The 72,089-nt window shown below is 35.2% G+C and overlaps 1 protein-coding gene across 3 annotated transcripts; it reads left to right on the top strand.

The window, feature by feature from the left end:
- Window positions 1–55,759: 55,759 nt before the first annotated feature.
- On the top strand, window positions 55,760–61,665 carry LOC112287888 (uncharacterized). Of its 3 annotated transcripts, none has more exons than XM_024531485.3 (13): window positions 55,760–56,288; window positions 56,500–56,605; window positions 56,775–56,914; window positions 57,208–57,331; window positions 57,606–57,745; window positions 58,054–58,183; window positions 58,782–58,921; window positions 59,133–59,262; window positions 59,449–59,579; window positions 59,935–60,052; window positions 60,200–60,318; window positions 60,961–61,094; window positions 61,215–61,665. In XM_024531485.3, the coding sequence occupies exons 1-13, from the start codon at window positions 56,099–56,101 to the stop codon at window positions 61,485–61,487; spliced, it is 1,875 nt and encodes a 624-aa protein (XP_024387253.1). In that variant the 5' UTR covers window positions 55,760–56,098; the 3' UTR covers window positions 61,488–61,665. The 3 variants fall into 3 exon arrangements, with proteins under 3 accessions (XP_024387253.1, XP_024387256.1, XP_024387255.1); XM_024531487.3 differs by having other exon boundaries at window positions 55,885–56,288; window positions 56,472–56,605; XM_024531488.3 differs by lacking the exons at window positions 59,133–59,262; window positions 59,449–59,579.
- Window positions 61,666–72,089: the final 10,424 nt, after the last annotated feature.

Here is a 72,089-nt window from a genome sequence, read left to right as displayed (position 1 = left end):
AATGAGATGGTTCTCTCTTCCAACTCTCGTTACTTATAGGTGGTGGTTGCTGCCCTAAAAGGACTTCTTCTACCATTTGACTTTTACACATATGCTCCTTGGATCCTTTGGCTCATACCACGAGGATATCCAAGGATCCTAGGATCCTATGGCATCTTACATACCACGAGGGTATCCTATGCCATATACTAATTACTCTTACCTAGTTCTTTGGATATTCCCTAGGACACACTTTATCCTCTTGACTTTGACTCTTTGTCCTTGACCGCATCCTATGTCCATAGGATGCTTTTTCTATATGCCAAGAGTCAAGCCTTTGACCATTAGCAACTTACCTAAGATAATATCCTTTACGAGGTAACTTATTCTACTTTAACTATTATCTATTCATCTTTATCTTTTATCTCAACAGAATTGGTTCCATTGTGGTGGAGATTGTTGTGAACAATCAAATGAAAAAGATCAGATTGAAAGAAGTATTACATGTGCGAAAGATGAAGAAGAACCTTCTTTTGGTGAGTAAACTTGTTTTTCATGGTTGTAAGGTGTAATTTGATATGAATGGATGCTTTGTGAAGACAATGGATGGAGTTAATCTTTTGAAAGGCTTTAGAGATGGCAATCTTTACTTCATCAATTGTAAGAAGGTGAATGGAGTTGAAGTGGCGGCATTTGCTGAATTTTCACAAGATCAAGACAAGTTTGGCATTTGGCATTGACGCCTTGGTCATTTGATTGCCAAAAGTAGGAAAGAGCTCCAATCCATGGTTAGTGGCTTAGATCTTGGTCATTCATGCACAAATCTTACTTGTGAAGGTTGTATTCAAGGCAAACAACAAAGAGCTTCATTTCCAAGTGGAGTTGCAACACGTGCAACCAAATTGTTGGAGATTGTGCATTCTGATGGTTGTGGACCTATGAGGACACCATCAATGGCAGGATCAAGGTACTTTGTTACATTTATTGATGACTTTTCAAAGAAGGTGTGGATTTTCATCCTTAAATCCAAGAGTGAATGCTTTTCAAAGTTTAAGGAATTTAAGGCACTTGTGGAGAAGCAATGTGAGTGCAAGATCAAGATGTTACGTACAGACAATGGAGGTGAGTATTTATTAAGGCATTTTGATGAGTATTTGAAGATTCATGGTATTGTAAAATAAACTTCCATTCCCTATACTCCACAACAAAATGGAGTTGCTAAAAGAGCAAATCGAACTATTGTAGAGATGGCAAGGAGTATGATTCATGCTCAAAACCTTGGGCATGAATTTTGGGCGGAAGCTGTGGTGAATGCAGTGTATACAAGGAATAGGTGTCCTACAAATGCACTTACATCAATGACTCCACAAGAAGCTTGGAGTGGGAGGAAACCTTGTGTTTCACACATGAGGACTTTTGGATGCATTGCTTATGCAAAGGTACCAGATTGTATGCGATCCAAATTTGATGCAAAAGGTACAAAATGTGTGTTTCTTGGATATTGTGAAGGTACGAAGGCATATAGGCTAATGTGTTTGGATACCAAGAAGATCATCAAAAGCCGTGATGTTAAATTTTTGGAGCATAAAAGTGCTTGTGAGCACTTGGAGATGTGTCCAATGGGAGTAATGGTGTGTTTGTGGACACATCTTCAATTTCAGCAACGAAAGAAGAAGAAGAAGATGAAGACAATGAAGATAGTGGAGATTTGAATCAACATGAAGAACCAAAGAAGATGAAGAAGAAGAAGAAGAAAGTATATACAGTTGGTATGACAAACAATGAAGAAGTTGAAGATGATGATGATGATGAGGAATACCAACCTTTGAGTGAGAAGAGACAAGGTTCAAAAGAAAGGAAGGTTGAAGAGCATCAAAGTGAATCTTCTTGAAATGATAGGAGATATCCCACAAGAGAAAGAAAACAACGTAGTGAATGGTGGAAGGACCACATCTTTCCTCAAGTAAGTGAAGAACATGCCAATGTTGCACTCTTTGCTGATCCATTGAATATATGTGATGCTATGAAGTCTACGAATGCGTTGAAGTGGGAGGAGGCTATGGAAGAAGAGTACAAATCTCTCATGAGCAATGCAACATGGGAATTGACTCAACTTCCATCAAATCGATCTTCAATTCCTTGTAAGTGGGTGTTTAGAACCAAGAGGGACGCAATGGGTGATATTGTGAGATATAAGGCAAGGCTAGTTGCCAAAGGATACTCACAAGTAGCTGGTGTTGATTTCAATGTGACATTTGCTCCCGTGGCTAAGTTCACCACCATTAGAACCATTGTGGCAATTAGGGCAGCAATGAACTTGGAGATGCATCAAATGGATGTGAAGATGGCTTTCTTGAATGGAGAGTTGGAAGACATCTACATGGATCAACCTCAAGGATTTGTAGAAGAAGGCAAACAACATCTTGTTTGTAAGTTGAAGAAATCCTTGTATGGACTCAAGCAATCTCCAAGGGCATGGTATCAAAGAATTGACACATTCTTTATAAATGAGGGATTCCAAAGAAGTGAGGCTGACCATTCTATGTATGTGATACAATCAAAAGAGTTCTTGATGATTGTTATTCTTTATGTAGATGATTTAATCATCTTTACCAATAATCTAAAGATAATGGATTGGTTGTATTGAGAAAAGAACACTATAAGCATAACACAAGTAAGTAGAAATCAGCAAGGTTGCACATAAGAGAAGTGTGGAATGAGATGGTTCTCTCTTCCAACTCTCGTTACTTATAGGTCGTGATTGCTGCCCTAAAAGGACTTCTTCCACCATTTGACTTTTACACATATGCTCCTTGGATCCTTTGGCTCATACCACGAGGGTATCCAAGGATCCTAGGATCCTATGGCATCTTACATACCACGAGGGTATCCTATGCCATATACTATTTACTCTTACCTAGTTCTTTGGATATTTCTTAGGACACACTTTATCCTCTTGACTTTGACTCTTTATCCTTGATCGCATCCTATGTCCATAGGATGCTTTTTTTATATGCCAAGAGTCAAGCTTTTGACCATTAGCAACTTACCTAAGATAATATCCTTTACGAGGTAAGTTATTCTATTTTAACTATTATCTATTCATCTTTATCTTTTACCTCAACACTCCCTCTTTGCTAGTTGTCAAAGCCCTTCAAACCTAATGCCTTTGTCAACATATGATGTCTATCTTTCACCAATGCCTTTGTTAACAAATCAGCAAGCATATCTTCTGTTGCACAATACTTCAAGTCAATCACTCCCATTTCAATCTTCTCTCTTATAAAGTGGTGTTGAATGTCAATGTGCTTGGTTCTTGAATGATGCTTTGGATTCTTTGCAAAAGCAAGGCATCCTTGATTGTCACAATTCAATAGAGTTGCTTCCAATTGCACAAGTCCAATGTCCTCCAAAACTTACCTTAACCATGTTGCTTCCATAGCACCATGGCTTGCTGCCATGTACTCCGCCTCCATTGTGGACCTTGCAATTGTGGGTTGCCTCTTGCAATTTTATTAAATTACTCCCACTCCAACAAAGAATACATAGCCCGTTGTTGACCGCCTATCATTTGTATCTCCTATCCAATCTGCATCACAATAACCATGCAAAGCAATACTTTCACCTCGAGGGCACAATTTGCTTTCATTCCCATATCTGCTTTCTTTGACAAGGATGTCGAAGGTTGAACTGTAGGCATTGTTGGTGGTGTTGTACGTACTGGAGCTTTGGGTGCTTGTACTAATTTCGGAATATTGCTCCTATCCTTCCTCCTTTTTTTTTTTTGTAAGCAACCCCACCGCATCTTCAACGTTCTTCCACTTTGTTGTCAATCCTTTATTTTCTTCTTTGTCTTCAAGAAGGGGTTCTAATTTCTCTTGCAATTCTCCATCAGCAGCTTGAAGAAATAGATCAACTTTGTTCGGCTCCAATGTCAATTTTTCTACCTTCGATAATTGAGAGTACTGCCTCTCAAATTCCCTTAGTAGCTCTGTTGCTTGCAAATTCTTATTAGGCCGTTCAATCCATCCGAGAAACAGCTTCTTAGTAACGCGATCAGCATCTTCCAAGAAATATTCGTCTTTCAATGCATGTAAAAAATCCTCCCATGAATTCCCATAACGATCCGTAATCGATGTAATGTGATCTCTTATCTCTGATATCGTGGCAAGTCCAAATAGTGCAACCATTTTCTTCTCAGAAACCTGATTTAATTCCATTTCACGAACATAACTTAAATACCTTGAAATATTCCTCCCATCAAATTGATCTATTTTATTGACCACTGCTTGCAATGCTTTGGTTGCCAAAGCTTCCTTTCAATCATTGCTTTGCTATTGCTGCATTGGCAATGAGAAGGCTTGAAAAAAACTAGTGATAGATGGATCCATGTGCATACCTTGTCCTTTAGAAGATTCCCCACCAGAAATTCCTCCCAAAAATCCTTCAAAATTTTTATTTTCGTTTTTCATAAAAATAAAGATAAAATCAACTGAAATCCAATACCTTCCACCTCAAGCTTTCACGTCGGGCTCACCACTTTTTGTCATATTACGTGCTTTCCTACTCGAGAACACGTCGGACGTCTGGCTGTAGAAGGTACTATGGAGATTCATTGATAGTCAAGCAGTCTATCAGTTTTGACTGCTGGAATATAAACGACTGCAAGAATGTACCATAAATCTATACGATTGCTCTTCGAGTGCTTGTCGAAGTCCTTTTTGCCCCAGCCGGTAGGTCTATAGACGTTACAGAGAACCTTGAACAACCCAAACAGTTAATCTTCAATACCGCTCTGTACTTACGATCTTGTATCCACTGACTGTCTTGTTAGATTAACCCAATAAATTTCATTCACTCCGCATACTCAATCCTATAGACATCGTTTTAATCCTTCAATCACAGACGTAACTCGATTTCACAAAACAGTCAAGAGTATTCAAACTCACTTCATTAAAAATCCCGATTTACCATTACAATACTGACTTCAGCAGCGATTGCCTCAGTCTTCCCAAAACTCTACGAAGAAGAAAAATCCAAATTCTATGTCTTTCCTTCCCCGACCCGAAGCATGAAGCTCCTCTCTCTAATCCCCTTGATCTTCAAAAACCTCCAATGAAAAACCGAACTAGTAACCTTGCAAAAGCTTGAAAACCCCCCCCCCCTAATCTTCAAAAACCTCCAATGAAACCAAACTAGTAATCTTGCAAAAACTTGAAAACCCCCCTGATCTTCAAAAACCTCCAATGAAACCGAACTAGTAACCTTGCAAAAACTTGAAAACCCCCGTGATCTTCAAAAACCTCCAATGAAACCGAACTAGTAACCTTCTAAAAACTTGAAAACCCCCCGCTCCCCCCAATTCCCCTTCAAACTTATTCTTCCCCTAACCTTATTCTCTTGAATTCCTTCAATCTTTCGTCTTGGATCCAAAATTGGCTTACATCATCAAGGCCTTCTCCTCCGTTTTTACCTTTAAGAGATCCATTTGCCACAAACAACGCTCCCTGGATGTTCCCGTAATTGGGTCTGCATTGGGTTGCCCGGCCAATTCAGGTCTCATATTGGGTAAGAGGACCCAGATTGGATTCTCAAAATTGGATCCAATTGGCTCTTCGAACCCGTCGTGTGAATTGGTCCTTCTCTTCCTACTGACTCCCGTTATTGGAATTGAATGGAGCATTTCAGTATGCCCCGAATGACTGTAACGGGGTGACTGAACCTGGACACTCAGTATTTGTACAGGAGTTGGTCGATGCTCTCAATATTCGAGGTAACTGAATATTAATAAAATTTCCCTTCCTTTTTATTTTCACTGTATACTCATGTTACAACACGACATCCACCCCCTCTGAACCTGTGCATTTTCAGGTATGCACCAATTTATCCAATTGCTGTTTGCTTCAAAATATATCCTCTACGTCTTTGTCTAGTTCGTCTTCGTCACCTTCATTATCTAAATCACTTTCATCTTCTTCCTGCGAAATCTCTATACCTTCTTTTTATTTTCACTGTATACTCATGTTACAATACAACAACGGATGAGGAGTATGCTTAAGTTGAGCATCAAATGTAAGGCATACCATACAAGGCAGCAGTAGGCTCACTCATGTATGCAATGGTAGGCACAAGGATGGATCTTACATTTGCGGTAACTGTTGTAAGCCAACACATGGTAAAACCAGGTCCTATGCATTAGGCAACCACTAAGAGAATCATGAGGTACTTGAATGGCTCTTTGAACCTCAAACTATGTCTTGGAGGAGAAAATATTGCATTACATGGATATTGTGATGCGGATTGGGCTAAGGATGCAAATGATAGACCCTAAAACCTGGTCACTAACAAAGAATATGTCAATTCTTTGATACCATGTCCTTGAAGATTGCTTAAGTCCATACAAGGATTTCTTCAACTTACAAACAAGTTGTTGGTTGCCTTCTTCTACAAATCCTTGAGGTTGATATGTAGATGTCTTCTTCCAAGTCTGCATTCAAGAAAGCCGTCTTCACATCCATTTGATGCATGTCCAAGTTCATTGCTGCCCGAATTGCCACAATGGTTCTAATGGTGGTGAACTTAGCCACCGGAGCAAATGTCTCATTGAAATCAATACTAGTGACTTTGTGTGATGCAATGAGGTGTGGTGATGCAATGAAGTGGGAGAATGCCATGCAAGAAGAATACAAATCTCTTATGGACAATGAGACATGAGAGTTGACTCCACTTCCATCAAATCGTTCAACAATTGGATATAAGTGGGTGTTTAGAACCAAGAGAGATGCAAACGATTGAAGGTCAACAATGGGCTATGTATTCTTTGTTGGAGTGGGAGTCATATCTTCGAATTGCAAGTGACAACCAAACATTGCAAGGTCGACAATAGGGGCGAAGTACATGGCAGCAAGTCATGAAGCAATGTAGGCAATTTGGTTGAGGTTGTTATTGGAAGATATTGGACTTGTGCAATTGGAAGCCATTCCATTGAGGTGTGATAATCAAGGATGTCTTGCTTTTGCAAAGAATCCAAAGGATCATGCAAGAACTAAGTACATTAATATTCAGCATCATTTCATAAGAGAGAAGATAGAGATGGAGGTTATTAATATGATATATTGTGAAACAAAGACATATTGCCTGATTTGTTGACAAAAGCCTTAGTTAGAGAAAGACACAACAAGTTGAATAAGGCATTAGGACTGATAGCTAATTGACTAACAGCAAAGTGGGAGTGTTGAGAAAAGAACTCTTTAAGTAGTTGCTAATGGTCAATAGAGTACAAGTGTTATTAGGAATATTCCATAAGGTTAGGTGTTGGTCTATAGTACATTAGAATACAAGGAGAGGGCTGGTTCTAGAAGATATCCCATATGGATTGTAGCACTTGGTACCTTGGTACTAGTATATAAGGAAAGGATTGGCATGGGAAGAATTATCTCATACCACACTCTATTTGTTATTGTGCAACCTTGCTGGTCCTAACTTACTTGTGTGGAGTATGCTTTCTATGTTTCATTAAGTACATGGCAACAAGTCATGGAGCAATGGAGGCAATTTGGTTGAAGTTGTTATTAGAAGATATTGGACTTGTGCAATTGGAGGCCACTCCATTGAGGTGTGACAATCAAGGATGTCTTGCTTTTGCAAAGAATCCAAAGCATCATGCAAGAACCAAGCACATTGATATTCAGCATCATTTCATAAGAGAGAAGATAGAGATGGGGGTTATTGATATGATGTATTGTGAAACCAAAGACATGTTTGCTGATTTGTTGACAAAAGCCTTAAGTAGAGAAAGACACAACAAGTTGAGTAAGGCATTAGGATTGATAGGTAATTGACCAATAGCAAAGTGAGAGTGTTGAAGGAAAGAACTCTTTAAGTAGTTGCTAATGGTCAATAGAGTACAAGTATTGTTAGGGATATCCTATAAGGTTAGGTGTTGGTCTATAGTGCATTAGAGTACAAGGGGAGGGCTGGTCCTAGGAGATATCCCATATGGGTTGTAGCACTTGGTACCTTGGTACTAGTATTTAGGGAAAGGGTTGGCACGGAAAGAATTATCTCATACCACACTCTATTTGTTAAAGTGCAACCTTGTTGGTCCTAACTTACTTGTCTGGAGTATGCTTTCTATGTTTAAATAAATTCAAACTTCAGCAATAACCATAAGATCTACTCCTTACAACAAGAAAGAATTCAAAGTACTTCAAAACTCACAAGTAAAGATGAGTGTGCCCATAGCCTATTAAGAAAATAAGTACTTAGAAGACACTATACTTAGGATCAGCAAGGTTGCACACAAAGAGAGTATGGAGTAATATATCTCTCACTTCCAACATCCATTACTTATAGGTGGTAGTTGGTGCCTTAAAAGACAACATCCACTCTTTGACTTTTTTGCACATGGCCCTAGGATCCTTTTGGCATCTCACGAGTCCCAAGAGTATCCTATGTCTAATACTAATTATTCTTACGTCTTACATACATGCTCTTAGGATCCTTTGGCATCTCATGAACTACGAGGGTATTCTATGACACACATTAATAACTCATAGTTAGTCTTGGGATATTCCTTTGTTAATACTTTATCTTTTTGACTTTGACTCTTGGTCCATGACTTCGTCCTATATCCGTTGTATGCCCTTACCATATACCAAGAGTCAAATCTTTCACCACTAGTAACTTATCTAAGGTAAAATCCTATATAAGGTAACATTTTTTACTTTTATTTTAATAGGTGCCACCACAATAATTTACTTTTACTCTTTGCTACTTTTTTACTATTACCAATAGACTATGCTTAATCTCTATGTGGTTGTAACTAAGCAAGTACTTGCTGATCTTCAACACTACCACTTTGCTAATATTCAAAAGTATTTTAATGCTAATCTCTGAATCAAGTCATGATGTCTATCCTTCACTAATGCCTTTGTAAGCACATCAGCAAACATGTCATTTATAGCACAATATTTCGTACCTATTATTCCATCTTCAATCTTCTCTCGTATGAAATGATGTTAAACATCAGTGAGCTTAATCCTTGAGTGGTGTTTTGGATTCTTGGCAAATACAAGATATCCTTGATTATCACAAATAATTAAAGTTGTTTCTTATTGCACTTCACTAATATCTTTTAAGAGTTACCTTATCCAATACGCCTCTATTGTACATTGACTTGGTGTCATATATTCTACCTCCATTATTGATCTTGCAATAGTAGGTTGTCTCTTGCAATTCTATGAAATGGTGCCCACTCCAATGAACAAGACATATCCCGTTGTGGATCTTCTATGATTTATAATTGGCTTAGATCTTGGCAATATAAGCCATAATTCAAAACAACTTGCATGTGAAGGATGCATATAAGGTAAATAACATGGGGCCTCATTTCTAAAGAGTGTAGCAACACATGCTAACATTCGGATGTATGAGGACCTATGAAGAATACAAGTATTGGAAGATCAAGGTATTTTCTTATTTTCATTGATGATTTTATTGAAGAAAAAGTACTTTGAAACACAACACTTAGCATCACCAAGGTTGCACTCCAAGAGAATATGGAATAAGATGTCTCTACCACTTCCAATATCCATTACTTATAGGTAGTGGTTATAGCCTTAAAAGACAACTTCCATTCTTTGACTTTAACATATGTAGCCCTATGATCCTTTTGGCAATTCACGAGCCTTGAGGATATCCTATGATACATACTAATGACTCATACTTAGTCTTTGGATATTTCCTTGTTAATACTTTAATAATTTAATACTTGTGTGGAGTATGCTTTCTATGTTTCAACAAAATGAACACTGGTATGGAGTCATGAGCTTGGTAGCACCCGAATCAATGGTCCATTTGGACATGGCAGCCATAGACATGCTTTCATTTGTCATGAGTGCATAATCATCTCCACCAACTTCATCACATGCATTGTTAGCATTTTCTCTATCTCCTTTCTTGGCCTTGTAGTAATTTCGTGCAAAATGACTCGGTTTTCCACAAATGAAGCAAGTTCTTCCATTGCTTCTCACATTGTCACGTTGGTTGGAATAGGTACCTTTGCCTTGTTTTGAGAAGAGAGCTGAATCTTCACTTTGATGCTCCTTCTCTTTCCTTTTAGTTACTTCATGTGGAAGTCTTGATGTCACATAGTCCATTGTAAGCTCCTTCAACCTCAAAGACTCCAATGCCACAATGAGGTAGTTGTAGGACTCGGGAAGACTCATGAGTAGAGTCATGACAATGTCACCATCCTCTAAACGCTTATCAACAATTGCTAGTTGATTTGCAAGAGCCTTTACCTTATTAACATGTGCCATGAGGTCTTCATCTTCTTCCATCTTACAAGTGAAGAATTTCCTTCTTATGAAGAGGATGTTGGATAAGTTCTTGCTCTCATATATGTTGCAAAGTGTCTTCCATGCTTCCGCTGGTCCTTTGCAATGGATAATGTGAGAAAAGTTGGCTTCATCCAAATTGGTGGCAATCATGCCAAAAGCCTTCTTTTCACGTCTTTTGAAGTCCTTGTGGTCCTTAGGACTTGCATCTATGCTTGGAGGGTCTTCACTCTCATCTACAATATCCCAAAGGTCCAAAGATGCCAACAAAAGCTCCATTTTGACCTTCCAATGGTAGAATTTGTTGCCTCTAAACTTTTCAATCACTCTCAAACCTTCACCCTCACTAGAAGCCATGTCTAAAGATGTGGTTCTTCCACCATTCACCTTGTGGTCTTCTCTCACGGATAGGATATCTTCCTTCATGCAAGGAGGATGAGCCTTCATGCACCTCTTGCTGCCTTGTATGGCTCATGGAGTTCTTTCTCTTACTCATTGGTTGGTATTCTTCATCTTCATTCTCTTCATTGTCCTTGTTGTATCTTGCTGGAATTGAAGTCTTCATAGTATTATACTCTTCTATTATGGCATCTTCCTCTCCTTCTTCACTTTGAGAATGCTCTTCTTCATCTTCTTGTTTGTTTGCTGGAATTGAAGATGTGTCCACAAACACACCACTACTCCCACTTGGACACATCTCCCACTTTTCACTACCACTCTTATGCTCTAAGAACTCTACATCACGACTTTTGATGATCTTTTTCGTATCTAAATACATGAGCCTATATGCCTTGGTGCCTTCACAATAACCAAGGAATATACATCTTGTGCCCTTTGGATCAAGTTTGCCTCTCATACTATCTGGAAACTTGACATATGCAATGCACCTAAAAATCCTCATGTGGGATATGCAAGGTTTCTTACCAGTCCAAGCTTCTTGGGGAGTCATTCCTTCAAGTGCACTTGTGGGACACCTATTTTTTGTATACACGACATTTACCAAAGCTTCCGCCCAATATTCATACCCAAGTTTTTGAGCATGAATCATACTCCTTGCTATCTCCACAATATTACGATTTTCTCTTTCAGCAACCCCATTTTGTTGTGGAGTGTAGGGAGTAGAGGTTTGTCTTGCAATGCCTTCATGCTTCAATAACTCATCAAAGTGTTTGGACAAATACTCACTTCCATTGTCTGATCGCAGCACCTTAATCTTGTGCTCACATTGCTTCTCCACAAGTGCTTTCCACTCTTTAAACTTGGCAAAACACTCACTCTTGGCCTTGATGATGTAAATCCATACCTTCCTTGAGAAGTCATCAATAAATTTGACAAAGTACCTTGCTCCACTCATATATAGTGTACTCATGGATCCACAAACATTCGCATGCACAAGCTCCAGCAACTAACTTGCTCTTGTTGCAACGCCACTAGGAAATGGTGTCCTATGTTGTTTGCCTTGAATGCATCCCTCACAAGCAAGATTAATGGTAGAATGGCCAAAGTCTAAGCCACTTACCATGGATTGAAGCTCCTTCATGCTTTTGGCATTCAAATGCCCAAGTCTTTGATGCCAAATATCCACCTTGTCTTCATTTGATGGAAATTCAGCAAAGGCAGCAACCTCCACTCCATTGATCCTCTTGCAATTGATAATATAGAGATTGCCATTCCTAGTCCCTTTTGCTACTTCTTTGCCTTCCATGGTTCTCACAAAACATCCGTTCATGTTAAATTACACTTTGTACCCATGAGTTATAAGTTTACTCACCGAAAGGAGGTTCTTCTTCATCTTTGGCACATCCAACACATCCTTGAGAGTGATTCTCTTGCTTATGCCCTTCACCACCACCTCCACTACAATGGTGCCTATTCCAATGGCTTGTACCATACAATTATCACCTAACCAAACCTTGGTTGCTGGAATTGGTTGATAAGTGTTAAATGAACACTTGTATAGAGTCATGTGTTTGGTACATCCGGAATCCACTATCCATTTGCTCATATCAAACATGGAAGGAGTTTGTTTTGCCATGAATGCAAAGTCTTCACCTCCATGGTCATGAAAAGCATTGTTGGCATTCTCTCTTTCTCCTCTCTTTGCCTTGAAACAATTTCTAGCAAAATGGCCTGGTTTTCTACAAATGTAACAAGTTTTAGGAGGATAACGTTGAAAAGGGGCACTTGCCTTACTTGGTCTTGTAAATAGTGCTGATTGCTCCCCAATAGACTCCTTTTTCTTTCTTTTGGTCACTTCATGGGCTAGTCTTGCCGTGACATAGTCCAAAGTGAGGTCTTTCCTTGAAATGGACTCCAATGCCACAATGAGGGAGGAATAGGAGTCCGGAAGGCTTGAGAGCAATGTCATCACAACATCTTCTTCAAGTAAAGGCTTGTCAACAACACCAAGTTGGTTTGCAAGTGCTTTTACCTTATTTACATGAGCCATGAGATCTTCACCTTCTTCCATCTTCATGGTGAAGAACTTTTGCCTTGACCATAGCACATTGGAAAGATTCCTACTCTCATAGACATTGCAAAGAGTCTTCCATGCATCTGCTGCTCCTTTGCAAGAAATGACATGAGCAAAGTTGGTTTCATCTAAGTTGGTGGCAATTATGCCAAAAGCCTTCTTTTTTCGTCTTTTGAAGTCCTTTTGCTCCTTCATGCTTGCCTCTAATCCAGGTGCCTCTTCCTCTTCACATACTATCTCCGAAAGATCCAATGTCGCCAAAAGTAGCTCCATTTTGGCCTTCCAGTGGTGAAAGTTGTCACCTCTAAACTTTTCTACCATTCTAAAGCTATCACTCTCAAAAGATGCCATCTCAAGCTACAAGTAGGTCCAAAAATCTCTTGATTTGGAGTTGTAATGCAAAAGATATGATTACTTTAAGATTGCTGAACTACAAACCCAGAATTCGCTGTTTTGCAACTTTTTGCATATTTTGAGTCCAAATTACGTCTAAATGGTGGAGAATGGTTTGTAATGTGATTTTAAAACTTTCAAACGTCTCTCTAACGTCACTTCACTCAAAATGACTCACTTTGTCATAAAACTCTCAAATACTAGTGCTCCTTCAGCAAAGACACTATCAAGGTCTTACACTAAGCTCATACAATCACAAATCGAGGAGCAATGACTTCAACAATTCACTAGCAACACTCTACCATAAGATCTCAACCACCAAAAATAAGCAACAAAGAAATAATGCAAGAACAACTTACTTGGTAAGAGAATGTAGGCCCATAACCTGTTGAAACATAGAAAGCATACTCCACACAAATAAGTTAGGACCAGCAAGGTTGCACTTCAACAAATAGAGTGTGGTATGAGATAATTCTACCCATGCCAACCCTTTCCTTATATACTAGTACCAAGGTACCAAGTGCTACAACCCATATGGGATATCTTCTTGGACCAGCCCTCCCCTTGTACTCTAATGCACTATATACCAGCACCTAATCTTATGGGATATCCCTAACAACACTTATACTCTATTGACCATTAGCAACTACTTAAAGAGTTCTTTCCTTCTACATCCCAAATCACTCATCTCATATTTCTTTTCTAACTTTGCCTTCAATCAATCCATCATCTTTAAAGTATTGGTTAAGATGATTAAATCATCTACATAAAGAATAAGAATCATCAAGAACTCTTTTGATTGTATCACATATATAGAATGCTCAGCCTCACTTCTTGGGAATCCCTCATTAACAAAGAATGTGTCAATTCTTTGATACCAGGCCCTTGAAGATTGCTCGAGTCCATACAAGGATTTTTTCAACTTACAAACAAGATGTTGCTTGCCTTCTTCTACAAATCCATGAGATTGATCCATGTAGATGTCTTCTTCCAACTCTCCATTCAAGAAAGCCGTCTTTACATCCATTTGATGGATCTCCAAGTCCATTGCTGCTCCAATTGCCACAATGGTTCTAATGGTGGTGAACTTAGCCACGGGAGCAAATGTCTCATTGAAATCAAGACTTGCAACTTGTGATTATCCTTTGGCAATTAGCCTTGCCTTATATCTAACAATATCACCCATTGCATCCTTCTTAGTTCTAAACATCGACTTACAACCAATTGAAGATCGATTTGGTGGAAGTTGAGTTAATATCCATGTTCCGTTGTTCATGAGAGATTTGTACTCTTCTTCCATAGCCTCCTCCCACTTCAACGCATTCGTAGACTTCATAGCATCACATATATTCAATGGATCAGCAAAGAGTGCAACATTGGCATGTTCTTCACTTACTTGAGGAAAGATGTGGTCTTTCCACCATTCACCACGTTGTTTTCTCTCTCTTGTGGGATATCTCCTATCATTTGAAGAAGATTCACCTTGATGCTCTCCAACCTTCTTTTTTATTGAACCTTGTCTCTTCTCACTCAAAGGTTGGTATTCCTCATCATCATCATCATCTTCAACTTCTTCATTGTTTGTCATACCAATTGTATACACTTTCTTCTTCTTCTTTTTTATCTTCTTTGTTTCTTCATGTTGATTCAATTCTCCACTATCTTCATTGTCTTTATCTTCTTCTTCTTCTTTCGTTACTGAAATTGAAGATGTGTCCACAAACACACCATTAATCCCACTTGGACATATCTCCAAGTGCTTACAAGCACTTTTATGCTCCATAAATTTAATATCACGACTTTTGATGATCTTCTTGGTATCCAAACACATTAGCCTATATGCCTTGGTACCTTCACAATATCCAAGAAACACACATTTTGTACCTTTTGTATCAAATTTGAACCGCATACAATCTGGTACCTTTGCATAAGTAATGCATCCAAAAGTCCTCATGTGTGAAACACAAGGTTTCCTCCCACTCCAAGCTTCTTGTAGAGTCATTGATGTAAGTGCATTTGTAGGACACCTAATCTTTGTATACACTACATTCACTACAACTTCCATCTAAAATTCATGCCCAAGGTTTTGAGCATGAATCATACTCCTTGCCATATCCACAATAATTCGATTTGCTCTTTTAGCAACTCCATTTTGTTGTGGAGTATAGGGAGTGGAAGTTTGTTTTGCAATACCATGAATCTTCAAATACTCATCAAAATGCTTTGACAAATACTCACCTCCATTGTCTGTACGCAACATCTTGATCTTGCACTCACATTGCTTCGCCACAAGTGCCTTAAATTTCTTAAACTTTGAAAAGCATTCACTCTTGGATTTAAGGATGAAAATCCACACCTTCTTTGAAAAGTCATCAATAAATGTAACAAAGTACCTTGATCCTGCCATTGATGGTGTCTTTATAGGTCCACAAACATCAGAATGCACAATCTCCAACAATTTGGTTGTACGTATTGCAACTCCACTTGGAAATGAGGCTCTTTGTTGTTTGCCTTGAATACAACCTTCACAAGTAAGATTTGTGCATGATTGACAAAGATCTAAGCCACTAACCATGGATTGGAGCTCCTTCATACTTTTGGCATTTAAATGACCAAGGCATCGATGCCAAATGCCAAACTTGTCTTGATCTTGTGGAAATTCGGCAAATACTGCCACTTCAACTGCATTCACCTTCTTACAATTGATGAAATAGAGATTACCATATCTGAAGCCTTTCAAAAGATGATCTCCATCCATTGTCTTCACAAAGCATCCATTCATATCAAATTGCACCTTACAACCAAGAGAAACAAGCTTACTCACCGAAAGAAGGTTCTTCTTCATCTTTCGCACATGTAATACTTCTTTCAATCTGATCTTCTTCATTTGATTCTTCACAAAAATCTCCACTACAATGGAGCCAATTCCAATAGCTTGCACCATGCCATTATCTCCTAACCATACTTTTATTGTTGGAATAGTCTCATAAGTGTCAAATGAATACTTGTATGGAGTCATGTGCTTGGTAGCACCCGAATCAATGGTCCATTTAGACATGGCAGCCATAGACGTGCCTTCATTTGCCATGAGTGCATAATCATCTCCACCAACTTAATCACATACATTGTTAGCATTTTCTCTATCTCCTTTCTTGGCCTTGTAGCAATTTCGTGCAAAATGACTCGGTTTTCCACAAATGAAGCAAGTTCTTTCATTGCTTCTCATATTGTCACGTTGGTTGGAATAGGTACCTTTGCCTTGTCTTGAAAAGAGAGCTGAATCTTCACTTTGATGCTCCTTCTCTTTCCTTTTAGTTACTTCATGTGCAAATCTTGATGTCACATAGTGCATTGTAAGCTCCTTCAACGTCAAAGACTCCAATGCCACAATGAGGTAGTTGTAGGACTCGAGAAGACTCATGAGTAGAGTCATAACAATGTCACCATCCTCTAAAGGCTTGTCAACAATTGCTAGTTGATTTGCAAGGGCCTTTACCTTATTAACATGTGCCATGAGGTCTTTACCTTCTTCCATCTTACAAGTGAAGAATTTCTTTCTTGTGAAGAGGATTTTGGACAAGTTCTTGCTCTCATATATGTTGCAAAGTGTCTTCCATGCTTCCGCTGGTCCTTTGTAGTAGATAATGTCAGAAGGTTGGCTTCTTCCAAATTGATGGCAATCATGCCAAAAGCCTTTTTTTCACGTCTTTTGAAGTCCTTGTGGTCCTTAGGACTTGCATCTATGCTTGAAGGGTCTTCACTCTCATCTACAATATCCCAAAGGTCCAAAGACGCCAACAAAAGCTCCATTATGACCTTCCAATGGTAGAAATTGTTGCCTCTAAACTTCTCAATCACTCTCAAACCTTCACCCTCACTAGAAGCCATGTCTAAGGAGAAGTGTATAAAAAAAAGGGTAAAGAAAAGGAGTGTCTAAAAGCTTAAAATCACCAAACAAAGTTTGCACTAGTAGAATATCAGAATGCCTTGTTAAGAACAAAAGAGTGGTATCTCACTGAAAACACTTTCAACTCAACTTGTGAAGCTTTCTACAAGTAATTGTACCCTCATGGAACTCACAATCACTCGTCTTAATCACTTTCTCATCAAAACACTCAAGGATAATGAAGAAACTTCACCAACTCAAAAGACACTATCAAGGTCTTTCTACAAAGTCTTAACCTCACAAAGCAAGGAGATAAGAACCCACAAAGCAATGTTAGAGATGTACATCCTTAATACCAATAGCCTCCTTATACTTACAAACCTAACATCAACAAATACTATAAGATCTAATCCACACAAAAGCAACAAAGAGAAAATGACTTCAACTTACTTGAATAGCACAACAAAGAGTGTGTGGGCCCATAACCTATTGAAGAAATACTATAAGCATAACACAAGTAAGTAGAAATCAGCAAGTTTATACATAAGAGAAGTATGGAATGAGATGGTTCTCTCTTCCAACTCTCGTTACTTATAGGTAGTGGTTGCTGCCCTAAAAGGACTTCTTCCACCATTTGACTTTTATACATATGCTCCTTGGATCCTTTGTCTCATACCATGAGGGTATCCAAGGATCCTAGGATCCTATGGCATCTTATATACCAGGAGGGTATCCAAGGATCCTAGGATCCTATGAATCTTACATACCACGAGGGTATCCTATGCCATATACTTATTACTCTTACCTAGTTCTTTGGATATTCCCTAGGACACACTTTATCCTCTTGACTTTGACTCTTTATCCTTGACTGCATCCTATGTCCATAGGATGCTTTTTCTATATGCCAAGAGTCAAGCCTTTGACCATTAGCAACTTACCTAAGATAATATCCTTTAGGAGGTAACTTATTCTATTTTAACTATTATCTATTCATCTTTATCTTTTACCTCAACACAATCACCCCTCATTTCTACAAAATACTTTTTAACTCACAAAAAAAACTTCTTATGAAAAGAAAACAATCTCTTAAGAAGTTAAATACATGAAGACACAAAGTCAGAACACCAATGATAATTCTCAGTAGAGAAATATAATACTTGTGTCCTAAAACATCATTATATGGATTCTAATAACAACAAAGACTTTAAGTGCACTTAACAATGAATAAGAACAAAATTACATCAACAATTAGATGTACAAGAAAGATTAGAAGATAACAAACTCAAACTTCAGTAATAACCGTAAGATCTAATCCTTACAGTAAGAAAGACTTCAAAGTACTTCAAAACTCACAAGTAAAGGTGAGTGGGCCCATAACCTATTAAGAAAACAAGTACTTAGAAGAGATAACACTTAGCATCAACAAGGTTGCACACAAAGAGAGTGTGGAGTAAGATATCTCTTACTTTGAACATCCATTACTTATAGGTGGTAGTTGCTGCTCTAAAAGACAACGTCTACTCTTTGACTTTTACAAATATGGACCTAGGATCCTTTTGGCATCTCACGAGTCTCAAGAGTATCCTATGTCTAATACTAATTACTCTTACGTCTTACACACATGTTCTTAGGATCCTTTGGCATCTCATGAACTTTAAGGATATCCTATGACACATACTTATGACTCATACTTAGTCTTTGGATATTCCCTTATTAATACTTTATTCTTTTGACTTTGACTCTTGGTCCATGACTTCGTCTTATATCCATTCAATGCCCTTATCATATACCAAGAGTCAAACCTTTGACCACTAGTAACTTACCTAAGATAATATCCTAGAGAAGGTAATATTTTCTACTTTTACTTTAACACAAATTTCATTCTTTGATTAATAAATGTTTTTGTTTAAAAACAATGGCATGGGAGAAGCCATTGAAATTAGAGCCATTATTGTGAAAATTATTGTGAAGGACCAAATTTAAAAAATTAGGTTGAAAGACATCTAATATGCATCAAAGATGAAGAAGAACTTCCTCTCTATAAGCAAACTTATATTACATAGTTCAATTTGATAAGAGTAGATGTTTTGTCAAGACATTAGGTCAAAAACATGTTGCCCAAGGCCTTAGAGATGACAACCTCTACTTCATCAATTATAAGAAGGTAAATGAAGTTGAAGTAACAGCATTTGTTGATTTTCTACAAAATCAAGAGAAATTTGAAATTTGGCATGAACGACTTAGTTATTTGAATGCCAAAAGCATGAAGAAACTTCAGTCCATAGGAAGTGGCTTGGATCTTGGTGAATTTTGCTATAATGCCTTGACACTTGTTTATAAAGGATGCATACAAAGGAAATGATAAAAGGCTTTTTTGCCAAATAGAGTTGCAATATGTACCACCAAATTATTAAAAATTGTGCATTTTGATGTTTGTGGATCAATGAAGATATAGAATGAAGAGCAAGATACTTTGTCACATTTATTGATGATTTTTTTTAAAAAGTATAGATATACATCATTAAAGGAAAGAATAAATATATTCTAAGATTTGATGTGTCTACAAACTTGAATCACTCATTTCATATTCCTTCTCTAATTTGGCCTTCATCCAATTAATCTTTTCCATATTATTAGCCAACATGATGAAATCATCAATATAGAGGATTACAATCAGCAAGAACTCTCTAGATTGCATCACATACAATGAATGATCAGCTTCACACCTTACAAATCCTTCATTTATTAAAGAAACAAGTACTTAGAAGACACAACACTTAGTATCAGCAAGGTTGCACACAAAAAGAGTATGGAGTAAGATATCTCTCACTTCCAACATCCATTACTTTTAGGTGGTAGTTGTTGCCTTAAAAGACCATGTCCATTCTTTGCCTTTTAAACACATGGCCTTAGGATCCTTTTGGCATCTCACGAGTCCCAAGAGTATCCTATGTCTAATACTAATTACTCTTACGTCTTACACACATGCTCTTAGGATCCTTTGGCATTTCACGAACTACGAGGGTATCTTATGATATATACTAATGACTCAAACTTAGTCTTAGAATATTCTCTTATTAATACTTTATCCTTTTGACTTTGACTCTTGATCCAAGACTTCGTCTAATATCTATTGTATGCCCTTACCATACACCATGAGTCAAATCTTTGACCACTAGTAACTTACTTAAGGTAATATCCTATACAAGATAATATTTTCTATTTTTATTTTAACACTCCCACTTTACTATTGGTCAAATAACTTTTAAGCCTAATGCCTTTGTCAACATGTGGTGTCTATCCTTTATTAATGTCTTTGTCAACAAATCAGCAAGAATGTCCTCCATTGCACAATACTTCATATCAATCACTCCCATTTCAATCTTCTCTCTTATAAAGTGATGTTGAATGTCAATGTACTTGGTCCTTGAATGATGCTTTGGATTCTTTACAAATGCAAGACATCCTTGATTGTCACACTTCATTGGATTTTCTTCCATTTGCACATATCCAATGTCCTCCAAAAGTTGTCTTAATCATATTGCCTTTATTGCACCATGGCTTGCTGCCATATACTCCACCTCCATTAATGACCTTGTAATTATTGGTTGTCTCTTATAATTCTATGAAATTGCTCCCACTCCAACAAAGAATACATACCCCGTTGTTGACCTTCTATCATTTGCATCTCCAACCCAATCCGCATTACAATAACCATGCAAACTAATGTTATCACCTCCAAGGCATAATTTGCAGTTCAAAGTACCTTTCAAGTACCTCATGATCTTTTCGATGGTTGTCCAATGGATTGATCCAGCCTTTGACATGTGTTGACTCACAACACTCACCGCATATGTAAGATCCACCCTTGTGTCAACCATTGCATATATAAGGGAGCCTACTGCTGCCTTGTATGGAACACCTTGTATTTGACCTTCAACTTCAAGTTTGCATCCAATGGTATTTCAATAGGCTTACATTCCTCCATATTGAATCGTTTCAATACTTCTTCAATGTAATTGCTTTGGCTCATTGTAATGGTCTTCTTAGCACAATCTCTTACAAACTCCACTCCTAAATAATAGTGAAGCTCTCCCAAATCATTCATTTCATACTCCTTTTCTATATTTTCTTTCAACCAATCTATCATCTTTAATGTATTGATTAAGATGATCAAAAATAAGTAGAAATCAGCAATGTTGCACACAAGAGAAGTGTGGAATGAGATGCTTCTCACTTCCAACTTCTTTTACTTCTAGGAAGAGTTTACATCTATTGTGGCTGAACTTCATCTACATCCATCCAATCAAACCCTAGCCGCCACTTAACCTAGCTGCCACTTTACCTAGCTACCTCTTAACCCTAGCCGCCACTTTACCTAGCCGCCTCTTAATCCAAGCCGCCATCATAAACCTAGCCGCCACCATTGTTAATAACTTTTATCTTTGCTGCCTTTGACCTTTTAGCAACTTATCTTAGGAAATACTTATTTACTTTAACACTCCTACTTTGCTATTGATCAAAGGCTATTAATCTTAGTGCCTTTCTTAACTTTTGATGCCTATCCTTCACTAGTGATTTTATAAGCAAATCAGCAAGCATCTCTTCCATTGTACAATACTTCTTGTCAATCACTCTTTTTTCAATCTTCTTTCTTATGAAGTGATGTTGAATGTCAATGTATTTGGTTCTTGAGTGATGCTTTGGATTCTTTGCAAAAGCAAGACATCCTTGGTTATCACACTTTATTGGAATTGCTTCCATTTGAACAAGTCTAAAAGTTGTCTTAACCAAATTGCCTCCATTGCACCGTGGCTTGCTGTCATGTATTCTGCCTCCATTGTGGACCTTGCAATTGTTAGTTGCCTCTTGCAGTTCCATGAGATTGCTCCCTCTCTAAGAAAGAATATATATCTTGTTGTTGATCTTCTATCATTTGTATCTCCAACCGACTCTGCATCACAATAACCATGTAATGCAACATTATTCCCTCCAAGACACAATTTGAAGTTTAAAGTGCCTTTTAATTACCTCATGATCCTTTTGATGGTTGTCCAATGGATTGATCCAGCCTTTAACATGTGTTGGCTCACAACACTCACTGCATATGCAAGATCCATCCTTGTGCCAACCATTGCATACATGAGTGAGTGTCACGGACACAAAATACAGACTTGAAATCTAACAAGAAGTTCAAGAAGAAGTGGCAGAACTAGATTAAACAGATGAGTACAAGAACAACACCAGAAAGGTGAGCTAGAACTCCAAGAGATGTGTTGTCAAGACTGAAGAACTCTTCAGCCTCGACTCTTATATATACTACTGGCCTATGGTTCTTAGGAAGCGCATCAAGAAGCTTCCCAACAACTATGAAGCTTCTCGAGCAACTACCTAAGAGCTAGGAAGCTTCTCAAGTAACTTCCTAGAATCTATTAGAATATTCTAAGAATCTTCTAGAGCCTTCTAAAGGAATCTTTAGGGAATCTTCAAAGAATCTTTAGGGAATATTTGAAGAATATTCTAAGAGAATATTCAAGGAATCTTTGAGAAGTTTCTAGAGACTTCTTTCTAGAAGGTTCTAGAAACTTGTCTCTAGAAAGGTCTAAGGACTATGTCCCTAACATCACCTCCTCCTTTAGCTTCGAGGTCTCCGAGAAGCAATGTTATCGTCAGTCAATACTAACGCAAGAAAATGAAGATCTGTCGCATAACCTCTACTATGAACTCCAATTGTTGTCCACGAGGCAAGTGATTCAATGGTCCTTGAAGCCAATGGTAGTGGCCCACGCCTTCAACTTCTGACCAAGCATGAACCTCCGTGTCTTCATTGTGAAATTGTCCTGCAAACACTCCTTTTGGCTGACCATTGTAGGCAGGCTCGACCTCAAATACAATCACCAGCGATCTGTTGCTCGGAATCCTTCGACATCGTCGTGGTGCAGGCGGTTCTTCATCTCGCGGTCGTCTTCGTGAGCTAGTTGCTTGAGATGACATGGCAAGTGTAGTATCTTAGCTATCCATATTCAAAGGCTAAAACAATAAGAACAAACTTGGGCTACTAACACAGTTCTACGCTATCTTGGAGAGAATGACTACATCAACTATGGATTTTGGTGGTGCTCTCTCTTCTTTTCTATTTTCTGGATGAGCAAGCTTCAGTAAGAAGCTATCGTCGAACCGGCTTGGGTTTCTCAGGATATCGTTGATGAAACTCCTGTACCTTTTACGGCACATTCGCGAGATTTTCGACCGGCTCCCATGTTCGTTCATTAATATCGTAACCGCTCCAATGCACAAAGTATTCTAATTTATCCCGTCTTTGCCGTGAATCCAGGACCTTTTTCACCTCATATTCTTCGTGGTTCTCTATTTCTATGCTAGGTGGTGGACATTGTACTCTTCCAGGAAAAGACGATTCTCGATAAGGCTCCAACAAAGAAACATGAAAGACAGGATGTACCTTCATAGTAGCTGGTAACTCCAGACGATACGCTACAGGATTGATCTGCTTCTGAATAACAAATGGTCCCAATCTCCGATAGTTCAATTTGTCACATAGCCGCTTGGTCTTAATATTTCGTCAAAGCAGCCAAACTTTGTCTCCAATCGTGAATTTAGGTGCCTGATTCTGAAATTTGTCCGCAGATGCCTTGTAAAATTCTTGGGCAGTTTGCAATTGAAGCTTCAATATAGTTTGAAGTTACGAAAGCTCCTTCACCAATCCTTCAGCTGCCGGATTGTTAATCGTTGACGAACTCCATAAGTCAAGCTTCGGATGGTATCCATAATTGGAAAAGAATGGCGTTTGTTGACTTGACGCATGAAGGGTGTTGTTATATGCGAACTCGACTAGCGGTAGATATGCGGCCCAATCATCTTGTTGATAGTTGATGGTGCAACGTAAATATTGCTCTAAAACTTGATTCACTCGTTCTGTTTGGCCGTCCGTTTGAGGATGAAATGCTGAAGAAAGCTTGATATCCACCTTCAATATCTCAAAAAGAGATTTCCAAAACTTTGACACAAACTGGGTTCCTCGATCCGATACGATATCATCTGGTAGACCATGATATCGATACACATTATCAAGAAAGAGTCTTGCTGTATCTTCGCTTGACGATGTCTTCTTGCAAGGGACAAAATGTGCCATCTTTATAAGCCGATCTACAACAACAAAAATGCTGTCAAATGAATTCGATGGTGGTAGATCCGTAATAAAGTCCATGGAAACCGAAGACCATGGTTGGCGCGGAATAGGCAATGGCTGTAGAAGTCCATAAGGCCGATGCCGAGGGTTTTTGGATCTTGAACAAATGTCACAAGATACAATAAAATCTTTCACATCCTTCCACATTTGAGGCCACCAGAAATCGCGGGAAATAAGTTCCAAGGTCTTATTGAATCCAAAATGTCCCGCAGTTGGAAAGTCATGACGAGATTGAAGAACTCGGAGTCATGTTGGTCTTTTTGGGATATACAACCGCTCTTCGAAATATACTAGATCTCCTTCCATCTTGAATTTATCATCACTAGCATGTTGCTTGATATCAAGGGCTAGAGAGTCTTCAATGGTTGCGGCTCATACCTGGTCGAGGAAGTCAGCATCAATTGGTACAATAGCTGCGTTGAGTCGAAATTTCTCTGGCTTCAACAATGTCGTGCACTGTTGATCAAATGCTGCATCTCCAGCCTTTGGCGCGAGATATGATCTCCTTGATAATGCATCGGACAACCCTTGTTGCTTCCCAGGCCGATAAGTAATAACAAAGTCGAACCTGGATAGCGACATACTCCACCGAGCTTGACGCCGATTCAAAACCCGAGCCGACATAAAATACTCCAAATTCTTGTGATCTGTATATACGGTCACTGGATGTGCAGTTCCTTCGAGAAAGTGGCGCCACTCTTGGAAAGAATCTACTATAGCAAGGAGTTCCTTATCATGGATCTCATAGTTGATCTCAGCAGCAGAGAATTTTCGAGAATAGAACGCAACTGGATGGAGCTTCTCATCTACGCCCATCTGTGAAAGTACAGCTCCCAAAGCAAAATTCGAAGCATCTATCTCCAAATAAAAGGCCTTTGTAAAGTCCGAATGTACCAAGATTGGAGCTGTAGTAAATACCATCTTCAAATCTTGAAATGCTTTTTCTACGATAGGTCCCCATTCGAGCTTGTCCTTGCACGTTAACCGAGTGAGGGGGGCAGCAACTTGAGAATAATTCTTGATGAAGATCCAATAGTAGTTAGCAAATCCAAGAAAACATTGTACGTCCCTAACCATCTTCGGAACTTCCCAAGACATGATTGCTTCCACCTTCTTTGGATCCATCTTCAAGCCTTCCGTAGTCGCGATGAATCCCAAAAACTCCATCTCAGTTTGGTGAAATAAGCACTTCTCCAATTTGGCATAGAGTCCTCGCTCCCGAAGTTTTTGTGAGTACCAGACAAACGTGCTTCTCATGTTCTTCCTCGTTCTTAGAAAATATCAAAATATCATCCAGATAGATGACAACAAAATCATCTAGATGCTCTCGAAAGATGTCATTCATCATGTGTTGAAAGACCGCTGGAGCATTAGTAAGACCAAATGGCATGACATTGTATTCAAAATGGCCATACCTTGTTCGAAACGCTGTCTTCCATTCATCTCCTTCCTTAATTTGCACAAGGTTGTAAGCTCCCCTTAGGTCAATCTTTGTAAAGATCCTTGCACGCCCAAGTTGTTCTAGAAGACCAAAAATCAAAGGCAGTGGGTAGCGATTCTTTTTTGTCACCTTGTTCAGACCTCGATAGTCCACGCACATCCATAGTGAGCCATCTTTCTTCTTCACAAATAAGATTGGTGCCCCAACTAGCGACTTCGAATGACGGATGAAGTTCTTGGCTAGATTCTTGTCAATGTACTTCCGCAACTCAGTCAACTCTGTCTGCGACAAATTGTAGATTGGTCCAAAAGGTGGTTGTGTTCCTTCTTACAATTCAATGGCACAGTCATAGGGTCGATGCTCTGGCAGCATATCAGCATTCTTCTTTTCAAAGACATCTTTGAATTCTTCATACTGCTTTGGAATAACCAAAGTCGGAGTTGCATCTTCTCGAGTCGGAGTTGCAAAGATGACAAGAGGTGTATTTTGCTTGGCTTCCTTCATGAAAGCCCTTGCACCTATAAACAAGGATTTGTTTCTAGACATTGTCTTGGCAGATTCCACCTTCAAGGAGTTTGTTGGAAATGTCACTTTCCGCAACTTCCAATCTATCAATGGATTATATCTATCAAGCCAAGATAGTCCCAAAATGATAGGACATGAAGGGGTCTTGATAACATTAAACACAATATTGCTCTCATGGTTTTCAAGACGTACCTTCAATGGTTTAGTTTCATGGATAACATTACCCGAAGACAATGGTCGTCCATCTATGACTTCTACATGGACAGGCTTAAGTTTCTTTACAAAAGAAATATTGTAAAGCTTGGCAAACTCTTCATCTATAAAGCAAGCGGATGCACCCGAGTCTAATAAAGCATCGACTTGTAGTTCTTGAATACCCAGATGTAAAGGTACCATAAAACAATCTGAAGGTTGAGCTGAGAGAAAGGGACCTTGATTAATTTTGGATGTTGAGATGTCCAGCCGCACGGTCCCTATTGTAGCTGGGCGTCCTTGTTTTCCTGCATGCTTGTACTCCTGAGTCTTGTTGTTTGAGGCTTCTGTTTCTTCCGACAATCTACATCTTTATGGCCCACTTCTCCACAATATAAACACAAGTTTTGTTCAAACCGTCGCTTCCTTTCCTCAGTTGTGAGGGGTTTGAAACGTACCGCATCAATTTGCATGGGTTCAGGATCTGTGGAGTGATTCTCTGGACCTTTTGAAAATGTAGCAAATGCTCCATCATTTCTCCAGCCTGATCGTCTTTCTTGTCATAATTCAAAGAGGCGGTTGTCACAAATAATTGCTTGAGATATAAGTTCTTCTAAAGTATCCGCGTTAGGCATGGTGATCAATAAGTTCTTGACATCATCTCTCAGTCCATATCGAAATCGTGTCATGAATGCCTTATCATTCTAATCAAGATCACATGTAAGCTGTTGAAATTCTGCAGCATAGATTGCAGCAGAACGTGATCCTTGTCGCAGATTTTGTATCTTTCTTTCAGCCACTCTTTCTCGATCGCTATCTCCAAACGCAGCAGTAAGTCTCTCTATGAAAGCCTCTAGGTCGTACAATATTGGAGAATCCTTCTCCAATACTGGAGCAAATCAAGAGCGAGCATTTCCTGATAGAAGAGTACCTATGAAAGCAACCTGGGTAAATCCATTCAGATAACGAGAAGGATATAGGCGTAGGTAAAGCCGTACTTGTTGCACAAAACCTCGAAAGTTGGCTCTTGTTCCGTCAAACTTATCTGGCATACTCGCTTTTGGTTCTTTCGTACTAATCCTTGAAGTATCTATAGGGGTCGTATGTGACACATGTCTTGCTTCTCTCAGTCGAATAATCTCTTGTTGTAAGCTATGAGATTCGCGTCTAGCTTCTTCGGTCACTAGATCAATTTGAGGTTCTTTACTTGGATTGCGAAGAAATGCAATCTCCTTTCGTACACTATTCATAAGAGCTTGAAGATCTGCAAGAGTTGCCACTCTATTGTCTACTTGTGGAGATGCACTGTCTATGACCTGGTCTACTTCCATATTTAGAAAATAGATGGATTAAAATTTTGAGAGAAGAAGAAATTGCTAAGTCTCTTAGAGAAAATTGTAGCACTACCTGTCACTAAAACCTACTCGGAGAAAAGGAAAAAAAACACTAAACGATTTCAGTTTTAGAGGAGGGTAATCCGCAACCTCTAAAAATACCTCAATGCTTTCGAGAAGAGGGGTAATCCGCACTCTATCAAGAAGGCAAAGCTCTGAAATCGATGTTAACAGTCTTTTCTACTACCTATGCTAAACAAAAAGAAGGAATTAATATCAGTCCAAGAGAGGGTAATCTGCAACCCTTAGAACGCTCAAGTATCTCCAAGGAAAGGGGTAGTCCACTCTCTGCCTCAAAGAACTAAGCTCTGATATTGTGATTGAGAAAATATCAGTTTAGAGGAAGGTAATCCGCAACCCCTAAAGCGCTAGAATACCTTCAAGAAGAGGGGTAATCCGCTCTCAAACAAGAAGGATTCAGCTCTGATATTAAGATAAAGGTAGTCTCGACAAACTGTCACGGACACAAAATACAGACTTGAAATCTAACAAGAAGTTCAAGAAGAAGTGGTAGAACTAGATTAAACAGATGAGTACAAGAACAACACCAGAAAGGTGAGCTAGAACTCCAAGAGATGTGTTGTCGAGACTGAAGAACTCTTCAGCCTCGACTCCTATATATACTACTGGCCTATTGTTCTAAAGAAGCGCATCAAGAAGCTTCCCAAGAACTATGAAGCTTCTCGAGCAACTACCCAAGAGCTAGGAAGCTTCTCAAATAACTTCCTAGAATCTACTAGAAATTCTTAGAATAGATTCTTAGAATCTACTATTCTAAGAATCTTCTAGAGCCTTCTAAGGGAATCTTTAGAGAATCTTCAAAGAATCTTTAGGAAATCTTTGAAGAATATTCTAAGAGAATATTCAAAGAATCTTCTAGAAGTTTCTAGAGACTTCTTTCTAGAAGGTTCTAGAAACTTGTCTCTAGAAAGGTCTAAGGACTATGTCCCTAACAGTGAGCATATTGCTGCCTTGTATGGAACACCTTGCATTTCATCTTCAACTTCAACAAATTCTTCATTAGTGAGCTTCATCAACTTCAAGTTGGCTTCCAAAGGTGTTCCAATGGGCTTGCAATCTTCAACGTTGAATCGTTTCAATACTTCTTCAATGTATTTACTTTGGCTCATTGTAACGGTCTTGTTACCACGATCTTTCAAATTCCACTCCTAAACAATAGTGGAGTTCTCCCAAGTCACTCATTTCATACTCTTCCTTCAACTTTGCTTTCAACCAATCTATCTTCTTCATGGTGTTACTTAATATGATCAAATCATCAACATATAGGATGACAATCAATATGAAATCATTTGATTGTATCACATACAAAGAATGATCAGCCTCACTTCTTACAAATCCCTCGTTCAGAAGGAATGTATCAATGCATTGATATCATGCCTTTGGTAATTGTTTTAATCGATACAAGGATTTCTTCAACTTAAAAACAAGGTGTTGTTTGCCATCTTCAATAAATCCTTCAGGTTGATCCATGTAGATGTCTTCTTCCAACTTTTTATTTAAAAATGTCGTCTTCACATCCATTGGATGCATCTCCAAGTCCATTGCTGCTCCAATTACCACAATGGTTCTAATAGTGGTGAATTTGGCCACAGGAGCAAATGTCTCATTGAAATCAATACCAATAATTTGTGAGTACCCTTTGGCAACTAATCTTGCCTTATATCTCATAACATTATCCATTGCATCCCTTTTGGTTCTAAACAACCACTTACAACTAATTAGAGATTGATTGAGAGGAAGTTGAGTCAATTTCCATGTTTCGTTATCCATGAGTGATTTGTATTCATCTTCCATGGCCTTCTCCTACTTCATTGCATCTATGGATTTCATTGCATCATACAAATTCAATGAATCAGGAAGAAGTGCAACATTCGCATGTTCTTTACTTACTTGAAGAAAGATGTGGTTCTTCCACCATTCACCAAGTTGTTTTCTATCTCTCAAAAGATATCTCCTTTCATTTGAAGAAGATTGATCTTGTTGAACTCCATGCTTGCTTCCAAGCTTCTTCTTTCTAAATTCTTGTCTTTTCTCATTCAAAGGCTGATACTCCTCATCATCATCATCATCATCATCTTCAATATCTTGGAGATTGGTAGTCCTTGGAATTGTAGAGATCTCTTTCTTCATCTTCTTTGTCTCTCCTTCTTCATTCACACCATCTTCATTGCAATCATCATCTTTTTCTTCCTCTTTTGCTGAAATTAGAAATGTGTCCACAAACACATTATTGTTCTCACTTGGACACATCTCTAAGTACTCACAAGCACTCTTATGTTCTAAAAATTCTACATCACGACTTTTGATGATCTTCTTGGTATTCAAATCTATTAGTCTATATGCCTTAGTACCTTCATAATATCCAACAAACACACATTTTATACTTTTTGCATCAAATTTGGACCTCATACAATCTGGTACCTTTGCATAAGCGATGCATCCAAAAGTCCTCATGTGTAAAACACAAGGTTTCCTCCCACTCCAAGCTTCTTCTGGAGTTCTACATGAAAGTGTACTTGTAGGGCACCTATTCTTTGTATATACTGTTGTTACGACGGCTTCCGTCCATTATTCAAATCCAAGGTTTTGTGCCTGTAGCATACTCCTTGCCATCTCCACAATAGTGCAATTTACTTTTTCAGCAACTCCATTTTGTTGTGGAGTGTATGGAGTAGAGGTTTGTCTTGCAATACCTTGAATCTTCAAAAACTCATCAAAATGCTTTGACATGTACTCACCTCCATTGTTCGTGCACAACACCTTGATCTTACAATCACATTACTTTTCTACAAGTGCCTTAAACTCCTTGAATATAGAAAAGCACTCACTCTTGCATTTGATGATATAAATCCACATTTTCCTTGAAAAATCATCAATGAATGTCACAAAATATCGTGTTCCTCTTATTGATGGCATCCTCATAGGTCCACAAACATCTGAATGTACAATCTCCAACAACTTGCGGGTACGTATTGCAACTCCACTTGGAAATGAGGCCCTTTGTTGTTTGCCTTGAATACAACCTTCACAAGCAAGTGTATTGGCATTGTGGCTAAATTGACCAAGTGTCAAGGACAAGAACTCGATGAAAGCTAAAGAGTAAGTGAGACTTTTCTCAAAAGAAATAGGACAAAATAGAAATATGTATATTAAGAAAGAAACTGGAATGGCTATTGCCAAAATACAAGAAAACTAGAGACCCTTGAAACTTAGACTAGAAGCAAGAAAGGAGTTGACAAGAGTGAAGAGGGCTTCACTCTTGCCTCTATATATACTATCTAACTAGAAGCCACGTGGCGATGTTCTATAAGACCTCCAATATATGTTGACTTTCTAGGCCACATGCCTTTGCTTGCAAGGCAAGTTTTCTATGGATGGACCACGTAGTTAGCTTGTTCTTTAAGCTTCCAACATGTGTGGCACATGGCTAACTTGTTGACCAAGTTTCTAACCTAAAAGTCAACTATAGACTCCTATAAAGTCAAAGCAGCGTCTATGAAGCTTCTAAGAAGCTTCTCTAGAAGATATTACACAATTAACCTACTTTTATCTACTTTTACATACTTTTATCTATTCATATAGGTAATTATATGTATGTCCGTGACATTACCCCCCCTTCTAGGGACGAGTTCCACGAGGAGCGGTGATTATATATTGAGAAAATCTAATATGCGGCGAATTGTATTTGCTACATACTCTGATCTTTGTTCTCTTCGAAGATAGTTGATGGGTCCTCTTAGCCATCGATAGTGTCCCATTCCAGGGCGAGAAGACCACCCTGTTATTTGATCACTGTTGAGGCCTTCATAACTTCCTTCAAATAATACATTTGAAACACCATCAGGAGTCGTTTCTATCTCCAATAATATCACCAAACATCGAGAATCTCTTCCAAGGTCGTGATACCAAACGCGTTGTATCTCACCATCTATTCGAGGAAGAACATGTCGTTCTTGAGGATCTTCATCTCGGTTGCGTCGTCTTGAAGGTTGTGACAATCGTAATGTCTCATCCGGTAAGTCAACAAACGAAGGTTCTTGAGTTGAATCCGCTGGTTGTTGGCTCTCCATCTAATTAGCGTCACAAATGCAAAGAAGTTACAAACAAGGATAGGAATTTGAATGTTATCTTGCCTCAATCTTGTCTCTTTTATAAGAGAGGTTTTCATCTTGGTTTTGATGGATGTCGTTGATGAAAAACTTTGACTTTAGCTGATGCATTTGCTAGATTCCTGGATGGCTCCCATGTGCGCTCACTAATATCATATCCGCGCCAATGAACAAGATATTCTAGCTTATTTCGGCACCGCCTTGAGTCTAATATCTCTTCCACCTCAAATTCTTCATTATTATCTACTTCTATAGGAGGCGGTGGCATTTGTCTTCTTCCTTGTATATCCACTGTCTTATATGGTTCAAGAAGAGACACGTGGAATACAGGATGGATCTTCATTGACTCCGGTAGATGTAACCGATATGCAACTGGGTTGATCTGTTCAGAAACAGAAAAGGGGCCAAGCCTACGATAGTCCAATTTGTCACAAGGTCGAGTGGTCTTGATATTGCGACGAAGTAGCCATACCTTATCACCCACGTTGAGTTGTGGTTGCTCTTTACGATATACATCTGCATTTATCTTTTGTCGTTCTTGAGCTTTCTTCAACTGCGCCTTCATTATTGCATGTAACTCTGACAACCGATTTGCCATATCTTCTGCTGCAGGATTATCAACTTTTGAAAAATCAAAAGTATCAAGTCGTGGATGATAGCCATAATTGGCAAAGAAAGGTGTTTGTTGCGTGGAGGAATGTACCGTATTATTATAAGCAAACTCTGCCAATGGCAGAAGGTTTGTCCAATCATCTTGTTGGTAGTTGATGGTACACCTTAAATACTGTTCCAAGACTTGGTTTACGCGCTCTGTTTGTCCATCAGTTTGAGGATGGAAAGCTGAAGATAGCTTTATGTCCACTTTTAAAATCTTGAAAAGAGTCCTCCAGAATCTCGACACAAATTGAGTTCTCCTATCCGATATGATATCTTTAGGTAATCCATGATAGCGATAGATATTATCAATGAAAAGCTTAGCTGTTTCTTCACCTGTGATAGATTTTGTACATGGCATAAAATGTGCCATCTTGGTGAAACGATCTACTATCACAAATATAGAATCATAAGATCTTGAGTTTGGAAGATCTGTGATGAAATCCATAGAAACAGAAGACCATGGTTGTTCTGGTATAGGTAATGGCTGAAGAAGTCCGTAAGGTCGATGTCGAGGAATTTTTGATCTTGAACAAATATCACATGATTGTACAAAGTCTTTGACTGACTTCCACATTTGTGGCCACCAAAAATCTCTTGATATGAGTTCCAGAGTCTTATTATATCCAAAGTGCCCTGCTGCTGGAAAGTCATGACGTGCTTGAAGAACACGCAAACGTGCTTTTCCTTCTGGAACATATAGGCGTCCTTCAAAATATAATAGATTATTCTTGAACTCGAACTTAGAAGAATCATGAGACTTGGAAGAATTATTCTCGATATCATGAACAAGAGGGTCTGAGGACATACTGGACTGGATTTGCTTGAGAAAAGTTGAATCAACAGTCAATGTTGATTTCACTGCTCGGAGATGAAATTGCTCCGGTTTCAAGAGGACCGTTCTTTGTTGCTCAAAAGCTGCATCTCCTTCTTTTGGTGCAAAATAAGAACGTCTAGACAGGGCATCGGACAAACCTTGTTGTTTTCCTGGCCGATAAGTGATAATGAAGTCGAATCTTGACAAAGACATACTCCAACGAGCTTGACGACGATTCAACACGCGTGCTGACATGAAATACTCGAGGTTCTTGTGATCTGTATACACAGTGACTGGACTAGAAGCGCCTTCTAGATAATGACGCCATTCTTGAAAGGAATCCACGATCGCAAGAAGTTCTTTATCGTGGATCTCATAATTGATCTCGGCTGCTGAGAATTTTCTTGAATGAAAAGCTATCGGATGAAGTTTGTCATCTGTTCCCATTTGTGATAAAACTGCACCCAAGGCAAAATCCGATGCGTCTGTTTCCATAAAAAATACCTTGGAAAAGTCAACACGATATAAGACTGGTGCAGAGACAAACGATGTCTTCAAGGCTTCAAATGCTGCTTCCGCTTCTTGATTCCATTGAAATTTATCTTTACTAGTCAAGCGTGTAAGTGGAGCTGCAACTCGTGAGAAGTCTTTGATGAAGATCCGATAGTAATTGGCAAATCCCAAGAAACATTGGACATCTCTTACAGTCTTTGGAATCTTCCAATCCATGATTGTTTGGACTTTCTTAGAATCCATCATGAGACCATCATTTGAAATGATGTATCCTAAAAAGTCAACTTGAGTAGTGTGAAATACACACTTTTCCATCTTGGCGTACAATCCTGCATCTCTAAGTTTTTGTAATACTTGACGAACATGTATTTCATGTTCTTCAACGTTCTTGGAATAGATCAGGATATCGTCTAGATAGCAGACGACAAAATTGTCTAAGAATTCACGAAATACATCATTCATGAGATGTTGAAAAGCAGCTGGTGCATTCGTGAGTCCAAAAGGCATGACATTGTATTCAAAGTGTCCGTACCTGGTTCGAAACGCAGTCTTCCATTCATCTCCTTCTTTGATCCGTACTAGATTATATGCTCCTCTTAGATCTATTTTTGTATAGATCTTAGCTTGATTTAACTGGTCAAGGAGTCCTGATATCAAAGGTAATGGATACCTGTTCTTGATTGTGATCTTGTTGAGTCCTCGATAGTCAACACACATTCGTAAAGATCCATCTTTTTTCTTTACGAATAAAATTGGAGCTCCTGCTGGAGATTTTGAATGACGTATGAAATTCTTCGCTAAATTCTCGTCAATATATGTCTTGAGTTCAGCCAACTCATCTTGCGATAAACTGTAAATTGGTCCAAATGGTGGCTGAGTTCCTTCCTTGAGATCGATTGAACAATCGTATGGGCGATGCTCAGGAAGAATATCTGCATTATTTTTCTCAAAAACGTCTTGATAATCCTGATATTGACTTGGAATGCCACTTGAAGTCTTTACGCTTTCAGAAATAGGTGCAGCATAAATAGCAAAAGTTGATCCTTCTTTTGCTGCGTGTATAAATGCTTTTGCACCTATAAGTGCGGGTTTTTCTATACTAGACTCATGGTTTTTTACTTGATTAATAGAACTGTTACTAATGCTCCGAGGAAAATCAAGTTTACGAGAAATCCAATCTATTCGAGGATTATACTTTTCTAACCATGATAAGCCTAAAATTACTGGATTAGAGGGAGATCTAATTATATTAAAAATTACGCAACTACTATGACCATTTATTACTACATCTACAGGAAGTGTTTCGTGAGTTACATCTCCAGAAGACAACGGACGACCATCTATAACTTCTACGTGTACAGGTTTAGTTTTTTGTATTAATGATATTCTATGACATCTAGCAAATTCTTCATCTAAAAAACAAGCTGAGGCTCCTGAATCTATCAAGGCAGAGGCTTTGTAATTATTAGGTCCTAAACGCACATCTATTATAAAACAAGGAGATGGTTCTGAGGAGAGGATAGGACCTTCATTAGAAGTTGTACAAGATTCCAGCCGCACGGTCCCTATTGTAGCTGGACGTACTCGTTTTCCGACATACTGTCTTCTTTCACAGTCGTACTCCTCATTTTGTAGTTACGTCGCTTCTTTGGACAATGTTGAGCAGTGTGCTTAGGTTCTCCACAATATAAGCACAATCCTCCTTGTCGACGACGAGACTTTTCTTGCTCAGTAAGAGGTTTGAAACGTACCGCATCAATTTGCATATCCTCTACTTCCGAAGGTATGTGTTGAGGAGACGTCGGTGTTGCCATTGAATTGTAGTAACGTTGAGGCCCACTTGTACGACTCTCGGATCGAAATTCAAAAAGTCGATTGTCGCACTTCACAGCAAAGTCAATTGCTTGACTCAATGTTTGAGGATCAGGTAAATTAAGCATCAATTTCTTTACCTCATATTGTAATCCGTAGAGAAATTGACTCACAAGTGCGGCATCATCCCACTTGATATCAGTTGCAAGTTGTCGAAATTGCGAAGCATATAATGTTACTGATCGATTGCCTTGTCGCAAAATACGGATCTTGTTGGTTGCAACACGAATTGCATCATGTTCTCCAAACATGGATCGAAACTCCGCCAAAAAAGCCTCCAGATTATCCAATATTGGATCTCGTCGTTCAAGAAAAGATGAAAACCATGACAATGCTGAACCTGAAAGGAGTGTACCAATGAATCTAACTTGTGACCCTGGAGTTGGATAGCTCTGGGGTTGAAGTTCAATTACTAGTTGGACCTGATTGATGAATCCTCGAAACTTGGATCTGGTACCATCAAACTTCTCGGGCAAGGCAACTCTCGGTTCTCTAACACTCGAAGGGTGTTCCATTCTGGGAGAAGGGACATGGTTTGGTGTAGATGTTGAAGCAGCCCCAATCATCTCTATATCTTCACTTCCTACCATTCTTGTTGCTCCTTGTGGTGGTAAATTGAGTTGATGCATCGCAAGCATTAACTCCCTCAATTGCTCTTGCATCTGTGCCATTGCACTCTTCATTTCAACAAGCTCTGCCATAGTAGCACTTAGAAAAGAGAAGATGTCTAATAACGCTCAAAACAAATAGAAGAGAGGAATTGATAACAAAGAAAATACTAAGAACAATATCAGTTTAAAAGAGGGTAATCCGCAACTTCTAATGCGCTTATGTCTTATCAAGAAAAAGGGGTAATCCACTCTTAATCAAGAAAAGACAAAGCTCTGATATTGTAAGTGTACTCTTGTCAATCTGTCAAGGACAAGAACTCGATGAAAGCTAAAGAGTAAGTGAGACTTTTCTCAAAAGAAATAGGACAAAATAGAAATATGTATATTAAGAAAGAAACTGGAATGGCTATTGCCAAAATACAAGAAAACTAGAGACCCTTGAAACTTAGACTAGAAGCAAGAAAGGAGTTGACAAGAGTGAAGAGGGCTTCACTCTTGCCTCTATATATACTATCTAACTAGAAGCCACGTGGCGATGTTCTATAAGACCTCCAATATATGTTGACTTTCTAGGCCACATGCCTTTGCTTGCAAGGCAAGTTTTCTATGGATGGACCACGTAGTTAGCTTGTTCTTTAAGCTTCCAACATGTGTGGCACATGGCTAACTTGTTGACCAAGTTTCTAACCTAAAAGTCAACTATAGACTCCTATAAAGTCAAAGCAGCGTCTATGAAGCTTCTAAGAAGCTTCTCTAGAAGATATTACACAATTAACCTACTTTTATCTACTTTTACATACTTTTATCTATTCATATAGGTAATTATATGTATGTCCGTGACACCAAGATCTATGCCACTTACCATGGATTGGAGTTCCTTCATGCTCTTTGCATTCAAATGACCAAGGTATCAATGCCAAATGCCAAACTTGTCTTGATCAAGTAGAAACTCAGCAAATGTGGCCACTTCAACTCCATTCACCACCTTACATTTGATGAAGTAAAGGTTGCCATCTCTAAAGCCTTAGGCAACATCATTTCCTTTGAATGTTCTTATAAAGCACCCATTCTTATCAAATTGCACTTTGCAACCATATGAAACTAATCTCCTCACCAAAAGGAGATTTTTCTTGATCTTGCATACATGCAAGACATCCTTCAATCTGATCATCTTTGATTGTCCTCTCACAACAATCTCCACTATAATGGAGCCTATTCCAATCGCTATTGCCATGCCATTGTCTCCCATAATCACATTTGTTGCTGAAATTCTTTTATAAGTGTCAAATGAACACTTGTATGGTGTCATGTGCTTGGTGGCACCTGAATCAACAATCTACTTGGAAATGGCAGCTATAGAGGTGCCTTCACTTGCCATGAATGCAAAATAATCTCCTCTAAATTGCTTATGTACATTGTTGGTACTTTCTCTTTCTCCCTTTTTGGCTTTGTAGCAATTTTGTGCAAAATGACCTGATTTTCTACAAATGAAGCAAGTTTTGACATTACCTCGTTGGTATGAAGGATTGCCGTTGCTTTGACGTGAATAGAGTGCTGAATCTTCACTTTGACCCTCTTTTGCTTTCCTCTTGGTGACTTCATGGACAAGTCTTGCCGTCACATAGTCCATTGTAAGTTCTTTCATCTTGATGGACTTCAATGCTACAATGAGGTAGTTGTAGGACTCGCAAAGAGTCATTAGCAAGGTCATGACAATATCACCCTCTTCTAAAGGCTTGTCAACAATTGCTAGTTGATTTGCAAGAGCCTTTACCTTATTGATATGAGCCATGAGGTCTTCACCTTCTTCCATCTTACAAGTGAAGAACTTCCTCCTTGTAAAGATGATGATGGACAAGTTCTTGCTCTCATATATGTTGCAAAGAGTCTTCCATGCTTCTACTGGTCCTTTGTAAGAGATGATGTGAAAAAAATTGGCTTCATCCAAATTGGTGGCAATTATGCCAAAAGCCTTCTTTTCATGTCTAGAAAAGTCGTTCCTCTCCTTAGCACCTGCATCTATGCTAGGAGCCTCTTCACTTTCATCTACAATGTCCCAAAAGTCCAAAGATGCCAACAAAAGTTCCATTTTGACCTTCCAATGGTAGAAATTTTTCCCTCTAAACTTTTCAATCACTCTCAAACCTTCACCCTCACTAGAAGCCATGTCTAAGAAGGGCTCTATCAAAAAATATCAAGAAAAGGAGTCACTATGAGCTTAAAATCACCAAAACAATTTTACACTAGCAAAGTCCCAGAATGCCTTCTTATGAACAAATAAGTGCTTTCTCACTCAAAACACTCTCAACTTAAGCTCTGAAGCTTCTTCCAAGTATGTATACTCCAATAAACCTCAATATCATGCAATCTCACTCTTTTGAGTCAAACATTTCACTATACACACAAGGTAAGTAAAAGAACAAAAGATACTATCAAGGTCTTTCTCTAATGTCTTAAACTTTCAATCTAGAGAGATAAGAACCAACAAAGCAATGTAAGAGATTTATAAGATCAAAGTTAGCACCTCTTCATGCCTAAAACACAAGTTTAGATCTTACAAACCCTAACATCAGCAAAGACCATAAGATCTATTCCACAAAAGCACAACCACAAGAGAATGATACTAACTTACTGGAATGGTACAACAAAGTGTGAGTGGGTCCATAACCTATTGATGAAATACAACAAGCAAGATACAAGTAAGTAAAAATCAGCAAAGTTGCACACAAGAGAAGGGTGGAATGAGATACTTCTCACTTCCAATTTCCTTTACTTCTAGGAGGAGTTTACATCTACTATGGCTGAACTTCATCTACATCCATCCAATGAAACCCTAGCCACCAATTTACCTAGCCACCTCTTAACCCTAGCTGCCATCATAAATCTAGCTGCCACCATTGTTACTTACTTTATCTTTGCTGCCTTTGACCTTTTAGTAACTTATCTTAGATAATATTTATTTAATTTAACACATCCATCTAAATCCTTGGTTCTCGTTTACCTAGCCACCACAATAACTTACTCAAACTCTTTGCTATCTTTTGACTATTAGCAACATACTATGCTTAATCTCTATGTGGTTGTAACTAAGCAAGTACTTACTAATCTTCAATAAATGAGCCTTTCTAAATCCTATAGCTATCTTATTATAGTATTGAAGTCCATTAAGCTAAAAGTGCTTACAATGAACTATGTGAACGTAAGACTTGTCCATGAAGTAATCAAGAGGAAAGAAAAGGAGCTCTAAAGTAAAAATTCAATACTTTACTCACGTTAAGGCAAGGGCAACAATCCAGATCAATGAGATAATGTCAAATCTTGCTTCATTTATAGCAAAGTAGGCCATTTTATTGAAAATCACTACAAAAGCAAAAAGATGGAGAAGGACAATGCCAATAGTATTCAATATGAATTTGGAGGATAAGATTATGCATTCACCAAAATGGACCTCTATGGCTGCTATGTTAAGAGGAATTATGGATTTAGATTGTTCCATACATATGACACTTTATAAGTATTTATTTGATACTTATAAGGCTATTCCAACATCAAACGTGATGTTCGCAGATAGAAGCACATGTCAAGTCAATGGAATTGGCTCTATTATAGTCGAGGTGGTTGTGAATGGACAAACCAAAAGGATCAGACTCAAAAAATCCTTCATGTGCCTAAGATGCAATAAAACCTACTTTTGATGAATAAACTTAATAAAATGGAAAGTTTTAAAGTACAATTTGACATAAATAGATATATATAAGACCATTGAGTAGAGATAAGGACTTCAAAGCAATGAAAGAAGGAAATTTGTACTACCTCATTTGTAAGAAGGTGAGTGAAGTGAAGGTGAGCCGCATTTGCTAAGTTTACATCAAACTAAGATAAGTTGAATATATGGCATCGTTGCCTTGATCATTTGAATGTGAAGAGCATGGGAGAGCACAAGACTTTGATAAGTGGCTTAGATTTTGGAAATACATGCCAAAATATAAAACAACTTGCATATGAAGGATGCATACAAAGTAAACAACAAAGCGCCTCATTTCCAAAGAGTGTAGTAACACGTGCTACCAAGTTGTTCGAGATTGTCCATTCGGATGTATATGGACCTATGAAGAACACAAGTATTGGAAGATCAAGATATTTTCTTACTTTCATTGATGATTATTCAAGAAAGATTTGGATCTACATTCTTAAAGTCAATAGTGAATACTTTTAGAGGTTTAAGGACTTTAAAGTACTTGTTGAAAAATAAAGTGAATGCAAGATCAAAGTACTACTTACGGACAATAGAGGTGAGTACATGTCTAAGCAATTTGATGTTTATTTCAAGAATGAAGGAATTTTTAGATAAACCACAACTCCAAACACTCTACAACAAAATGGTATTGCTGAAAGGGCAAATCGAACCATTGTAGAGATGGTAAGGAGCATGCTTCATGTTCAAAACCTAAGCTATGAGTTTTGGATAGAAGTTGAAGTGAATGCAGTGTATACAAGAAATAAGTGTCCAACAAGTGCTCTTGCATCAATGACACCACAAGAAGCTTGGAGTGGGAGATAATCTTACATTTTCCATATGAGGACCTTTGATTGTATTGCATATGCAAAAATACCAAATTGTATGATGTCCAAACTTGATGCAAAAGGTACAAAGTATGTGTTTCTTGATTATTGTGAAGGTACTAAGGCATATAGGCTAATGTGCTTGGAAACCAAGAAGATCATCAAAAGTCGTGATGTTGAGTTTTTGGAACATAAGAATGCTTGTGAGCACTTAGAGTTGTGTTCTAGTCGGAATAATGGTATGATTGTAGACACATCTTTGAATTCAGCAAAGAAACAAGAAGATGTAGACAATGAAGATGATAAAGATGAAAAACCAAAAAAGGTTGAAAAGATGAAGGCTCCTACAATTGATAGGACCAACAATGAAAGAAATGAAGATGTTGAAGATTAGGATGATGATAATGATGAAGAGTACCAACCATTGAGTGAAAAACAAGAAGGTTTTAGAATTAGAAAAGAACATGGAGTGCAATAAGGTGAATGTTCTTTTACAATTGAAAGGAGAGAGAGAAAGCAATGTGGCGAATAGTAGAAGGATCACATCTTCCCTCAAGTAAGTGAAGAACATGCAAATGTTACGCTTCTTGTTGATCTATTATCTTTGTGTGATGCTTTGAAGTAAGAAGATGCAATGAAGTAGAAGAAGGCTATGGAAGAAGAGTACCAATCTCTTATGGACTATGGTACATGGAAATTGGCACCTCCTCCAGCAAATCGATCTAGTGTTAATTGTAAGTAGATTTTTAGGACTAAAAGAAATGCAATAAGTGTGGTGGTGAGGCACAAGGCAAGACTAATTGCGAAAGGATATTCACAAGTTGCTGGAATTGATTTCAATGAGACTTATGTACTCGTTGCCAAATTCACCACTATAATGACTATTGTAGCAATTGAAGCAACAATGGATTTAGAAATATACCAAATAGATGTGAAGGTGGCCTTTTTGAATGGAGAATTGCAAGAAGACACCTACATGGACCAACGTCAAGGATTTGTACAATAAGGCAAAGAACATCTTATGTACAAATTGAAGAAATCTTTGTATGGATTGAAACAATTACCTAGGGCATGGTACCAACAAATTGACACCTTCTTTGTCAATGTAGGATTTATGAGGAGTGAGGCTAATCATTCATTATATGTGATGCAATCTAGGGAGTTCTTACTGATTGTAATCCTTTATTCTGATGATTTGATCATCTTGGCTAACAATGTGGAAAAGATGGATTGGATGAAGGCCAAAATTAGAAAAGAAATATAAGATGAGTGATTTGAGAGAGTTGCACTCTTACTTGGGAGTAGAATTTGTAAGAGATCTTAATAAAAAGACCATATGAGAGAAGATTAAAGAGGGAATAATAGGTATGTAGTAATGTGCTGCAAATGACATGCTTGTCGATGTGCTAACAAATACATAAGTGAATGATAGATATCACGAGTTGATACAAAGATTAGGATTTAATGCCTTTTGAAAATTAGTAAAGTGGGAGTATTGAAGATCAGCAAGTACTTGCTTAGTTACAACCCCATAAAGATTAAGCATAATATATTGTTATTAGTCAAAAGACAGCAAAGAGTTTAAGAAAGTTATTGTGGTGGCGCCAAAGGTTTGTAGGTGGCAGTTAGGTTAAGAAAGATCCTAAGGTTTAGTTGGATGAAGTAAAAATGGATGTAATATCAAAAGGATGGAAGTTTCCTCATTAGTTAGCAAACCACCACCTATAAGTAATGAGTATTGGAAGTAAGAATTATCTTTCTCCACACTACTCTTAGAATACAATTATTGCTAATTCCAAGTATTTGTAGCTTTTAGACTTCTTTTCTTCAATATTATAGGCATTCAAAGTTAAGATATCAATTTCAAACCTATTGTCACTCTTTAGGACATAATATATACTTATAGAGAGCAACGAAGGATTAATAACTAAAATTAGAAGGAATACTTTTTCAATTATACTTTTTATATATTATTTGATGAATTTTAAGTTTGAATAAAGATGTTATAAAGCATTGAAGATAACATATGTAATTCAAAGATAGTGAGCGAGTCATTTTATTGATAATAATGGTTGAAGCCATATCTTGAATTCTAGACAAATTTTTGGCTCAAAAATTCTACAAATGTATGTTATTAGATTAAAAAGCTATAAAACAAAGTCTCTTTGTATTTAAATACTTAATTGTGAGTTGTGAAGAAAATTACATGCTAATATATGTAAACAAGGATTTAATGATATTGGTCGGATTTTAGTGATATCTGAAGATTCATAATGAGTTTGCAGTTGAAATTTGTTTTCATAGTTGTTGAAAGTATATTAATACTTTATATAAAATTTTAGTTTTTTAGGACTATTAGATCGTGAGATATGAATTGTTGAAGTTCAAGAGAAATTTTTTGTAATGAGATATAAGATTTTAATATATTTTATCATATAAGAGGATATCTTTTTTTATATTTAGGCTTATATATTGATATAATTGCCTTAAAAGAAAAAATATTATATATATAAATTCAAAACATAAACATCTAAGACTTGATTGAGCATTTAGTGGCAGTCAAAAGCCCAATGCTTTCTTGAGACAAACTCTCTTTATCCCAACAATGGATGTTGGAAGTGAGAGATATCTTAATCCATACTTTCTTTATATGCAACCTTGTTGATACTAAGTATTTTGACTTTATAATATTTATTCTTAAATATAAAAGTCAAAGACTAGAAGTTGTCTTCTATGGCAATAATTATTATTTATAAATATTAGATGTTGGAAGTAAGAGATATATTTACTCTATATTTTATTTATGTTTAATCTTACTAACGCTAAGTATTGTGACTCAATAGTAATTTTTCTTTAATAGATCTTAAGAAAAATTTACTATCAACAAGGTTATACAGAAAGAAAGTATGGAATAAGATATTTCTTACTTCTAACATCTAATACTTATAGGTGGTAATTTTTGCCCTAGAAGACAATTTCTAATCTTTGACTTTTAAATACATGGTCTTCACATCATTTTGCATCTTACTAACTAAAAAGATATCCTACACCAACTACTAATTATTCTTACATAATCTTTAGATTTTTTTTAATTCATACTTTATCCTCTTGGCTTTAATTCTTAATCTTTGGTATTATCCTATATCTATGGAATATCTTTTATAACCTCTAAGAATCAATCATTTATCTATTAGAAATTTATCTAAAATAACATCTTTTATAATGTAACTTATTTTATTTTCTTTTTTATTTACTTATTTTAGTAGGCTCTTGATCTTATTGAAGAAATATAACAAAAAAATTACAAATAAATAGAAAATAAAATTATTTTGTACAAAAAAAGTGTCGAATAAGATGTTTCTTTCTTCCAACACTCTTACAAGAGGAGTTTATAACTATTGTAGTTTTATTTTATCTATGATTATCTTCATTCATTCAATTTCATCTAAGATTCTTCTTAACCTAAACATTACATCAAATCCTAGTAGCCACATTAGTAAGTTACTTTCATTCTTTTACTATCTTTTGACCATTAGCAATTGACTTTAGGTAATTATATCTTATTTTTATTTTAATATTTTCACTTTTTTATTAGTCAATGGCTTTTGAACCTAGTATTTTGATCAACTATTAATATCTACAAGGTTTCTACTAATGCTTTTGTTAGCAAATCAATAAACATGTCTTCCATTGCATAATACTTCATATTGATCACTTCTATTTCAATCTTCTCTCTTATAAAATAATATTGAATTTCAATGTACTTAGTCTTTGAGTGATGCTTTGGATTCTTTGTAAAGACAAGACATCGTTAGTTTCACACTTCATTGAAGTTGCTTTCAATTGTATAAGTCTAATGTCTTCTAAACTTTGTCTTAGTCAAATTACCTCCATTATACCTTGACTTGCTGCCATATATTCTGCCTCTATTATTGACCTTATAATTGTTGGTTGTCTCTTTGAAGAAATTCTATGAAATTGCTTCTACTTCAATAAAGAACACATATTCTATTGTTGATTTCTATTATTTGCATCTCCAGTCCAATCTCCATTATAATAACCATGCAATACAATATTATATCTTCTAATTTGATATTTGAAGTTTAAAGTACCTTTTAATTATCTCATAATCTTCTTAATGCTTGTTCAATCGATTGGTTCAACCTTTAACATGTATTGACTTACAACACTTATTGCACATATAAGATCCATCCTTGTATCAACTATTGCATGTATAAATGAGCCTATTACTGCCTTGTATGGAAAATCTTTCATTTCATCTTCAATTTCAACAAACTCATCTATGAGCTTCATCAACCTCAAATAGCCTCTAAAAGTGTTCCACAATCGGCTTGCATTCCTTCTTGTTGATTTTTTTCAACTTTTCTTCAATGTACTTATTTTGGCTCATTGTAATGGTCTTATTACCATGATCTCTTACAAATTCTACTCCTAAACAATAATGGAACTTTGTAAAATCACTCATTTTATAACTTTTCTCTAATTTTGCCTTCAATCAATTAAATTTTTTGACGGTGTTATTTAATATAATTAAATCATCAACATAGAAGATGACAATCAATATAAATTTATTTGATTGTATATCATACAAGAAATGATTAGCTTCACTTCTTACAAACTCCTCATTTACAAAAAAAAAAAAAATGTCAATACGTTAGTACCATACATTTAAAAATTATTTTAGTCCATATAAAGATTTTTTCAACTTATAAATAAGTTATTATTTTTCTTTTTCAACAAATACTTGATGTTGATTTATATATATGTCTTCTTCCAACTTTCCATTCAAGAAAGTTGTCTTCACATCCATTTGATGTGTCTTAAAATCCATTATTGCCCCAATTTCTATAATGGTAGTCAATTTGGTCATAGAGCAAATATTTCATTAAAATATATTAAAATAAACAAATAGAAGTGAAAATAGAATAAATTATTTTGTAGAAGATATTATCTTAAGCAAGTTATTAATAGTCAAAAGATTAACTTTTGATGGTTAAAAAGAGCATTCTATAGATATAACATGAGGTCAAGGATGAAGAATCAAAGCCATGAGGATAAAGTATGAACTAGAAAATATCCAAAGACTAGATAAGAATAATTAATATTTAACATAGGATACCTTTGTAGTTAGTAAGATGTTGAAGGATTTTAGGATGATAGGATATCTTTGAGGTAAGTAAGATATTTAAATTCTTAAGACCATGTGTGTAAAAATCAAAGAGTGGAAGTTATTTTCTAGGGTAGCAACAACCACCTCTAAGTATTGGATGTTAGAAATAAGAGACATCTTACTCTATACTCACTTTGAATGCAATCTTATTGATGCTTAATATTGTGACTTCATAGTGTTTATTCTTTAACAAAATCAATACTAGCAACTTGTATACTAATCTTTAGCTTATATCTCACAATACTATCTTTTGTAACTTATCTTCTCTTATATCTCAAAAAATTATCGATTACATCCCTTGTGGCTCTAAACACCCACCTACAACTAATTAAAGATAGATTTGATGGAAGTTGAATCAATTTTTACTAGGAAGCTTTTCAAGTGACTTCCACCAACTAGGAAGCTTCTCAAGCAACTTCCACCAATTAGGAAGCTTCTCAAGTAACTTCTACCAATTAGGAAGCTTCTAGAAGGTTCCAGAGACTTACTTCTAGAAGGTTCTAAGGACTATATCCCTAACATCATCCCCTCCTTTAGCTTCGAGGTCTCTGAAAAATAAAATTATTGTTAATCAGTACCAACGCAACAAAATGAAGATTTGTTGCATAACGTCTGCTATGAACTCCAACTGTTGTTCACGAGGCAAGTGATTCATCAACCCTTGAAGCCAACAATAGTGGCCTACGCCTTCGACTTCTGACCAAGCATGAACTTCCATGTCCTCATTGTGAAATTGTCCTGCAAACACGCCTTCTGGCTGACCATCGTAAGCAGGCTCGAACTCAAATACAATCACCAGTGATCGGTTACTCGGTATCCTCCATCGTCATCGTGGTATAGGCGGTTCTTCATCTCGGGGTCGCCTTCGTGAGTTAGTCAGTTGAGATAATCTGACTGGCATAGTATCTATCTCTTGGCTATCCATATCAGAAGGCTATTGAAAAATTTCTATTTTATCAACTACGAGTTTTGGTGGTACTCTCTCCCTTTCTTATATTCTTAAGTGAGCAAGCTTCAGAAGGAAGCTATCGTCGAACCGCCTTAGGTTTATGAGGATGTTGTTGATGAAACTCTTGTACTTTTTGTGGTGCATTGGCAAGATTTTCAGTTGGTTGTCACGTTCGCTCATTAATATCGTAGCCACATCAATGAACAAGATACTCCAACTTGTCCCATCTTTGTCATGAATCCAACACCTTTTCGACCTCGTATTCCTCATGGTTCTCGATCTCAATACTAGGTGGTGGACATTGCACTCTTCCAAAAAAGGACGACTCTCGATAAGGCTCCAATAGAGAAACATGAAAGACTAGATGTACCTTCATAGAAGCCGATAATTCCAGACGGTATGCCATTGAATTGATTTGCTTTTGGATGATAAATGGTCCCAATCTTCGATAGTCCAACTTATCATATAGTCGCTTGGTATTGATATTCTATCGAAGAAGCCATGTTTTATCTCCAATTTTAAAAGTAGGTGCTTGATTCTGAAATCTATCTGTAGACGCCTTGTAGGATTCTTGAGTGGATTGGAATTGAAGCTTCAACGTTGTTTGAAGCTTTGATAGTTGCTTCGCAAGTCCTTTAGCAACTGGATTGTTATTTATTGATGGACTCAATAAATCAAGCTTCGGATGATATCCATAGTTAGCAAAGAATGGTGTGTATTGAGTTGACGCATGTAGGGTGTTGTTATATGCAAACTCGACTAGCGACAGATATGTAGTCTAATCGTCTTGCTAATAGTTGATGCTGCATCGTAAGTATTGTTCCAAGACTTAGTTCACCCGTTCCGTTTGGCCGTCAGTTTGAGGATGGAAAGCCGAAGAAAGCTTGATATCCACCTTTAGTATCTCAAAAAGAGATCTCCAAAACTTTGATATGAACTGGGTTCCTCGATCTGATACGATATCATCTGGTAGTCCATGATATCGATACACAATATCGAGAAAGAGTCTTGTTGTGACTTCACTAGACGATGTCTTCTTACAAAGAACAAAGTGCGCCATCTTTGTAAGCCGATCTACCATGACAAAGATGTTGTCAAATGAGTTCAATGATGGCAGGTCAATGGAAACTGAAGACCATGGTCGATGTGAAATCCGCAATGGTTGTAGAAGTCCATAAGGGCAATGTCGAGGATTCTTGGATCTTAAACAAATATCGCAGGAGAGGACAAAATCTTTCACATCCTTCCAGATTTCGGGCCACCAAAAATCTCGAGAAATAAGCTCCAAGGTCTTGTTGAATCCAAAATATCTCGTAGCTGGAAAATCGTGGCGAGATTGAAGAACTCGAAGTTGTGCTAGTCCTTTTGGAATATATAACTGCTCCTCAAAGTATAAAAGATCTCCCTCCACTTTGAACTTGTCGTCATTAGTACGCTGCTTGATATCAATGGCTACTGAATCTTCAATGGTCACGACACGTACGTGGTTCAGGAAGTCAGTATCAATTGGCACAATAGTAGCGCAAAGCCGAAATTGCTCTAACTTCAACAATGTCGTATATTGTTGATCAAACGTTGCTTCTCCAACCTTTGGTACAAGATACGATCTCCTTGATAAGGCATCAGATAATCCTTGCTGCTTTCAAAGTTGATAAGTGATAACAAAATCGAATGTAGGTAGCAACATACTCCATCGAGCTTGACGTCGATTTAGAACTCGAGCCGACATGAAATACTCCAAATTCTTATGATCAGTGTATATGATCACTGGGTGTGCAACTCCTTCAAGAAAGTGACGCCATTCTTAGAAAGAATCCACTATAGCAAGAAGTTCTTTATCCTGAATCTCATAATTGATTTCAGCAGCAAAGAACTTTTGAGAATAAAATGCAACCAGATGGAGCTTCTTATCTTCTCCCATTTGTAAAAGTACAACTCCCAAAGCAAAATCTAAAGCATCAGTTTCTAAATAGAAGGCCTTTGTAAAGTCTGGATGTATCAAGATCGGAGCCGTAGTAAATGCTGTCTTCAGGTCTTGAAACGCCTTCTCCGCTAGAGGTCCCCATTCCAGCTTATCTTTGCATGTCAATCGAATGAGAGGAGTAGCAACTTGAAAGTAATTCTTGATGAAGATTCGATAGAAGTTAGAAAAGCCAACAAAGCATTGTACTTCTCTAACCATCTTCGGAACCTCCTAGGACACAATTGCTTCCACCTTCTTGGTGTCCATCTTTAAGCCTTCTGTAGTCGCAACGAATCCCAAAAATTCCATCTCCATTTGGTGAAATAAACACTTTTCCAACTTGACATATAGTCCTCACTTACATAGTTTCTCTAAGACCAAACGAACATGCTTTTTATGCTCCTCCTCATTTTTGGAGAATATCAGAATATCATCCAAGTAGATGACAACAAAATCATCAAGGTGCTCCCAAAAAATATCATTCATCATATGTAGGAAGACTGTTGGAGCATTAATAAGACCAAAGGACATGACATTATATTCAAAATGGCCATACCTTGTACGGAACGTTGTCTTCCACTCATCTCCCTCCTTGATTCGTATGAAGTTGTAAGCTCCCCTTAGATCAATTTTTGTAAAGATCCTTGCACGTCCAAATTGTTATAAGAGACCAGAAATCAAGGGTAACGGATAACGATTCTTCTTTGTTACCTTGTTGAGGCCTCGATAGTCCACGCACATCCACAACGAGCCATCTTTCTTCTTCACAAATAAGATGGGTGCTCCAGGTGACGATTTTGAATGACGGATGAAGTTCTTGGCTAGATTCTTGTCGAAGTACTTTCGCAACTCCGCCAACTCCGTCTGCGATAGATTGTAGATTGGGCCTAAAGGCGGTTGTGCTCCTTCCTGCAAGTCTATGGCGCAATCATATGGTCGATGTTCCAGTAGCATGTCAGCATTCTTTTTTTGAAATACATCTTTAAAATCCTTTTATTGCTCCGGTATACTTGCTATCAAGATCTTCTCTCTGGTAGTTGGAGTCGCATAAATGACAAATGATGTGCCTTCCTTGGACGATCTTATAAATGCTTTTGCTCTAATGAATAAGAATTTCTCTATTCGAGGTTTTCTACTAGGCTTGCTCTTGAATGATTTTATGGAAAAGGTCATCTTCTGCAACTTCCAATCTATAGATGGGTTATGCTTTTTCAACCTGAAAAGACCAAGAATAATAGGATTTGATGGAGTTCTAATAATATTGAAAATAATATGGCTACTATGGCCCTTAAATGTCACTTCTATAGGTTCTGATTCATAGATGATACTACTAGATAATAAAGGTCGCCCATCTATGACCTCAATGTGAATAGGTTTGGATTTTTGTACTAAAGGGATCTTATGATGCTTTACAAATTCTTCATCTAAGAAACAAGCAGATGCTCTTGAATCTAATAATGCTAAGGTTCTCAATTTTTGAGGGCCAATAAATAAAGGAATTGTAAAATAAAGGACAGATTGAGCGGAAAGAAAAGAATCTGATTGTTGTTGTGATATTTCACTGTCCAGCTGCACGGTTCATATTGTGGCTGGACATCCTCATTTTTCTGAACAAACGTGCCCCTAGTCCTGACAATGCGTCGATTTTGCTTCTTGGGGCAGTTTCCAACTTTGTGGCCTTCTTCACTACAATATAAGCATAGATCTTCTTCCATATGCTGCTTTTTTTCTTCTAGAGTAAGGGATTTGACACGTACCACATCAATGTCTTCTACCTGTGAATGTGAATTTTCGCTGCTTGCCGACATAGTTGGAGCATGACGAACCATATGTTGTCTTGAGCGTTGGTCTTAGTGATGTTGGAATAGGCGGTTATCGCACTTTATAGCTTGACTAATGGCTTCGTTCAGCGTTTACAGATCAGAAAGAGTTAGCAACAAATCCTTCACATCGTCCCTTAAATCCCAATAGAATTGACTCATCAATGCTTCTTCATTCCAATTGATGTCATATACTAGTTGCATGAAATCCGATGCATAGATTGATGTAGAGCACATCCCTTGTCATAGTGACCGGATCTTTGTTGTAGCCCATCGAACCTTGTCATGTTCACCAAATGCTTCCGTAAATACCTCTAAAAAGGTTTCAAAGTTGTTTAATATGGATGATCGTTTCTCAAACAAAGGAGCAAACCATGATAGAGCTTGCCCTGTAAGTAAGGTTCCAACAAGCCCAACACGTGACTCCTCTGTTGGATAGCATTAGGGCTGTAAAACTGTTATCAACCTGATTTGATTGACAAATCCTCGAAACTTGGAACGTGTGCCATCAAACTTATCCGAAAGGCTAACTCGGGGCTCCTTATGTTGTAGAACTAATGGTGCTTGTCGAACTTGAGGTAAAGTTGCTTCTCCAAGTGTAGAAGTTTGAGGCTAGTGTAACCTAGATTGTGCCATCTCAGATGCTCCATCATTATGAAGCCTTGCCATGACTCCTTCAATTTCTGTAGTTCTTTGTGATAACGTAGTGAGGGCATTCATGATAGCATCCAACTTGGACTCCGAACTTTCTGTCATACTAGTGTCTTGGCCTCTAGCCATTCTAAGAGAACGATAGAAATGACTCTACAAAAAGACAATATTGGTTTAGAAGAGGATACTCCGTAACCTCTAAAACGCCTTAAGAGCTTCAAGAAAAGGGGTAATCCACTCTCTCCAAGAAGAATAAGACTCCAATATTGTAACAAAAGAAGTATCAGTTTAGAGGAGGGTAATCCGCAACCTCTAAAACGCTAGTACACCTTCAAGCAGAGGGATAATCCACACTCTAACGAGGAAGAAACTAGCTCTGATATCTGAGGTGAGTTTAGTCTCGATAAACGTCACGGACACAAAAATATAGGCTCGAGATCTAACAAGAAGTTCAAGAAGAATTGGCAAGAACTAGATTAATTAGATGAATACAAGAACAACACCAGAGAGGTGAGCTAGAGCTCCAAGAGATGTGTTGTCGAGACTGAAGAACTCTTCAGCCTCGATTCCAATATATACTTCTATTTAAGAAGCTTCTTAAGCAACTTCTACCAACTAGGAAGCTTCTCAATGACTTCCACCAACTAGGAAGCTTTTCAAGCAACTTCCACCAACTAAGAAGCTTCTCAAGCAACTTCTACCAACTAGGAAGCTTCCCAAGCAACTTCCACCAATTAAGAAGCTTCTCAAGCAACTTCTAGTAACTAAGAAGCTTCTAGAAGATTCCAGAGACTTGCTTCTAGAAGGTTCTAAGGACTATGTCCCTAACATCTTTGTAGAATTAAAAGATGTATCTACAAATATACCATTAATCCTATTTAGATACATCTCTAAGTATTTACAAGTATTCTTATGCTTTAAAAATTTTACATCATGATTCTTAATGATCTTCTTGGTTTCTAAATACATAAACCTATATGCTATGATACCTTTGTAGTATTGAACAAATATACATTTTGTATCTTTTGCATTAAGTTTTGAACTCATATACTCTAATGTCTTTTTATGAACAATACATCCAAAAGTCTTCATATATGAAATATAAGATTTTTTCTTATTCCGTACTTTTTTTGGAGTCATTAATATGAGTGCATTTATACAATATATATTCCTTGCAAATATTGCATTCACTACATCTACTACCTAAAATATATGCCTTATATGTTGAAAATGTAGCATATTCTTTGTCATTTCTACAATGGTTTGATTTGCTCTTTCAACAATTCTATTTAATTATAATGTGTAACAAATCAATATCTTAATCTTGCACTCATATTGATTTTTCATGAATGCCTTAAACTCCTTAAATCTTAAAAAGTACTTACTTCTAGATATGATAATGAAAATCCACATCTTTCTTAAAAAAATCATAAATAAATGTGAGAAAGTGCCTTGCTCTTCATATTGATGGCATCATGATAGATCTATAAACATTTGAATACAAAATCTCTAATAACTTGCTTGCATATGTTACAACTCCACTTGAAAATTTCTTTATAAATATTAAATGAATACTTATATAAAGTCACGTATTTGGTGGTATCGAAGTCAATAATCCACTTAGATATGACAGCCTTAGAAGTATCTTTACTTGCCATAAATACAAAATTATGTCCTCCAAATTGCTTGTATACATTATTGGAATTTTTTCTATTTCTATCTCATTTTTATTTTTATTTTTATTTTTTATCTTGTTGTAATTTTGTACAAAAAGACCTAATTTTCTACAAATAAAGTAAGTTCTCTTATTACTATAGTCATTAGAATAGCCTTATCTTGAAAGAAAAGCCGAATCTTTACTTTGAGGCTCTTTTTTTTTCTTTTTGGTTATTTCATGGACATGTCTTACTGTCATGAGTCTATTATCAGTTCCTTCAACTTGATGGATTTCAATGCTACAATCAGGTCGTTGTATAACTCAAAAAGGCTCATAAGTAAGGTCATGACAATTTCACTTTCTTTTAAAGGCTTGTCAATAATTGCTAGTTGATTTGCAAGAGCCTTTATCTTATTGACATGAACTATGGGATTTTTATCTTTTTCTATCTTGCAAGTAAAGAATTTCTTTCTTATAAAAATGATATTGGATAAGTTCTTACTCTAATATATGTTACAAAGAGTCTACCATACTTTTGCTTGACCTTTGTAAGAAATAATTTGAGAAAAAATAGCCTCATTCAAATTGGTAGCAATTATACTAAAAGTCTTTTTTTCACGTCTTTTGAAGTCCTTCATCTCCTTAGTATTTTCATGTATGCTTGGAGGCTCTTTACTTTCATCTATAATATCCCAAAGATCCAAAGACACTAACAAAAGCTTCATTTTGATCTTCCAATGGTAAAAATTGTTCATTCTAAATTTTTTAATTACTCTCAAACCTTCACCTTCACTAGAAGCCATGTCTAAAAAGAGCTCTATTAAAAAATATCAAAAAAAAAAGTCTCCATGTATTCAAAATCATAACGTTAATTTCATACTAGCAGAATCTCAAAATGTTGTCTTGTGAACAATTGAGTGTTTTTTCACTCAAAACACTCTCAAATCAAATTTGGAAGTTTTTAATAAATATATTCACTTCCAAAAAATCTTACTGTCAAGATCTTCCATACTTTCAAAATAATTATATTACAATACATACAAGATAAGTAAAATTACTACAACAATTAAAAAAGACATTGTTAAGATATTTCTTTAAGATTTTAAACTTATAATTCTAAGAATTAAGAATCCACCAAACAATATTAAAGATCTATAACGTCAAAAACAACACTTCCTCATATTACAATACAAGTTTAGATCTTACAAACTCTAACATCAACAAACACCATAAGATCTATTCATACAAGTACAACTACTAGAAAATGACATCAACTTACTTGAATGGCACAACTAAGTGAGTGTAGGCCTATTATCTATTAAAGAAATACAACAAGTGAAACACAAGTAAGTAAAAATAAGAAGTATTGTATACAAGAGAAGTATGTGTTAAAGTAAGTAAGTAAAAATAAAAATAGAATAAGTTACATTGTAAAAGATATTACTTTAGATAAGTTGTCATTGGTTAAAGAATGGACTCTTAGTATATAAGAAGGCTAAAAAATAAGGTAGATAAATGGATAAAGAATCTTAAAGGTATAAAAAATATGTTCAAAACATATTTTTATAGTAGATAAGATAGCTATGGATAGTCTTGGTAGAATGTTGGATAGATGTATTCATCAAAAAATAGAAGTTGTCCATTAGATTAATATCCACTATGTATAAATAACGGATGTTGGAAGTGAGACATCTTATTCCATACTCTCTTTGTAAGCAACCTTGTTGATATTATGTATTGGTGACTTCAAAGTTTATTTTCTTTAATAGTGTAGAATAAACCATATTAGTAAGTTACTTTCATTCTTTTATTATTCTTTGAATATTAGCAACTTATCTAAAATAATTATATCTTATTTTTATTTTAACAAATCTTGTAGTTTATCAATAAGTTGGCCTTTTGATATGATGAGAGCTAATTTTTTTACCATTAGAAAATTATTTAAGATAATATATTTTAAATGATAATTTATTTTAATTTTATTTTTACTTATTTATTTTAATAAGAATTATAAAAAGATATATATGTATGTATATATATATATATATATATATATTTATATTCTTAGTAAAAGGAAGATTTTGATATCATATGCTTAATAATAAGCTATATAAGGAAGGAAAGGATGGACGGAAGGGAAGGATGGACGGAAAAGAAGGAAGGAAAGGAAAGGAAAGGAAAGGATGGACGGAAGGGAAGGAAGGAAAGGAAAGGAAAGGATGGACAGAAGGGAAGGATGGACGGAAGAGAAGGATGGACAGAAGCGAAGGATGGACGGAAGGGAAGGATGGACGGAAAAGAAGGAAGGAAAGGAAAGGAAAGGATGGACGGAAGGGAAGGATGGAAAGGAAAGGAAAGGATGGACGGAAGTGAAGGAAGGAAAGGAAAGGAAAGGATGGACAGAAGGGAAGGAAGGAAAGGAAAGGAAAGGATGGACGGAAGGGAAGGAAGGAAAGGAAAGGAAAGGATGGACGGAAGGGAAGGGGAGAGAAGGAAAGGATGGGGGAGGGAAGGGGAGGGAGAGGGAACGGCAACGGGGTTCTGTCATTCCGCAAGGGAGGGAGGGTGCTGCCAGAGGAGCACCCGCCGTGTTCATGTGAGATGTGCATGAGTGAGCTTTTTGTGATCGAGCGAGGCTCATCGTTGTTCTTACTGTTTAGCCCTGTGTGTGTGCGATTTCACCCCAATCGTTTTCCTCTCTCTACTGCTCGTACTATGTGCTGCCGCACCTGCGACCAGAATGAGAATTTGTTTGTCTGTACACTGCACCTCTAGCGAATCTTCATCTTACTTTCCACAGGCACCCCCCTTTGTCTCGGTGCCAGCAAAGTGGTCTGTTTTCTCCTGGGGTGAGCCAAGAGGAGCACAGGCTTCTACATGCGGTTCTTTCTTGAATCGCTCTGCTTCAGCACAGCCAGTTCGATGCAGACAACTGGCTCTTCAGTCTTTCCTGCCTCTGCCCCTATTTTTTTCTTCTACAGGCATCTGGTCGGTACCGGAGTAATTCTTTCACAGAATGGACTTTCGCGCATTGCAGCTGCCCATACACCTTATTCGCGGTTTAAAGGTTAGGGCTCTTGTCTTCGCCGCTTATCACGATTTCCGTCAAAAGCGGCTTGTCGTGAAATGAAGGGAAATTTTATTTCTTTTAAGAACTTCTTTTGCTGAATCTGGATGTATGAGATGCTCAGACTTCAGACCCTTTGCTGTCTCTCCTGCAAGCGAGTGGCTCTTCACTGAAGCTCTGTAGTTTTTCTACTCACGAGAGTTGCTGGTAGGTCTCCGTGAAACACGTGGACGGTGGGAAGCGTGCATAGAGGAAGGTAGCCGCCAAGCTAAACTTTTGTTTTCTTCTAAAGAGGACGCAGCAAAAGCATATGACAAGTGAGTGATTGTCATTTTTGTGAAGCCTTTTTCGATGGACGACTAATTTCAAGTCCTAGGTTCTTCACTCTTTGATTTTGAAGGTGTTTCAAACTATCTTAGTTGAATGGCGATCGAGATGGCGAATTTGGATGTCACAACGGTTATGATGGATGTGTTGTATCTGTAGAGCCCAATTCAAACTGTACGGAGATGGAGCTGCAACAAATTTCGCTCTGTCGGAGGATGAGAAGGAGGACGTATCGAATCTGGAGTGGGAAGACCTTATTCTAAATTTGCAGCTCCAAGGATTGCCAAAGGCTACACTATGTGAGTGAGTTTCAAGCCTAACTGGGATACATTTGGTCAGATTTAGATGTGTCATACCCTTGCAGCAAAAGATGTTTTTTCTAATTGTAATATAGCCCTGTGCCACTAATCAAGTGATAAAATGTAGTCCCTTAAACATGGAAATCATGTAGATGGATTAGGGTTTTTTGTATGTGGTTCTATGTCAGCTGCAAGAGAAGTTTTAAACACAGTCCTTTCCCGTTTTATTTGTTTGAAATTAAGATTCCCGTGATGTTCCTGAGTTTTTGTACGCTTTATTTGTTCTACTTCAGCTGGCCTGGCATTTCATGGAGTACTTTGCAAGGATGAAGTCTGGCAAACCTACGTGAAAATTGGCAAGCAGCGTTATGTGGGTCGATTCACATCAATGATGGAAGCAGTAAATGCGTATGACATGTACGTCTCTTGTTGAATGCATTAGCCTAGACTATTTGACGGTTTTTCATTAGAATAATATTTCATCGTCAAGGGTTTTGAAATATTAGTTCAATTCCAAGCCTTTGGATCTATATCTTCTGGGCAGTGCTGTCAGTGTTCATCGTGTAGTCGACATATGAAGAATATTGGTAGTTCGCATCAGACATTTCACGACATCCAAAGTTTGGCAAACTAAGTCATATGTACCGGTGGTCAAAGGAAATCTTTGCTCTAAAGTATATTTTTGGTGCAGGGTGGAATACAAGATTCATGGGAGTGATGGCTTACTCAATTATGATCTTGCCGAAGATGAAGTAGCTGAATTGGAGAAGACGGACTGGAACTCACTGATCTCTAACCTGGGTTTAAAAATTTATGAACGTCGGAAGCCCCGTAAGTTCAGTCATGCTCTTGTACACAAAAATTCCTTAGTACATTCAATTGGGGAACTTATTGCTCTATGTATGCTTACCTCGATTCTCAATTTTTCTGAATTTAAAGTTTATGTAGGATCTGTTTGATTAATTGCGATCTACGATCACGATTTGAGTATTCTGGGTTTTCTGATTTCTAACCAATTGTATATTTTTTGTTTCTTTTCTGGCGTTTGTTGAAAGTTTATGAGGTTGTGCAGTTTTTGGGCAATCATAATTTTGGTCAACTTGTGGAAAATAGTTCTGATTTGATGTAGTGCTTGCCAGACAAAACTGGATATCGTGGTGTACGTCAAGTTGCTCCTGGGAAGTGGTCTGCAAGCTACGCTCATCGAGGGGCCTCGATACAGTTAGGGCGATTCGAATCATTAGATGCTGCTGTGAGGTCTTATGACAGGTATTGTTTTTAGTGGCCTTACAGTGCTGTGTTGCTGGTTTGGAATGTCCATATTAACTCCAGTAATCACGTGTTTCTTAATTGAGGAGAAGAAATTATTGTTCATTGTTTTTTGAAGAACCGGAATGTCTTTCCTAACTCTACCTTGTTATGTTCATTTTCTCTCCCACCAATGTTTTCGTTCTTGTGAAATGTAATTTTCAACTTGCCTTAATATTGAACCGAAGTAATTCTATGCAACTCTGTACGAAAACATTGGTGTACATCAATTTTCACTTGTTTGGCAACTAGATTGGAAACGATCGCACCATATCAAAATCTCCTTAACTGATATGGAGCATAGGTGGACTTCATGGGTTCACTTAAATTTCTTGAAGCTGTTTCCTTTCTGTATCCCCAAACGCAGACAGTTCTCTTGTGGACAATTTAATCTGGCTTTTTGTAATTCGTGAATCCCAGGTGGTGGTATTGATAGGGGACTGTAGTTTTTGTTAGTGTAGGAGAGTGGTTACTGGAGGTAAATTCTATCTAACTCTTAAGCTGAAGGCTTTTCTGAATAAACTTTTAGTGATTGTTAACGTGTTTTCTCCACATGAAGTTTTGTATACAAGTTATGTGGAGAAGCTGCCAAGTTGAATGGAGCTCTTAGTGATGATGAGAAGGACCAGCTGTGCAAGCTCTCCTTGAAAGAAGTTCGAGCGGCTTTAGCAGTCCAAGCCATCCGTCCACCAAGTTCAGGTGTTCAACTTATTTCTTTGCATTAAAACATCTTGTTCCTTGGAATTCTGAGCTTGCAAGAGATATGAAATGCTCATCTCGCACATTCATTTGTTTAAATGTTTTTCGTGTCAAAGACACGATATATTCGACTCAGGGTGGAGATTGTAGGTCTGTTAACAACAAAATAGGTTTTCGTTCCAATTAATCTATCAAGTCTGTTGGATTCCAGCTGATCTGGGTGCTCGAGGAGCCCGCTTCGTAGGAGGGAAGTGGGAGGTATGTGTAGAAAGTACAATGCGCGACTCTCTTTTTCTTACGACCACGATTAATGAAGCTGAGGCTACGCAGGTTCATGATATGTGAGCATTTTTCTTTATTAACTTAATTTACGAATAGATCTTTTTTAAACTAGGTAGGACTTAACTGTTTTGCCGAGTGAACCTTATGTTATGTCCTGGACTACAATTTAGACAAATAGCATCAAAGCTCCGCATTCTTATTACGAGCTGGAATGGAAGCTCAGTTTTGATCCTCCACTGTTGCAGAGCGGCTTACAAGTTACACAAGGATTTTGCAAAGACGTACTCTGAGTTGTCTCTAGAATTGCGGGAACAAATAGACTCCGTTGAATGGGCAACAGTTGCCGAAAATTTTGGTTTTCAACGTCTTCCCTCCTGTAGGGCCTCAAATCTGCAGTAACTCACGTTCAGTTTATGCACCTTTTGTAACTACACAGTACGTGTTGTTTGTTGTTCGATTGTATTTCTAGTAACTTTTATTATTTTTTCCGATTGTTTTCGTTTCGCTTGGGAGCTTTATGCAGAGATTTACTCTTACTCTCCTGACAGAATGTATTACTCCTCAGTATGTGAGCTTGTAAGCATATGGTATTTGATTAACTCGTAACCATGTGAATTATTACATACTAAAGAATGCCTTTGTAGATATCCGGAGTTATATGTGGTTTTCCTCAGCTATTTCTTTAGTTTCAATTGTAATTCAGTCACATTTCGGCCCATCAATGCGTACAGATTACGGAGTGAGGAGGCTGGTATCAGGGATGTGGCAAAGCTTCATCCGTTACGGGGGATCCTACCTTCCTGTTGGTACATTCGCATCAGCTGAAATGGCTGCCCATGCTTCTGACATGTATGCTTTCTCCACTTACGGACTCATGTATGTATGGCGTTCCGTATCCCACCTCTAACATGATCGAATTACAAGGATAGATTTTGTCGTCTAGGGAATAACTTAGCACTTGAGTTTGTCCAGTTGACTTTGGAGGGCTTGATACAGGTGTACCTATAAGCTAGGAGGGAATTCTTCAGGGACATTGTACAACTTTCCATTGGAGGGATTCGAAAAGAAAAAAATTGAAAAGCTTCAGTGGTGCCAATTAATTGCAAGCCTTCGAGGTATCATCAAATGTGTTTTCTTTTTTTTTCTTTTTTTTTTCTTTTTTTTGTGTGACTTTTTCGATGTTTGGTTACCTCAATTTGGTCTCGCAGATGAATTTCTATAGTTTGGTTCGACCTTGGTGACATGCACTATTAAAAGGAAACAGCTCTAGTTATTTCGTAGAGCGACCTGAAAATAGGTATTTCTTTTACAAGTTACATCGGGTTCGATTATAGCAGCTTCCTTAACAGCAAGTGTCAGCATTACTCAACAGTAATCTGTATTCGAAGGTTAGTCCGATTTTTTGGAATAGGTTCCGTTGTGCAGTGAATTCACGCATAAAGAGGAGACAAATGTACAGAAAGAATATGGCCTTAATAAACCCTAAACTCTGAACCAATGTGGTTTTGTGCCGTTAGGGTACAATTATATGGAAACTTGACAATATGTGGTCGTTGTTGAAAGTATCTTAAATAAATTTAATCACTAAACCTTACAAATGACTCCACATACACGTTAAACAGATACATGTACATACAGTAGCTGTTAGTTTTCGCCGCTTTGCAGGAAAATTAGAAAGACCGCAACTTCCTGGTCTAATTTTAGGCAATATTTGTTGGTAGCAAAGTTTAAGCCTTCTCTGTCAATCTTGCGTGCAGAAGAGCAAGAATGGTCTGCACACACTACTGAACTTGCTGACATGGAGGCAGCTTCCGCAGTTGATGAAAAGCATTTATCTCGAGATAAAAGATGGATACTCTTTGTGTGTCAAGAACAGTTGATTCAACAAAGGGTAATTAATTTAGACCTTCCTTAAAACTGACTTTATTACATCGGATTTGAGATTCTCCGAGTTAATTTGATGTCAAAGCCTGCTCTTCAGTATACTGAATGTCTGTCTGAATGTACACAGATGATGAGAAGGGCCTCTCGTGTGGGACAACAAATTATAGTACGAAGGCCAGAATTGGCAGAACAGTTTTCACCTTTGAATCGTCGCGCAGATGGATCTCCCATGCTGGTCGAGGAGGTGATGGAGTGTAACTCAGCTCCCTTGTTGTGGACCTGTCAGTGTGGGAATCTCTTTCTCAAATCTCCTGCTTCGCTTGCAAAGATTAAGCCTGTGTGCCACCAACCTGGGTGCACATCAGTAAGTCGGGATAGATTTTCTGGAAGCTTGAATTGAATGGACACCCGTAGGCTCTGATTGCCTTAGCAGCCATGATTACACTACTCCCTGTCTGAAATGCATTAGGCATAGCTACGGAAGAGCACATTTGTCTCATTCATGGACGATGTCCCGAGTTTGGGGCACACATCTTCTGAGCAACAATCATTCACACTAGCATTTGTAATTTCTTTCACTCTCTTTTGTAGCCCAACGATTGCGAATATCTTCAAGAAGATTGTGCTGTTTGAAGGACTTTGTGAGTACACCCTTCTAACATAACCTACAAATATCTCAAGTCTTCAGATCATAGATTTAGTTTTAAAACCGAATTTTGTTGTCCATGAACTTGAGCGAAGTTGTGATAAAGTGCATGCCATGCTTACAGATGTTACTATACGTCATTAAAAACAAATCGAATTATGGAGGGATTCTTTTCAGTGAATTTTGAAATATCAAAAGTTGGAATAAACTTTGTAGCTGAGTCCTTAAAGTTTGTTCACGAACGTCTAGGAATTGTTAACTATTTTGTGCACTGTATAGTAAATAAGTATATTTATATATTCATCTTTAATACATATTGACTGTCTTGATAACATTTGAATCACTTTAAAGGTGATGATTAATGCTTAAGGTTATTCTAATTTATAAAGAAATATGTACAGAAAGACTAAATGAAACTATAGAATCAATTGAAAAAATTCTAATATCTACTATTGTATCTACTATCATACAATAAATTAAATAATAGATTATGACAAGTACCTTGTAATCTTAATCTAGATGGATTTCTTTTGGTAAAAATGAAGTGAGAAAAAAAAATAAAACATATTAAAAAAGAATAATATATTTGATAGATGTAAATGTAGTAGAGATAAAAATTTATCACTTAGTCAAAAAAATCATTTATGTAATTAAATTTAGATACTATTAAATTCAAAAGATATTTATATTTTAGATATATATAATGTAAGAATGACTTCACTTTATAAGATAGATTATCTACAAAATTATTTATAAGTTCAAAAATAAATGATTTCACTATATTTATTCTAAATAACTTATAAGGTACACATAATTAACTTTGATCATAGTCAACTTCTTAAAACAAGTTGACTATATGGTGTAGTTGACTATTGAGTATTAATTATGTAATTGGGACTACAAAAGAAGTTGATTATAATCTATAGTTGACTTTAGTAAGGTTGACTACGACAAGAACTTATTATATATATATATATATATATATATATTTTATTATTATTATTATTTTGATACAAATGTTATATTTGTTGGCTTTGCTTTTAGTGATAAATTTAGATATTATTTATTCTAGACAATAAAGCTTTTAAGGTAACATCTTTTGAAAATTAGTTATTAAATATTTTACATAATATATCCAATGCCTATAAATAATAATTATAAGAAGTAAAAGTCATCTTATTTTACAAATTTTTATATTTGTACATCTTAGTATCTAATTTAAGTGTATACTTCTATCTATTATATTTCTTCAATATATTGTTGGTTCATACATGCTTAAATAATTGAATTACAAATTTGCTTTGTTACTAAATGTAAGAGTACATGAAATTTGTATTTGTTGATTTTAAGATTTTAAAGTATTAATCTTGAATTTTGGATATATTAGGTATTGCATTAAGTTAAAGGAGGTTATATTTTTAACAAAAGGTTATACTAGCTCTTTAGAAAAATTTATATTTGTTGTTTTGGATGTGTTTTAAGGCCAAATGACTATACTAGAGATAATTGTATTTGATGTAAAGAAATCTACAGATACTAGCTGACATTAAAATCAACAATCTTATTTAATATATATTGTATGCACATTTGAGTAGTAAGGGGGAATTATAAGTGAGAAATTTGCAATAATAAAGACTTGATTTGGAATCATCTAAAATATTAGACAATATCTTGGATCAATATAATTACTTAGTAGGTTGAAAAAAAGATTTAATAATTTATATAACTCTAAATTTCTAATTATTTACAATCTCTCTTATCTTCTTTTTTCATGAAGTGGAAATGATTTAATAGGATCAAGATAGTTTTTAATAAAACAAGGGGTTTAAAATCAAATAACAAGTTTTGTAGAGACAACTTCTAGTACTAGAAGGTTAAAATAAAATTGTTGTTAATAACTTTAGACCCTTGGAGTATTATTCATAATTGAAAAGAACTTCTATCAAATGGTGTAGATCCCAAAGTTGTTCGGGACTATTATTGTCATGAGAAAAAGCCATTTGACACCATTGCTTCTAATTTGGAAATTACCAACTTTACACATACCATTTCTTGTAAAAAAATCAACAAGGTTTCACATATCAATAAAATAAAAGCCCTTACAAATCAAATTTTATTTGTAAACTTTTAGAAGAGTGTGGTATAGTCATAACATTGTTGATGAATTTGCAAGATTTATATAATAATCTTTTCAAGGCTTTAGAAACTATCCCAATTAAAGACATCATACTTCACTACATGATAATAATATTGAATCATGAAGTTTCCAAATGCATAGAAAGAAAAGCGTTGGTATAAATATTTTGCACTCTTTACATATTAAGGCAAACAGAACACTTTTAATTAAATCCTTGTACTAATTATTTATTTTATTTTTAGTAAAAGAAGCAACGTTGCTTAAAATTTCTTTAAAACCAACATAATGTGTAGAGATATTGCCAAAAATGCAAGGCATGTAGATATAAGTTATGTTCATACATTTATAACAATTGAATTAAGGTCAATGGCAGCCTTGTATAAGTGGATTATGAATATGGATGCTACCAAGCACATAACACCATTTAAGTGTTTGTTTAATACTTATGAGCCTTCTACCCTCTATTGTATATATAGGAGACAATATCATAGCAAAAGCTATAGAAATAGATTTAATTATTATAGACATGGTTGTAAAGTATGAAAAAGAGAGGATAAGATTCAAGGACGTCATCCATGTATCTAAGATGATATAAAACCTTCTATTTTAAAAGCAAACTTATGATTGGTGGTTTTAAAGTCCAATTTTATGTTGATGGATGCTTAATAAAGACATTGAGTAAAAATATTGTAGCTATGGCAGCTATGGCTCCAAAAAAAATAAAATAAAATAAAATAAAATAAAACCTATACATTATCAATTGCAAAAAAATAAATGGATAAAAAATGGAGGCATTTTTTCAATTTCCATCAAATAAATAAAATTTTGGTAATTAAAATTGGTGCTTTAACTACATAAATGTAAAATAAAATAAAATAAAATGAAAATAATGAAGCATATTAAAACCACAACAAGTAGCTTAGATCTTTATTCAAATATAATGGATGTAGCTTGTGTAGGATGCAATTAATACAAGCAATATAGAAATTTATTTTCCAAATAGTAAAAACTATGTACAATTGATTTATTAAAGGTGATGTATTTTGATGTTTATAGACCTATAAAGACTACATTTGTAAAACGGATTTTTTGTATCTTTATCAATGATTTTTATAAAGAGTATAGAATTTATCTTCTTGAGACAAATAATAAGTCCTTTGTCAAGTTACAATACTTCAAGGCACTTAAAGAGAAAAAAAAATAAAGAACCTAATTAAGATATTGTACAAGGACAATAGAGGTATATTTTTGTTTAAACAATAAGATATACTATAGTAGAATAAAGATAATTTTTATTATTTAAATAATATTAAATATTATTGTTATAGTATAATTTTTTATGTAATAATTTAAAATTAAGGTCTTTAATTAAAGATAAAAAATATTATTTTTGATAAAAAAACTTAAAATTTTTATTAGAATTTTTTATATAATATAATTTAGTTTTGAAAATAAATTAGTAATAATTTAATGATTTTAAGAAAATATTGAAATAAAATAGTTTGTTATGTGGTATTATAAAAGGAGTTAAAATATAATAATTAGTCTAATAGATATATGAGAATAAAAAGATAAATAATAAGATATTAAATCAAAGATTGTAATACATTAATTAGAAGAATTTAGATAATTAGAGAAAAAATTAAAATTTATTCAATAGGAGATTTTGAGATATTATTTAGATGCTTATACATTATTAATAAATATATTTTATATATAGATGATATAATTATAGACACATACAAGATATTTTTGTTGTACCTAGACATGATTTAGACAAGATATCTAATTTGTATAATTAATTAGAAATATTATAGCCACCTATGTGATTTTAGAAAGAAAAGTTATTCTTAAAAATTATTTTTTATGTTCTTTTTTGTGTAGAGTATTTTTTTTAAATTCTGTATGCATCTTTTTTTAATTTATTATTATTTATTTATATATATGTATATATATATATATATATATATATATATATATAAGTTATAAAAAGAGAATTTAGTTTTTTAATTAAAATTATAATTCTTTTCTTACTTTGGAGATAATGAATCCAAAAATTCATTAACGTGATAGCAATTCCAATTTTAATTTAGGTTTTTTTATATGACACAAATTGAATTTGTTAGCAGACTTAGAAGTTGGATGATGGTAGGATGTTTTATAAAAGGATCTTGCAAATTTTTACTTTGCTTATTTACATGTGTAAAATGAAACAATGTTATCTTATGCTAAATGCACCCAGATTTTTTTTTGTTACAATAGAATTGGTGTTGGTGTTGAAAATTGTAAAAGTGGTGGCAAGAAGGTTGTATAAGGCATAGAAATTAGTGATCTATATATATTTTTTTAAATTAGTTACTTTTATAAAAGATGCAATTAAATTTACAAAGAAGATGCATCTTAAGGTATTAAAATTGAGCAAGAAAAAATGGTGCAATTTAAGGTATTGAAATTAGACAAGACAATCAAGTTTATTTCTCTTTAGTGTTTCACTAGTCTAATTGCTTGTAGATTACTTTGACATACATGACTAATATTGTACTATATACTTCCAATTTTTTTTTTTAAACAAGGTGGTTGTTTTGATTGGGCATTGATTACAGCATTTGTTTTTCAAGTCAACAAAGTAGATAGTAATGGAAAGGTTTAGTACATTCGTTTTTGCATCATCAAATTTTCTTTTAAATCAGGTTTTCTTCAAGAATAAAAATTATAATCATTAAAAAATCAAAGCAGTAATAAATGTATGTGGCGTGAGCAATCAAATGGCAAAAAAATGCTATATAGAGAGAAGTGTATGCTCATATAATATTGAAACTAGACTGCCAAAGATGAACGACCTATATCTTTGGCATTATACTTTCTTTGTTATCAAAATAAAATATCAGAACATTAGTACTAGAGGTGGAAAATTGAGTACAAAGATATTTGTTATTTATATGTATGAAGAAGAGTCAAAATTTGAAGTTATTCTGAGAAATCTTTAGATTAATCTCAACAAGCATAAATCAACACCAAAGTAGGCCATAGAATGAATAATGAGAAAATTGAATAAAATTAATAAGAAAACTATTAAATAAGTAGAGCTTGAAGATGATCTCTTAGTTACTAAAGTTTAGAAAGAAATTACATATTCTAAAAATCTTGGAAATAATATATATATATATATATATATATATATATAAATTAAAGAAGATAAAAAAAGTGGATTTTAGTTGAAAGATGAGATTTAATTAAAATTATGAAAAGAAATTTAAGTAAGAAAAAAAGTATAAGAAACTTAGAATCGAATATAAATATTAGAGAAAAGATTTTATTATTAAAAACCATTTTAAAAAAAATTAATTCATAGAAATTAATTTAATATTACTTAAAGAAATTATTTTGTACGAAATCTTTTATGCAAGAAATTAATATCATATAAATGCTCTTGCATTGTTAATATCTAAAAAAACTTGGAATTGAAGAAAATATTGTGTTTATGCATAATATTTTTTGAATGCATTGCATATATAAAGGTTTCTATTTGTTTAATAATTAAATTTGATATATAAGGTACCAAGAGCATATTGCCTAAAAATTGTAAAGGAATCAAGATGCATATGCTCATGTATTTGTAAGCTAAAATAATCATTAAGTTTTGTGATTTTTAAGTTTTTAGAATAGAAGACTACTTATAAATATTCAAAAATATATTCAAGTAATAATAATAGTTTTAATTTAGATACATCTTCTAATATTATTTTTTTATATAAAAATAAATATTTTTGGAATAAAGAAATAAGACGAAGAAACTAATGCAAGTATTAAGCATGCTTCATGTTTTTAAAAAACCAACAAAGGTACTATCAAGGATATTTAAGAAATAGATGAAAGAAAAATTAGAAAATAAATATGAGATAAATGCTTTGAATGAGTTGCAACATTATCTTAGAGTTGTATTTATAATGAATAATATAAAATATATTGTTATAATAAGCCATAGTAAGTACATTAAAGAGATATTAAAACACTTCAATGTAAAAGAATGCATATCCACTAGTACCTCACTTAAGACCAACTTGAAGATTTTAAAGCCATCAAAAGAAGATTTTAGACAAATTAAAGATAAAATTATAGTAATTTTGGAAGTAATATATTATAAAGTTATTGTAATTGACCAAACCATGATTTAAATTGCCTCTATTCAGGCAATTATAATATCTATTTTTAACCAATTCTATTGTACAATAATTATTCTGTATTTTAAATTAATAATTAAAATTTTTAAATTTAAACTATCTATTGTGATTCTATTAAATAAGATTTTTTCTAATAAAAATATATATCTTTTATTAGAATTTTTATAAATTTTAATTCTAATCTAATTTTTATTACAATAATCCAAAAAATCATTCAGTTTACCACCAAAACACAATTTGAGGTCTAAAGTGTCTTTCAAATAACTCATGATTCTCTTCACAACCATCCAATTTGTAAGATTCGCTTTGACTATATGTGTAGTGAATGTTGTGAGTCAATATGTATTGACTCACAACATTCACTACACATGTAGGATTAATACTTGTAGCCACTATTGCATATATAAGTAAGTCAACCATTGTCTTGTAGGAGTATTAAAGTAAATAGGAATGAATGATAATAAACAATGAACATTAAATATCATATATCTTTTATTTTGGATATTTATTGGTAGTGAATGCTTCATTCAAAGATAAAAACTAGTACTATTGCAACAACTTGGATTATATAATAGAAAGAATTGCAAGATAAATAAGATTATTAATTTTTAGATTGAAAAAATGATAAAAAGATATTATACTTAATAAAGTTGGTAGCTTTCGAATAGTCCTAATTTTAATCTAAAAAAAACTAATAGTTAATAAAAAAATATCATATGTATAAAAAATCTCTATATTAATTATATAAATAGAAGTAAATAGAAATAGGCATAAATATATATAAAAGATATTATCTTTTTTAAAAAGCTTTAAATAATTTTTTTTGGAAGTAGATTAGATACTTGAATTATTATAGATTTATCAAGTGGCTATTGAAACTTATTCTATAAGTTTATTATTTTTAAGAAGTTGTAGTAAAAACAACCTATAGCTTCATATTATTGTATTATAACATAGCTATTAGATTAAAAAAATAATAATTATATAATAAGAGAATTTAATTAAAAATATCATAAAATATTATCTTAGAAATATAGATAATAGTCAATGAAATAGATTAATTAATAAGAGCTAATATTTATTTTTTTAAAATAACCTTTTATTTACATTATAAAACTATAAATAAGGCAAAATAAAGGAGATTAAAAAAATAAATGATATGAATATCTAAAAGAAAGAATATAGAGTAATTTTTAGCAAAGATTATTTTTAAAACCTAGAAATTGATACTTAAAGAGAACTTATTGTGAATCAAGATTGAAATCAAACCTTGAGGCACAAAATCACACATCTAAAGTAACTATGGAGTTTTTTTTGATGATCAAAGAACAAAATAAGAAAGAAAAATTTTAAAAGATTATTTTAGCATTATTTTCAAGTGATTTGAATAAATATTTTATTTTTGAAAACTTTTCAAAATGAAAGATATTTTTAATGATTTAAAATTTTGAAAAATAAATAACGACCTACATATATGAGAAATTTGTAAATATTGTAGAAAATATATAGATAAAATTTTATGAGATTGTGAATATGTTTTTTTTTTAAATATTCAAAAAATCTCAAGTTAATTAAATATTTAGATTGAAGGATAGGAAAGTTTGACTAGATTAGAGTCTCAAATATTTGAATTTAAGGATCTATAAAATAAAGTATGATTTTAAAAACTTTGATAGTTCAATTGAAGCAAAATATTGTTAAGGCATAATAGGCTTGAGTTTCTAGACTTTTGTCAATTTAGAAAGCAATTGAATGGCTTTATAAAGAATAATTGCTGCTAGAAGATCAACATTTAGGTTAGAAAAAGATGACAAAAAACACCTAAGATTATCAGAAGTTTTTTTTTTTTTTTTTTTATTAGTAATTTCTATAATTTTCAAATTTTGTGTGATTATTTTTTCTGAAAGATTAAAATGTAAGAAATATTTTAGTTTCAATTAAAATTAAAATTAATATTTATTAAAATACTAAAAAAATTAATAATTATTCCAAATATTTCTTTGTTATTTCTTTAGTTTTTTATTTTGGTATTTCTTTTAGTTTGATTTGTGGTTTTTTTATGATTTTTTAAAACAAATCTATATAATTTTTTAAAGATTTTTGAAGAATTGATTAAGGTTTGATTAAGATATCTAAAGTTTAATTGGGATTTATTTAGGATTCTATTAGACTTATTAGAACCTTTGTTATTGCAATTCCAAGTTACCTTTCACAGCCAAGTGCTTGGTGCATTCTTAAGCAAGACACCATATAATACAACTACACTCTGGCTACAAGCCATGTAATTCCTACGAAAGAATATATATATATATATATATATATATTTTCCCTTCTTTGGTGATACATGAATGTATTGTCTTTGATATTTTATTTAAATTCGTGTCTTTTAAAATATATCAACCAATTACCAAAATATTCAAAACATATCTACTATCAATAAATTTAAAGTATTAGATGTGAGTATCATCTTACTTTACATACTCTTACATATATGTATCTTGGTACCTTGCATGAATTTGTATTTTTATTAAATATTTTTATAATCATTGGACTTAACAAAGTTTATTTTAGTACAATAAAAAATCATATATATATATATATAAATGGTTGTTTAAAATTTTCAACTTTTTTTAATCCTCATATTAAAACAATTACTCTTTTCATATTATTTGAAAACAATTGTAATGTATAAACTATATGATTTACAAAAATAATTTTAAAAATAATTAAAAATAATTATAATATATTATAATAAATTAAATTATATATATATGTAAATGATAATATATTAGTAATAAATAAACATATGTATATTTATATACTTATATTTTAATATATTATTTAATATACACTTGGCATTATAATGAGTCATAAATTATAAAAAAAAAATTGTTAAATTTTATATTTATATTTAATAAATTTTAATTAATATCATCTAAGAAGAATTAATTAATCTTTTAAATAAATTTAAGTAATTTTCAAATATAGTAAAATTGCCATAAAGTATGAACTAAAAGTATAAAAATAATATATTAGTTTATTAGAATAAAGTAGCTCTCTCTCTCTCTCTTTCTCTCTCTCTCTCTCTCTCTCTCTATATATATATATATATATATTAATCTTATTAAATATAAAAAATAAAATTATTTTTTTATATGTGATAAGTTTTAAAATTTTAAGTAAAAAATATTATTAAATTCATTACCTTTTAATTTTATGATTATTTTTTTTCAACATATAAATTTAACACATTTCATTTTTTTAAAGTAAAAAAATAATTATAAAATTATTAGAAATTATAGAGATTGATCTTTTACAAATATTAAATGTACATTTCAACCAAGACATGTATTGAAAACGCCACAATTAGTAGTATAAAATTATTTTATTTTATATACAAATAGAACATCAACCAATTGAGATTTTCATATTAATACATAATTTTTTGAAAAAATAAAGAAACAAAAAAAAAATTACATATAAAAAAAATATTATATCAAAAATATTTGAAGGAATTCAAGCCAGTATGTCATGAAGAATATTAAGAAAGAAGATAAAAAGAAGTCATGACAACTTTATTCCTACGTTTAATTTAACTTAATTCAATACTACCATCAAATAGTTGATAAGGTCATTGTACATATAAAAACAAAAAAAATACAAACAAACAAACAAACAAACAATCAAATGGTTAAGTATTTACCTAACAATAAATAATAATCTTATTTTTATTGTAAAGACTAGATCTTGAAGATTAGAAGATTAAACATTGATTTTTACTAAACATTGATATTTACTAAATATGATTTCTTTTATTTCTATTAAAATTAAAACTCAAAAAATGTAGTAAAAAGTTTAAGTTTAAATCAAAAGAATCTATTTATTCTTAGATACCCTCTTAAAATGTTTACTCTAATAAGATCTTTTTGGTTTTCAAGAATTACTTTAGGTTGTGTCGCAGAGTTTCCGTCCAAGGAGCAGCCCACTGGTGACGGACGGAAGTGCGTAATCAATTGAGAGCACGATAAGGACGGAGAG

The sequence above is a fragment of the Physcomitrium patens genome, chromosome 10 (assembly GCF_059467195.1).
Source record: "Physcomitrium patens ecotype Gransden chromosome 10, ASM5946719v1, whole genome shotgun sequence".
Classification (NCBI taxonomy): domain Eukaryota; kingdom Viridiplantae; phylum Streptophyta; class Bryopsida; order Funariales; family Funariaceae; genus Physcomitrium; species Physcomitrium patens.
Note: the sequence above shows the minus strand (reverse complement) of the source record. Positions and strands in the feature narration are given on the sequence as shown.

What these genes read in the sequence shown, in the direction of transcription:
- LOC112287888 (XM_024531485.3), top strand. Translation starts at nt 56,099, where the DNA reads ATGCGGTTCTTTCTTGAATCGCTCTGCTTCAGCACAGCCAGTTCGATG. An exon ending in TTATGAACGTCGGAAGCCCC is followed by an intron (nt 57,746 to 58,053) that starts GTAAGTTCAGTC and finishes AGTGCTTGCCAG; the next exon opens with ACAAAACTGGATATCGTGGT. An exon ending in TTTTCAACGTCTTCCCTCCT is followed by an intron (nt 59,580 to 59,934) that starts GTAGGGCCTCAA and finishes CAATGCGTACAG; the next exon opens with ATTACGGAGTGAGGAGGCTG.